Source organism: Heptranchias perlo, chromosome 19 (assembly GCF_035084215.1).
Source record: "Heptranchias perlo isolate sHepPer1 chromosome 19, sHepPer1.hap1, whole genome shotgun sequence".
Classification (NCBI taxonomy): domain Eukaryota; kingdom Metazoa; phylum Chordata; class Chondrichthyes; order Hexanchiformes; family Hexanchidae; genus Heptranchias; species Heptranchias perlo.
Window position 1 is genome coordinate 10,133,532 of NC_090343.1, and position 59,439 is coordinate 10,192,970.

The 59,439-nt window shown below is 41.9% G+C and overlaps 1 protein-coding gene across 4 annotated transcripts; it reads right to left on the reverse strand.

Annotated features, from left to right (window-relative positions):
* Positions 1-1,691: 1,691 nt before the first annotated feature.
* Positions 1,692-54,933, reverse strand: ncoa6 (nuclear receptor coactivator 6). Of its 4 annotated transcripts, XM_068000292.1 has the most exons (16): positions 54,733-54,933; positions 41,757-42,031; positions 39,864-40,019; positions 37,289-37,402; positions 36,013-36,156; positions 33,649-34,410; positions 30,358-30,507; positions 28,907-30,029; positions 28,531-28,590; positions 23,729-23,859; positions 20,162-23,107; positions 10,505-10,567; positions 8,489-8,554; positions 6,766-6,802; positions 4,772-4,929; positions 1,692-2,697 (listed from the first exon to the last, which is right to left on the reverse strand). In XM_068000292.1, the coding sequence occupies exons 2-16, from the start codon at positions 41,983-41,985 to the stop codon at positions 2,645-2,647; spliced, it is 6,192 nt and encodes a 2,063-aa protein (XP_067856393.1). In that variant the 5' UTR covers positions 41,986-42,031; positions 54,733-54,933; the 3' UTR covers positions 1,692-2,644. The 4 variants fall into 4 exon arrangements, with proteins under 4 accessions (XP_067856393.1, XP_067856392.1, XP_067856390.1 ...); XM_068000291.1 differs by lacking the exon at positions 28,531-28,590 and having other exon boundaries at positions 20,675-23,107; XM_068000289.1 differs by lacking the exon at positions 28,531-28,590.
* Positions 54,934-59,439: the final 4,506 nt, after the last annotated feature.

Genomic DNA, 59,439 nt, shown 5'->3' on the forward strand with positions numbered 1-59,439 from the left:
AACGTCAGCTCATCCAAAATTCTGCTGCCTGTATCTCAAGTCCTGCTCACATATGACCCCTGCCCTTGTTGACCTACGTTGGCTCCTGGTCGTCCTCCATCTCCAATTTATAATTCTCATCGAGGCTTGTGTGGAGCATAAACCTGTTTCAGTGCTGTACATTCTGTGTAATCCCCATGTTTAAACCCCTTCACGTCCTCACCCATTTCCATCTATGCAACCTGCTCGGGCCCTAGAACCACCTCTGAACTCCCTATGCCTCTGGCCTCATGTACATTTCTTCTCCCCCCTCTCTTCAGTTGCCAAGGCCCCACCCTTTCCTTTTTAAGAACCTTATTCAAACCCACCTTTTTGACCAAGCTTTTGGTCACTCCATCTAACATCATCTTTAGTGTCCATTTTTTGGTTACACCTCAAACACTTTAGGACCAAAATAAGCTGCAAGGAGATATCGAAAAGACGGCAGAATGGCCAAAAAAGCAGCAGATGGGATTCAACGTCAGTAAATATGAGCTGGGTTAGGGTTTTTTTTTTACATTGTGGTTTTAAAAAAAACCACAATGGGTAAAGCTGGGTGATACAGAAGAGCAGAGGGATTTGGGGGTTTAAGTTCACACAACATAAAAAGCAGCAGCTCAAGTGGATAAAGCCATAAAAAAAGTTAATGAAATACTGGGTTTTATGGCAAGAGGTATAGAGATATAACGGTGAATCTGTATAAAACCTTACTAGGACCACAGTTAGAGTACTGTGTCCTCTATTTTATTTCATTAAAATCGTTGGACTATAACTTGGTGTTGTAAAATTGTTTACAATTGTCAACCCCAGTCCATCACCGGCATCTCCACATCATGTGTCCTCCACAATAAGAAGGATGTTGAGGCAATAGAAAAGGTACAGTACAGGTTCAAAAAATAGGTGCTGTATAAATGCAAGTTCTTTCTTCCTTTATTCCTGTCTAGAACTGCTGTCAATAGCTTGTCAGGAAACAAGCATTGGTTGAATGGATGCACTATTGCCCCAAGCAAGGTGAATTAATGAGATGGTAATTCCCTGTTCCTCAAAAAGGTTTCACAAATCCATTGTATTGCAACTTTAAAAGGAGGAATAGCGACCATAAAGAAACCACTCTCTCCCATGTGTTGATTACAGTCTGGCCTCGACATTACAGAAATTATCTGCAGCATTGCACTGAAGGAGGAAAATTAATTTGCAAGAATGAAATGAAAGAAGACATACCTTTTACAAATCACATTTTTCCCCCACCCCACCCCACCCCATCCTCTTCCTTTAATCCCCTCCTGCTTTAGACAGGAGGTTTATAAAAATTCAAGTTAGGGAACAGCAACGCAAGCCTCATCTGGCTCAGTCACTTCAATCAAGGCCAGTGGTGGGCTAAAGCAGAGGAAAGACGCAGGACACACTAATTTGCCAGTGGGCACCCGCTGGCTGAGGGAGGAGCAGTGTTACTGAACGTATAGTAAAGTTGTGTCAGAGAATCCTCAAACTACAATCCACCTCTCCTGTCTGAAGAAGAATTGTACAGGCATCATTGGGTAAAGAATATAAATACCACACCAGTTGGACGATCGCAAGTAAGGAATTGCATTCTAATGCACCCAACATTCAAGAGGTCAAATAGAAGTAAGTTGCCAGAAAGTGTACAATAAACAGCTATCATCAGAGGTGTGAATTCTTTATAATTTGTATTTCTACATTTAATTTTATTCTGATACACAAGTGGGTTAAACTGTACACAGCTGACAAAGTATTAAGTAGCATGATTGGATGTAAGTATTGTACTGTAGGTTGGGATGAGGGGTATGTTACTTGTATTAACTAACAACCATTAGTCCAATGGCCAACTAAAATAATTCCAATTAGTCTCTGGTGCTTAGTATTACATGGGTAATGCTCAATGGCAGGGCCTGCAGAGATGATTATTCATCCTCACTATTTCCACACTCAGAAAACTCAAACTAGCTCAGTCTGCACCGCCACTACAATTTCATGGTCCGTGACACAGAGGCATCCAAATCTGCCAGAGTAGGACTGGCCCCTGAATTGAATTCCAGTTAAGCTGTCTGTCTTCTTTCTTCCGTGCTCTGTTCCCCGCCCTCCCCCATCCCAAAATAGATATAAATGACCTTCCCAGAGTGAAGAGGAAGGGAAATGATGTGTGAGAGCATGTAATTAAAGTGAAATAACTGAAGACTAACTGGAAAGGGATACTGCTTTAGACTCAACTATCCAGTGGAGATGGGCTTTATTGCACCCTGGTACAAATATTCACATACAGTACTTAAGACTTAAACACTCACTTCAACACAGTCAGTAAGTACCAAATTAAAAATAACATACTACATTCTAACAAGGTTTGTGACAATGACAAAAGCTGGCAATTTACTTTAGCTTTGCAACAGAAATTACCAGTACAGATACATTCCAGTAGGGTTTTACTGGCTGTACTACAGGATTTTACCTTGTTAAAGTTTCAGGATTTAATTATTTTTTTAAAGTCACATTTCAGTGGGACAAATATTAAAACAGTCTTCTATACACAATTTCATGCTAGAAAAGTAGCTTGGAAAAGTTATTTAAATTCACAAACATTTACACTTCACAGGTTTACAATTGTGAGATTTTATTTGGATTTCCTTCGTTTCGTTTGTGTGGGGCTGGTGCCTGTACTCGTATCTAGGAGAAAAAGGAGGGAAAAAGTAAGTTTTTTTTTTAATAAATGGAAAAGCAGATATTCCGAGATTGCTCAATCAGTAAATGCATCTGAGCTACAATCAAAGAAGGTACCAGGTTCAATCCGCAGGCTATCCTGGGTTATATTACTGCGTTAGGAGCATGGCATAACAAGTAATTAATTGTGTGAAATGCTTTCAGAGGTTTCAATGTGAGTATTACAATAATTGGCCTCTGCACACTGGGCTAGAGAAGGTGATTTTACATTTAAAAAAAACCCACACAACTAGGGTCCACAGTCATCGAGATCTGCTAGAACTTGCAGAGGTGGATGTTGGGTGAAGATGGGACTGGGTTCAGCTAGAATGCCCCCATGGTCAAAAAGCTGGCCAACATTCATTGCTTAGGTTCACATGAGAAAAATGGCCTCTTGACCAAGGAACCATACTCCAGCAAGAGTCAGTATTCAAGAAAAACTGGGGCAATAAAATTATATTCTTCATAAGCATTACAAAAATCCAGTCCAGAATAGTTAGCTTTGGTCTATTTTGCACCTTAACAGCAGTTTTCATTCTATTTATGTGTGACGAGCACAGTTTTGAAAAATCAGACAATTTCAGGACTCTTTCCTTGTAACCATAATGTGTCCACGATCAATTAGAGACTAAAGTTAAACCACTGAGTGCTGTCCCTCCTAAGATGCTCTTGTTTGCCATCCAGCTTTTTAAAGTGAAAGCCTTCACCAGTAATTTGATTAGAAATCGCCTAATGTATGGCATCTCTGCAAAAATGCTTGTAACTTAACATAAATGCGATCAAACACTCCCGATGGGATACAGCACACCCACCCCCCATCAATACATTTTACACTTTAACGCTGATGTGAAAAGAAGAACATCATACACTCTCACTGTACACTTTCCAGATGAAGTCGAACTAACACAAGTCCCAAGGCTCCATGATGGCTCCTATCTTCTTGTCCCTGTCCCCTACTGGTTTTGCAAGATCAAGAATTTCCACCTACAACAAGTCTGCTTCTGGGAAGAAAGTGATAGCCTGGTGTTCAGACCCAATTTCTCCACCCCCTTCCCTCCTCTACGCTGACACAAACAGGACATAGCCACCCTCTGGCTCCTCTTGCAAATTGACACTTATTTGAGAGCCTAAACAGGGAGGGTCGGCGATGGCCAGAGAAGGGGGAAGTCTCACCCAATATCCACACATGCACTTTTTAAACCAGAGCAGGGAGAAAGGTCACTGCACAACAAACAGGAGTGGGATCTCTGGTTGATACTTTCTCCCACTCCCAACCCTGGGGGGGTTGGAGGGGGCTAAGGCCAATTGCAGCAGCCGGAAGTGCTGCGCAGGCTGAGATCAGATAACTCGGCAAAGGCAGGTAATTGAACTAGGACTTGAGAGACTGTGCGGCCCAGCGCTGCACGAGGGCGGCGCCGCGGCCCCAGCGCTGCACGAGGGCGGCGCCGCGGCCCCAGCGCTGCACGAGGGCGGCGCCGCGGCCCCAGCGCTGCACGAGGGCGGCGCCGCGGCCCCAGCGCTGCACGAGGGCGGCGCCGCGGCCCCAGCGCTGCACGAGGGCGGCGCCGCGGCCCCAGCGCTGCACGAGGGCGGCGCCGCGGCCCCAGCGCTGCACGAGGGCGGCGCCGCGGCCCCAGCGCTGCACGAGGGCGGCGCCGCGGCCCCAGCGCTGCACGAGGGCGGCGCCGCGGCCCCAGCGCTGCACGAGGGCGGCGCCGCGGCCCCAGCGCTGCACGAGGGCGGCGCCGCGGCCCCAGCGCTGCACGAGGGCGGCGCCGCGGCCCCAGCGCTGCACGAGGGCGGCGCCGCGGCCCCAGCGCTGCACGAGGGCGGCCCAGTGGGACACAGGCAGTGCCTTTACCCACAGTCATGGGAGGAGCAGTGGGAAAATAATTTTAACAAATATTTCTACAAGTCAGAAAATTCAGCTCAAATAAAATGGAACCCATTACTCATCTTCATTTTAGGGAATGAAGTCAGAGCAGCCACCTGCTAAAGTACTATGAACCTGGGAGTATTAAAAAATCAACATTGGCATTACCTTTTGCGCCCCCTGTTGAAGAGCCTGGTCGCGAAGGCCTCTTCCGCTGTCCATTTTCAGAAGATTCCTGAATGGATGAAGCTTCCTCACTCTCTTTTTCAGTCTTTACATTTCTTCTAGTAGGGCTTTTTGACTTTTCTAGATTGGTTTTTGCTTCACTGCCATCAAAAAATAAGTGAGCATTATTTCCTCCTTTTATTAAAAGGCACTTTTAATAGAAATTTAGAAACAATCAACACAAAAGAAAAAAAAAATTAAGGCTTATTTTTGGATTCCAAAAACAGCCAGAAAAAAATGTTGGTTCAGTGCTGTACACCTATTACTCGAATCTAATGCTGCTTCCTGCTCTAGTCTTAAAAGCAATCAATCACCTCTGTGATTGAACAATCACTTTCTTGTAATCAAGGTCAGACCCTTTACTTCAATAATTTCAGCTAATATTTGGCCAAAAAATTAAGTAACTTTTAATATAGAAATATTCACTGGTGATAGCAATCCATGTCACTGTTGAAGTGACTCTAAGACTGTTTAAAGATTTTGCCACCTACTTCACACATCAAGGAGGTCATGTTTGGAGTAGCATAACGGCACAGCACATCACTCTACTTATACGCTGTGCCAAATAATGGATAGGACTTGGGTCCTTTCCGAGAATACACGGCATAGAGAACTGCGCCTCTTAACCATGCCACTCTACAGAAAAGGAGTCACTCGAGGAAGCCAAGCACTTCATTACGAGGTAACAGGCCAGTCTCCCATAGGCTGCTCTTCTGTACCTCTCCATTCTCTTGGCTGAGGAAGAAAGAAATTTGGAAGACCAGCCAATCTTGTAAAACTGGCGACAACCACTTTAGATCCATCTGTGCAACAAAACCAAACTCTAAAAAGATTGATCTGAACCATCAGGAATTTCTTTGACTCAGAACATATGGTTACACTGCCCACCTAAGGATTAAAGCTTCTTAGCATGGAAGCTAAAGTGTTTTTTTTCAAAATTAAAACATTTAAAGAATGCCTATTCTGGCAATAGTCACTATTGCTTTTCTTAACATTAGACTTAATTATTGCAGTTCAATCAATAATATGTTATATAAAAAATAAATCTTTAAATTAAGAATTCAAAACAATTAACACAGAATTTAACAATCCACATTTTGGTAAGCTCCCAATCACTACTGGGCCACGTCCAGTGGCAGACAGAGTGAAGTTAGTTAGCCTTCTCTTACAGAGAGAAATAATTTACAATGAGACCTCCTGAACTCAGGATGGTAGTAAACAGATTGCTTTCCCCCGCTCTCTGTCGACTGGAGAATAGAACGCATCGTGGGAACCAGGGAGCAGAAGGAAGGGATGAAAACTTTAAAATGATGGGGGAGGGGAGAAAAGATGATGTTCAAAAATTTCCAACAAAAAGCCCATTTGGCTCAATTTGCTTATTTTAACATCAGAATCCTTTTGAAGAACTAAAGGTTAATTTTCTAATAAAAGTAATTACAAGAGGATACATATACATAGGCATTAGGCATGTAGCTTGATCTTTTAAGTAGCGCTGCTTAAATTGTCAAGCCAATTAAAAGTTCTAAACCCAAGGATTTTTGGAAAAAAAATTACAGAAGTTAAATTAAAGCACTTCCAACTTAAAATAAAATTTGCATGCTATTACACCAAGCTGGTGTGTCAATACAGTATGGTGCAACGTAAAGCACTGTTCAGATCTGACTCCCCACAAGTTTCACACATCTACCATTGCTGGCTCAATAGTATTTGCAGAAACCTGGAAGCTAGTTGCCTCTAAGACAACACTTAATTCATCCGCACTTTACGCAAGTTTAATGCTTGTAATTCATGAGGAAAATTTAAACTATAGCTTTCTGTACTGAAATTTCCCATCAGTTGTATTTAAAAAATGCAAATTGCGAGTGAATCAATGATGTTGGCACCTCTGCCATTGTGAATTTCTTTTAAATTGACTAATACCAGTAGTGTATACCTACCTCTGACCCGTTTCATTTCCAACACTTAAGTCTTCTCCTGCATAAAAAAGCCCACAAATTAATGGAAACAAGGCATTTTTAACTGAAAAGTTTAGTTTAAGAACATATTTACAGCTGTGAGCTAATCATCCCATCCAGGAACGAGAGCGAAAAAGAGAGGGCGCAAGAGAGAGAGCACAAAAAAAGAGTGGAAAGAGTGAACAAACTTGCATTGATACAGCACCTCATGACCTCAAGACTTCCCAAAGCACTTTACAACCAATGAAATACTCGAAGTGCAGTCACTGTTGTAATGTAGGGAAATATAGCTGCCAATTTGCAAATTGCAGGGTCCCATAAACAGCAATGAGATAAATGAGCAGATAGGTTGGGCTTGAACCCATGACCTTCTGACTTAGAGAATACAGTGCCATCTCTGAGTCAAGGCTGATACCTGTGATTATAATAAAGGAAGAGGAGCAGAATTTTCAGGAGCCAAGAGTTATGGCAAGTCATCTGTTTCATAGCCTTGGGACTTTTTACACAAAATTGCAGTACTTGGACAACGAATTGTATTGCGTGCCACAAATGCAGAAACTCGCAGGATTTGTGTGGGATGTTGCACGTCAATTCGCTTGCCCTAGCAATAAATAGTGCTTTTGTATCTGTAATTGGTTTGCTTCAGAGTGTGTGCAGGTTACCAGTAAAACAATTTGAGTGTTGTTCCATGTTAAACACACATGTTGCTAAAATTGCACATAATTAGGATCAATGGTTTACACTGACTAAGTCGGTCAAATTCCATTTTCATTACGTGGGATTCCAGGATTTTTACTTATGTTTATTGGGATCTCATTCCATGATGCTGTTTCTGTGAAAATGCAGACCAATGACCCTGCTTATAAGATCTCTTAATGTGGGCCTGAAATTCTACCATAGCTCCACCATGCTACGGTAGTGATGCCTAAACAGCACCTCAAAAGTGTGGCCTCACATTTTCTACTAAATTTATTGAAACCCATAATAAAGGCAACTAAATAGCTTCCAAATGAATGGTATATATGCTAACACTGAATTTCCTAAAACAAGGGAAAGATTTGTATCAGGGCAGGATCCCAATGTGTGGGAACCTACCACCTTGGGCATCATTGCAACTTCCAATTTTATTTTTTCCTCGTTAATTTTATCCTCTGAAGGCAATCATTCTTTGCTGGGCATCGCTCCACAGGCGCTAGTCACCCTTTAGTACCGCACCACATTGGTATTATTCATGACTGATTATTGACAGCGAGTGCCAGTAGGCTATTCTACGGCAGAGGACATTACAGCTAAACACTTAATCTCGTCCTCACCCAGTGTCACCCAAGTACTCGTACCGTCTACTAGGAGGTTCGTTGGATAGAAATCGCCTGCAGCAACCTCAGCCGATTGTTTCCTTCCATAATCCAGGGCGTTGCTAAACAATTCTAGTGCCCCACTGCTGCCTCAGCTGGGATCAGCTAGCTTAGCGCAGACCAGGAATCGAACCTGGAACCTTGCACATCTGCATGGCTCAGAGATGGAGACCCTACAATTGAGCCACCACGGAAGCTCTTGTGTGTATTTCTTTTGAAGCAACTGGACATTGATATATTTTAAATTACAATAAAATGATTATGCTACAGTTCTTGGCAGCCAATGAGGATCAAGTGAATGCATTCACGTTTATTTGAAGATTTTAATATTTCAATTGTGGTTATCCTACCGTTTTTCACAATGGTCCCTTGTTGCACTGTACTGAGCGACACTTGTTCTGGAACAACTTGAGGTGCTGAAAATAAAAGAAGAAAACATTCTTAGAGGATAATGGATACCCGGAAGTGATAATCAAGCAGTAATCTTGCAGGTGTACAAGACACTAAGATTACAATATATATACTATTACAGTATGAGAAAGGAAGGAATGACGCACTTGCATTTATATAGTGTTTTTCACATCCTCAGGACATCCTGAAGTGCGTCACAGTCAATTAAATACCTATGAAGTGTCACAGTTGCAATGTAGGCAAACGCAGCAGCAAATTTGCATACAGCAAGGCCCCATAAACAGCAGAGAGATTAATGACCGGATAATCTGTTTTGGCGGTTTTGGTTGAAGGATGGATTGTTGGCCAAAGGATAAATGTTGACCTTGGTTTAATGTCTCATTTGAAAGACGGCCAATAATGCACCACTCCCTCAGCACTGCACTGAAGTTTCAACCTAGATTATGTACTCGGTATGTGTAGAATATATACGGCGAACTTCACAGGGTATTCTACTTAGTATGGGGTCCTTCTCAACATTGTAACTTTCATGACTTGAGTTCAACAACCAAAGCTCTCCATGCTGTAGCTGAGGGATGATATTCAACTGAAGGATTGAAAAGTGTAATACAATCACTGCATGTTTACCAAATTATGCCCACAGTTGATTACTGGAAAACAATTGCCAGTTATAGTCAGATTATTTGCTAATCCAACATGATAATCAGTTTATATTACACACACAAAAGACAATCTCTATTGAATCTGATTATCTTATAAATTGACACACGATGAATGAACTAAAAAAGGATTGCTCCTGAGTTTGGTGGGAAGTATTATTTTAAAGGTGCCATTAGGGGTGGAAAAATGCTTGTTTTTGGGTGGCCCATAGGCAGAGATTGTAGGAAAACAGGACAGGGAGTCCTTCCACTGAATCCCCGCCCCTGAAAATAACCAGTTATTTTCCTCAGCCCTCAATGGGGCTTGTCCGCAATGTCTGCTGCCTGCCCACCCTACCAAAAGTGAATGATGGCAGGAAGGTCGGGCTTGCAGGGATAAATTCTCTTACTGCTCATCCAAAACAATGTCTGTATGGAGAACGTGTTGGAAGCTCTTCCTCAATAGGAGCTAGGTGGTATCTGCGGTGAGGCCAGTAGGTTGCTTCTCTGATCAACTTCTGCTGCTTCCCACCCCACCCCACCAAGGTTAATTGAAGCAAGGCTCCAAATCCATGTTGTTGTACTGAGCTTCTGATGTTTTTCTCTGAGGGAGCTGTTGGCCAGTGTCTTTAAACTGCTGCAGTGAGGGCAAAGCTAAAGGAGCACAGTATTTGCGTTCCCTACAGTGTCGGATGCCCAATTCAGAGCAGAGATACCGCTGCACATTTAATTGACCCTGACTCAGGAAAACGTGATGTGGTCATGGCAGGATCAGACTGGTGGGCAGGGGTCCCAATCAAATCCACTTTCGGTGGTAATCCCGCCCTTGAGGAAAATCAGCCCGAAGTCTTTTTTCCATTTCTACCATTTACGATCGGCAGAATAACACTTCCAAAGATCTTTTTTTGGGAAGGGAGGAGGAAAGTGAAAGATTAGGAAGGATGTCCCCAAGGGCTTCACAGCCAAAGTAGTCACTTTTGTAATGGAGGGAAATAAGGAGTAGGAAAGTTCAATATCTTACCCATCACCTCTGGGACATGTGTTTAAACTCAATCAAGATCAATGACAAAACTGCCTAAAATTCAGTACTGAACTGCCAACCTTAGTCTGTAAAGTAACAGGGATATGGAGGCACAGCACGAGGAGTTTTAGAATTGTATGAGGAAATTATATTCCTGATAGGCCTCAATTTTTATTTAAAAGTCATGAATCCAACTAGAGCTCAGTTTGAGTCATAACATTTTTAACCAAAAGATTTACAACTACAAGAAACTTAAAGCAGCACCTTCACAGGACATTACACCCGCAATAACTTACTTGTGGCCAGCGGTCCAGTGTCTGAATGTTCCAAAGCCTCTTTTTGCTCTGTGTTCTGCTCACCTATCAAGAGAGAGAAATGCATAAAAACTGTAGATAGGGTACCAAGCTTTTTTTTTTTGCTAATAGCAACAATGTTACTATGCGTAATGCAAATAGGCATCGCGTCTTTTTTTTATTCAAAATGACATCATGGGAAATTTCACATGCACGAAAACATTTAAGTTACGTTTACACTGGTTGTTATCAGTACTTGATGGGAGGGTACTCTTTGCATAATGCTGATTTAGGATGATGCACTGTGTTGGTGCTTAAACGCTACGGGGTAGAGTTTCCGCTTGTTTACACTAGTGATACCAGCGCAATGAGGGCAAAATCGGCCAAACCAACGCAAAAGATCGGGGAATTTTAAACGCAAATTAAATTGCGCCCAATACCACTCATGTTCGTGTTTACTCACAGGTGGAGGAAGGACTGGACATTAAAAATGCTTATTTTTGGTGCTAAACCCATTTTCAGCTGTATTAATAAAAAGGCATCAGGTTACCACTCTTAAATACATCAAGGAATATTTTGTAATGGAAAAAAAATTACGCTACCTGATTGCACTGGCTCATTGAAAATATTACGTTTGTGATTATGCAAATGAATTTTACTGGAAACTTGAACTATAACCTAACCAGCGCAATTTTGAGCACATTTTGGGCGCAATTTCCCGATTGCGCCCAAGGCAGAAACTCTACCCCTTTGTCACAGATTGAAGCAATGCTGGTTCAAATCCACAATTCCCCATTGGAATTCCCAATCTCGGTAGTAGTGTTGCAACAGGGAAAAAAATGAAGTAACTTAGGCAATGCCCCCAAAAGGGAAGCCGGAGAAGGAAAAAAAAGAGGCAAGGTACCTCTGTCCACTCTTGTGGACCTTTATCATCTAGATCAAGAATGGCACAGGCAGAAACGTATTTAACTTACTTCAGTTATGAGGAGAAGCTAGGATTGTTCTCCTTCAAGCAGAGAAGGTTAAGGGGAGATTTAATAGAGGTGTTCAAAATTATGAGGGGTTTTGATAGAATAGGGAGAACCTGTTCCCACTGGCAGGAGGGTCGGTAACCAGAGGATACAGATTTAAGATAATCGGTAAAAGAAGCAGAGTGGAGACAAGGAGAATTTTTTTTTAAAAACGCAGTGAGTTCTGATGATCTGGAAGGGTGGTGGAAGCAGATTCAACAGTAACTTTCAAACAGGAACTGGATATATACTTCAAAAAGAAAAATTTGCAGGGCTATGGGGAAGGAACAGGGGAGTGGGACTAATTCAATAGCTCAATGAGCTGCCACTGGCACGATGGGCCAAATGGCCTCCTTCTGTGCTGCATGATTCTATGAGAAGCATGGGACCAGACTGCATTCCTAAATTTTCAGCCAGGACACTGTGTAGCTTTGAATGCCAGAAGAGGTTTCCAAGTGATATATGAAATTATAAACAAAATCCAATAGGAACAACTTGTTTTTTTAGTACTTAATTCATACTTGTACGGTAAAGTCATTATAAGTGTAGGTTACTTGCAAAAGGTGCACTTAGCTTTGTTCCTTAAATTAATTATCCTCCAAATAATTAAGGGTTTAAAAGTTGCCAAGTTTTGTACTTGATGTGGGCAACACCCTAAAACTAGCATTTCTCATGAGTTTAGTTTTTGTACACCAGTATTTTAGGTTTGCACCAGTTCATCTCTGGCATTTCATCTAAGAATTGCCTTCCTGCACCACACACTATGCCACACCTCCCAAGTCATTTTTCTTCCAGTGCAGGTGATCCCTATATTAAAAATGCAACATTGGCTCCCTGTCTCCAACCCAGAACGACATTTGAAGAATGACAACCATTTAGTGATTAACCTTCCTTTCTCCTCATTCCGTGGATCACCAAAATATTTCGGGTGGGGTGGTAGAAGACAAAGGGACAGATGAGGATGATCAGAGAGAGATGCGTACAGTTGCCTTAATGATGAGGTTATTACATTTTCAAAATTACCAGTAATCAAAGTTCCAGATGCTGCCGTTGATCCCACTTGCTGTACATTAGACACACTTAAGAATTTGAGTGATTTAGGTGAACTCAGTTTTCTGTTCACAGAAAGCAAAGTGTATTGGGCTTTAACTTAGCCACAATCAAACACAAAACTCTATGAACATTGCAATGGAATCAAAACTTAATTTTGGACTGACAATGGGAGAGAGAAAGATCACCGGAGATCTGTGCCAAACAAAACTTGGAAACACAGCAGGGTGGAGGAAAGGGAGAAGAGTACATCAGCGCATGTAATACTGTGGTCGGTTTTCGGGCAGGAATTCTTGCCTTCGGAAGAGAATAGAGCACAAAAAACTGATGCCAATAGAAATCCTTCTCTTTGACCCCTCCCAGCATACTCCCTTCGACCAGGGAATAAAAAGCTGTTGCACGAACTCTGAACAGAAGTTTCTTAAATCATCACCCATCAAGCTGTAAAGTCCACAAGATGCCAAATGAGGCTACAAACGATTATTCCTTCGCCCCGTCTTGAAATAGGGGGGTGGGAAAACAGTAGACCTGTACTCTCAAAATACTGGATTGTATCAGTGTAAACTTAATGGTTGGTCAAATTTGATAAGTGTGGCACTTAATGGAATAGTTGCCGTACATTATTTATACTGCTGCAATTTTCCTCTGAATTGTGCCTTTACACTCGAGTCGGTCTTGCATCGACTGGTCCATCTTTACAAAGTGCTTTGATACTGCTCCTGATTCAGCCACTGAGGGGAGTTTCGGCTATGCCGGAAAACACTTCTTCCTTATCTTTTGATCCAGCACTTTCCTCTGCTCAGCTCTGTATCACAAATAGCTATCAGCAACTGCTATCTGGGAAAGCCCGAGCACATGTTCCCGCAGAGGCTAGGTTTTAAAACTCGGTCCCCTGGATAGGATCGTATTAGGAAGCAAACTTTCAATTTACAGTTGCACAAAGAAATTGAAGTAGGGGTGATGCATACTAGGGTGCAAACTTGTGTTTTCATTTCAATTAGTTTTTCCAAACATAAAACTGCAATACACTAACGATAGTCAGGTAAATCAGGGTTGGTCTCAAAAGGTTTCACTTCTACTCCAAATGGAGTGTTTTGTTTGTGGACGATTATGAACTCCTTTAATTTATGAAATCGGCTTTTTAATACAGCTCCATGGTTAAATACAGAGTGTTGGGCCTTGCTGCAAATGTTTAGTCACAAGCCTTTTTATCATCTTCTGTAACGTGATCAGCAATTTTTTCCCATTTTTTGTGTGTAGAACGTACACATTCACTTCAGTTGGGAAAGGGGGCATTACGTACTCAAAAGTTGGAGCGTCCTATACAAAATTTTTAAATAATGAAACAGTGCATGGATGAGGATACCCAGCTTAAAATCCCAGCCTCTCCTGAAACATGTACTCAGCCTTTCCCCAAAAGATGAGTTGACAACCAAGTGGTCAGGCATAGCAACAAATACAGGGGTGGTGCTGGGTCAAAAAGAAAATGGGGGGGGGGGGAAGGGAAAATAAAAATCATCAAATCTGCCCAAAGTGCCACAACATCTTCCAGCAGCCCAGCCAGGAGCAATGCCACAATATCACAGCACTGTGGAGCCGGGCCAGAGCAAAGTACAACAGTTTAGTTAAACGGGAAGCTGCAATAGCTTTTTACAACTAGGTCCGAAATCAGATTGACGCTTCAAGTACAATTTAGAAGGATGTATTGCGTTATGACTGGAGTATCCGTTTTCTAAGCCTGGAACCCCCTTCCCCCATTTCCGTAGAACCACAAAAGTTTACAACACAGAAAGCGACCATTTGGCTCATCACGTCTGCGCCAACTTTTTGTTAAAGCAATGCAAAACTAATCCCAGTTCCCCACTCTCTCCACATAGCCCTGTATTTCCCTTGGATTCAAATATTTATCCAATTTTCCCTTTAAGAGATGCAGATGTCTCTGCCTGAACTACTCCCCATGTCAAAGTATTCCATGCGCCAACAATCCTCGACATAAAGAAAATTCTCCTAACCTCTCTCCCCACTGTGACAATTTTACATTGATGACCCCTCATCACTTACTCCCCGTCCAAAGGAAATAGTCTTTCTCTGTTCATCCTATCACAACCCTTCATAAAAAAAGTCATAAGAATAAAACCGGACAGACCACCTGGCATCGGACCACTAGGCACCGGACACGACAAAGGCAAACCAAGCCCAGTCGACCCTGAAAAGTCCTCCTCACTAACATCTGGGGACTTGTGCCAAAATTGGGAGAGCTGTCCCACAGACTAGTCAAGCAACAGCCTGACATAGCCATACTCACAGAATCATACCTTTCAGCCAAAATCCCAGACTCTTCCATCACCATCCCTGGGTATGTCCTGTCCCACCGGCAGGACAGACCCACCAGAGGTGGTGGTGCAGTGATATACAGTCAGGAGGGAGTGGCCCTGGGAGTCAACATTGACTCCGAACCCCATGAAATCTCATGGCATCAGATCAAACATGGGCAAGGAAACCTCCTGCTGATTACCACCGACCGTCCTCCCTCAGCTGATGAATCAGTCCTCCTCCATGTTGAACACCACTTGGAGGAAGCACTGAGGGTAGCAATGGCACAGAATGTACTCTGGGTGGGGGACTTCAATGTCCATCACCAAGAGTGGCTCGGTAGCACCACTACTGACCGAGCTGGCCGAGTCCTGAAGGACATAGCTGCCAGACTGGGCCTGCGGCAGGTGGTGAACGAACCAACACAAGGGAAAAACCTACTTGACCTCGTCCTCACCAATCTACCTGTCGCAAATGCATCTGTCCATGACAGTATTGATAGGAGTGACCATCGCATAGTCCTCATGGAGACGAAGTCCCATCTTCGCACTGAGGACACCATCCAACGTGTTGTGTGGCACTACCACCGTGCTAAATGGGATAGATTCAGAACAGATCTAGCAGCTCAAAACTGGGCATCCATGAGGCGCTGTGGGCCATCAGCAGCAGCAGAATTGTATTCCAGCACAATCTGTAACCTCATGGCCTGGCATATGCCTCACTCTACTATTACCAACAAGCAAGGGGATCAACCCTGGTTCGACGAGGAGTGTAGAAGAGCATGCCAGGAGCAGCACCAGGCGTACCTCAAAATGAGGTGCCAAACTGGTGAAGCTACAACTCAGGACTACATGCATGCTAAACAGCGGAAGCAACATGCTATAGACAGAGCTAAGCGATTCCACAACCAATGGATCAGATCAAAGCTCTGCAGTCCTGCCACATCCACTCGTGAATGGTGGTGGACAATTAAACAACTAATTGGGAGGAGGAGGCTCTGTAAACATCCCCATCCTCAATGATGGCGGAGTCCAGCATGTGAGTACAAAAGAAAAGGCTGAAGCGTTTGCAACCATCTTCAGCCAGAAGTGCCGAGTTAATGATCCATCTCGGCCTCCTCCCGATATCCCCACAATCACAGAAGCCAATCTTCAGCTAATTCGATTCACTCCACGTGATATCAAGGGGTGAGTGCACTGGATACAGCAAAAACTATGGGCCCCAACAACATCCCAGCTGTAGTGCTGAAGACTTGTGCTCCAGAACTAGCCGCACCTCTAGCCAAACTGTTCCAGTACAGCTATATCACTGACATCTACCAGACAATGTGGAAAATTGCCCAGGTATGTCCTGTCCACAAAAAGCAGGACAAATCCAATCCGGCCAATCACTGCTCCATCAGTCTACTCTCAATCATCAGCAAAGTGCTGGAAGATGTCGTCGACAGTGCTATCAAGTGGCACTTACTCACCAATAACCTGCTCACCGATGCTCAGTTTGGGTTCCGCCAGGACCACTTGGCTCCAGACCTCATTACAGCCTTGATCCAAACATGGACAAAAGAGCTGAATTCCAGAGGTGAGGTGAGAGTGACTGCCCTTGACATCAAGGCAGCATTTGACTGAGTGTGGCACCAAGAAGCCCTAGTAAAATTGAAGTCAATGGGAATCAGGGAGAAAACTCTCCAGTGGCTGGAGTCATACCTAGCACAGAGGAAGATGGTAGTGGTTACTGGAGGTCAATCATCTCAGCCCCAGGACATTGCTGCAGGAGTTCCTCAGGGCAGTGTCCTAGGCCCAACCATCTTCAGCTGCTTCATCAATGACCTTCCCTGCAACATAAGGTCAGAAATGGGGATGGTCGCTGATGATTGCACAGCATTCAGTTCCATTTGCAACCCCTCAAACAACGAAGCAGTCCGTGCCCGCATGCAGCAAGACCTGGGCAACATCCAGGCTTGGGCTCATAAGTGGCAAGTAACATTCGCGTCAGACAAGTGCCAGGCAATGACCATCTCCAACAAGAGAGAGTCTTACCACCTCCCCTTGACATTCAACGGCATTACCATCGCCAAATCCCCCACCATCAACATCCTGGGGGTCACCATTGACCAGAAACTTAACTGGACCAGCCATATAAATACTGTGGCTACGAGAGCAGGCCAGAGGCTGGGTATTCTGCGGCGAGTGACTCACCTCCTGACTCCCCAAAGCCTTTCCACCATCTACAAGGCACAAGTCAGGAGTGTGATGGAATACCCTCCACTCGCCTGGATGAGTGCAGCTCCAACAACACTCAAGAAGCTTGACACCATCCAGGACAAAGCAGCCCGCTTGATTGGCACCCCTTCCACCACCCTAAACATTTATTCCCTTCACCACCGGCGCACTGTGGCTGCAGTGTGTACCATCCACAGGATGCACTGCAGCAACTCGCCAAGGCTTCTTCGACAGCACCTCCCAAACCCGCGACCTCTACCACCTAGAAGGACAAGGGCAGCAAGCACATGGGAACAACACCACCTGCACGATCCCCTCCAAGTCTCACACCATCCCGACTTGGAAATACATCGCCGTTCCTTCATCGTCGCTGGGTCAAAATCCTGGAGCTCCCTTCCTAACAGCACTGTGGGAGAACCTTCACCACACGGACTGCAGCGGTTCACCACTACCTTAGAGGGTAATTAGGGATGGGCAATAAATGCTGGCCTCGCCAGCGACGCCCACATCCCATGAACTAATTAAAAAAAACCTTTCATAAATTTTAAAAACCTCAATTAAGCCTCGTTCTTCACTTTCTCTGCTCCAATGGAAACAATCCTAGTGCCTCTATTCTCTCCTCATAACTATAGTGTCCATATTCCCAACACCATCCTGATGAATCTTTACTTCATATGCTTTATCGCTCGAATGCCCTTTCTATAATGGGGTGTTTTAAATTTCATTGGTGTCTCAGACGGAGTGATTACACCTTTACCAACATGTCCGACATTCTCCACAGTAACAATTGCTGTAGCACCAACCAGTGGAAAAATTTAAGAACTGCACAACGACATCCTTTGACAAGTAACCATGGCTACTGAGAAATTACACACTATGGGTAAAACCCTGGCCTCATTCAACAGTTGGAGCTGTGATGGTGGATTGTAGGTTCTTTGAGTAGTTGAGTTAGGATGGTCCAAATGCTCTGTTCTATCTGGATTTTGCACAGGAAATAGAACTAGTGCTTATTATAGGAAGGATATGGCCAGATATATTGATCCCATGAATCATCACCTTTGCCTACAAACAGTGAGTATACTTCAGAAATAATTCATTGGCAGTAAAGCTCTGGGAGGCCTAAGGAGGTGAAAGGTCCTGTACTCAAGAGACTTGAGCACATGATCCAGGCTGACACCTTGGTACAGTACTGAGGGAGTGCTGCACAGTTGGAGGTGCCATCTTTCGGATGAGATGTTAAACCGAGGCCCTGTCTGCCCCCTCAGGTCGACATAAAAGATCCCGTGGCACTATTTGAAAAGGAGAGTTCTCCCCAGTGTCCTTGCCAAAATTTATCCCTCACCAACATCAACTAACAGAAGTTATCTGGTGTATTTTCCTACAATACAACAGCGATTATACTTCAAAAAGTACTTCATTGGCCGTAATGCGCTTTGGGAACGTCCTGAGGTTGTGAAAGGTGCTATTCCAATGCAAATTCTTTCAAGGCAACTTTTTTCTTTAATTAGTACTAACCAGTTTCAAAAAGTTAAATTTTCAAATGTAGTTGTAAAATAAAACATATTATGTAGAACATCAGACATACATATGTGTTTTGTGCAAAAAGTAGCTGTAAAGGATTTCATGGCATTATCCAAAGAGCAGGGAGTTTTCCCTGTGTCATGCCAACGTTCCTCCCTCAATCAACGCCATTAAAACAGATTAACTGGTCATTATCTCATTGCTGTTTGTGGGACCTTGCTGTGCACAAATTGGCTGCCATGTTTTCTTACATAATAACAGTGATTCTTCAAAAATAATTCAATACCTGCCAATGCTTTGGGGCATTCAGAGGATGTAAAAGACACTACATAAATGCAAGTTCTTTATTTTTGGGTTTTTCAACTATTAAGGGTAAAGAAACGTTGGGCAAAAAAAGTGTCCAATTGGTGTTTATCTTTCTGACAAAGAACCCTCACAGAAAAAGAAACGGGCAGCTCTTTGGCTGGATTTCAGCATCCACTTATCAGCAAGCATTCTCCATTGGACCAGTCTGATTCCAAATGCACACATGCACGATCGTTATCAATAAATGAACGTTACAAGGCATTCCTCCTCCTTTTCTGGGTTTCAAATACTTCGACTTAACAGTGTGAAAGTACCGGTTAAACTCCAGATTTAGGGGGAAAAAAAAGAAATTCCAGAAATCCTAAAAAAAAATCCGACTAGTTTTCAATAGAAACATCAGAACAGGCATGGGCCATTCAGCCAGTTGAGCCTGATTCCATGCTTTCACTGTACTTTAAGATGTTCCTTATTACCATGTATGAATAGGATTGAACAAAGGGGCTTATTAAAATTAAAATTCTGCTCACAAATAAAATATCAAAATTTCTTCTTGCTACTCAGTATATTTTTGCAAGCACAGGCACTTTATTTCCCCTTCTTTGAGAAATTAAGTGAGAAAAAAAAATCAAATTAAAACTTTCATTAGCGTTTAGGTAGTGCATTCCAGAAATATTCCAATTTTTTCCCTCTCTCAATTAACAGGATGAACCACAGCCGATTTTGCAGAACTGAAAGCAGGTAAAGAATAAATTATTTAAGGGCAATTTTTAAAAAAAAAACAGCACTCCAGTTTTTAAGTTTCAACCAATGACTGACTGGAAATGTTTGTTTGTCGGACCTGAATTTCAATGGCCTCCACGCATTTTGGATATCAAAGCACTGTCACCAAAAATATATTCTAACAGTAGCTTAAAACGTTTAGATGCGTGCAACCAAATAGCAGATTTGGTCAAATTGGACCAAAAAGACTAATGTTAAATTTTGTACTTTTGATATCTATCCTCAAGGTTTTATCTAATAAGCTGGCTCAAAAAAACAGGTGGTTCCAAGCTGATGAGTGTGACAGATTATGGTTCATTCAGTATCCAGGGATGACTGGATCAGAATTATTTTAGAAGCAACTCAAAAACGTAGAGACGGTGGCTACGCTGAAGGCTACTTAAAATTAAAATGACTATGTGTTGATGCTTACTTAGTTTACACAGAATCCTGCAAACACATGCACAGTACCAATTAGATACCTGTATTTGGTAGGTGTTCTTTATTTGTTCCCAATTTCTCTCCTGACGAACAACTTCCCTCAGATTGTGAGACTGCAAGACTGCTATCACCAACAGGTATTACAGATTCGGGCTCAGGGTTCTGGGGGGTGATGGCTGACGTTACATTGTTTGGAGGAGTGCTATTCAATGTACTCGCAGGTGAGGAAACAGAGACAGTAGAAGCAGAGCTGCTAGTTGTACCAAGTGTGACGTTAACAGAAGTGCCTATGTCTGGTTGACTAGCTGGAGGAGGAATAATGGTCTGATTGGTTTCTGTAGGAGGAACTCCTCCTTCAGGACTACCAGGAAGTGCTGCTTTTTGCACCTGATCATCAACACCTGGAGAAGCCAATTCAGATGCTGCTGGGTCATCTTTTTTATCTGGGGAGGCCTTCTGACACGCCTTGGTCATAAGGAACTGACCAATCTTATCTACTTTCCCTCTTCCTTTGTTGGATGATATTGGACTTCGCCTACTACTAGAAGAGCTACCTGGGCTAGCGGACGTGGGCGATGTTGCAACTGCTGTTGCGTGGGATGAAGCTGAAGAACTTTGGTCAACCATGCCATTGTTCTGAAGAGGCTCATTGAGGCTGAAGTCCACAGCTGGTCTATGAGGAGACGGTGAGATGTTTGGAGGAGTTGGAGAGGTGGATGGTGGTTGAACTGGGGATGCAGATGACCTCTGAACTGGCGTTCTACTCGCTGGTGCAGAAGTAGAGTTAATAGAGCTACTAACAGACGGGGTGAACGAAGCTGCTGGGCATGAAGAACTTTGAGCAGTATGTGGTACCTGGAGAGCACCAATTACAGTAACTGATTGAGGTGCCAATGTAGAAGTTGAGGGCACAGTTACTTTAGGCACTGTGGTTGACTGGGATAACAAAGGTTCGTTAACAAGCTGGAATACAGATGTATTTATAAACACAGGTGTGGTGATGAATGCTGGCTGTGAACTAGATTGTATCACTGGTTGTATCTCAGAAACTATCACTTTATTACCTATGGATGGCATCGTAACTACAGAAGAAACAACGGCAGGCTGGGATTGAGTCTGTGCAGGTACAGTAACATTGGTTGTAGATTTAATGGGACTAGAACTTACAAACACTGTAATCTGATTCGAGGCAGAAATGGATGCAGACACCACTGGCGTAGGCGCCATTATTGGACCACTTTGAGTCACATTAGCATTTAATTCTCCTGCATCTGGTGGTAGTGTGGCTAAGCCACTCTCACAAGCAACTTGTGATGGGATTGGTGTGCTAGGGATTTCCTTAATAATAGGTTGAACTGATATGACTGCTTTCTCTTTATCTCCAGAAGGTACAGATTGTTCCACCTGATTGGAACTAGTGGTCTTAATGGTAACACCAGGACTACAAGAAGTGTCCAGAAGCTGATTAAGTGAAATTGGAACTTCTCTTAAAGGTGGTACAGTCACACTTTTTTCATCACCACCTCCAACAGGTTTACTGGCTTCCAGTGGCTTATTTCCCTTCTTGGTTTGAGCCTCAGGAGTATTTTTCTTCTCCAACTTGCTTATGCTCGGAGGGCTGCATTCAAAGGTCATCTGTTCTTTATTAATGGAGATTTGTTTCAACACACCATCATTTCCAGACAATGTTGATCCTTCCTTGATTTCTTCAGGATTGTTACCCATAATCCTGACAGAAATGGTCAGATTTTGTGCACCTGAAACTGCATTGATAGGATCATTCAAACTCCCAGGAACTGGATTTGACAAATTTTGTGCAGAGTTTGCTAGAATATTCTTCTGTACATCCATGGTTGGCAAAAGTGCTGGGTTCTGCTGAGGGGCCAGGGATGACTTCAAGGCTTTTCCACCTTGTCTACCTGGATTTTGACCAGTTTTTCTATTGGAGCCAGTGCTAGCTCTCCTGCTGGTACTAGGACTTGCCCGTTTTCCAGTTGCCTGTTTTCCTGAACTGACTATAACTGAATCCAGTTTATTTACTTGTGATGCAGTAGAAACAGACGGGTTGTTGGTTAGTGACGGTATGCTTGTTGGGGCCTGCCCAATTGCTTTCAGAGTAGTTGGGTTTAGACCTTGTTGATCAAACCCTCTATTTAGAGGTGGCTGCCTGGGAGGTAAGAGGATATTGATTTGTGGAGGAAAGAGACCTGCAATAGAAGCATTCAATCTTTCAGGAGATAAGCTTATCTCAGAAGGTTCTGTACTGGGCGGTCGATTGGTGGGTGTATGAGGAAAGTAGGGTCTGGGGCTTGCTCGGTTTGGCGTTTTTGGTCTTGATGTCTGGGTGTTAGTAGTAGCATTAGGAAAATGAAGATTGTGAGCGCCTTGCAAAGGAATGGTTGCCTGCTGCTGCGGACTTGCACCTTGTGGCGTTGGGATTTGAGAATGGCCTGGCTTAGCCCCAGTAATGAGTACTTGGTTTGGTGGAGGAACAGGTTGTGGCCCTGAGTTAACTTGAGCTCCAACAGAAAGTGGAAGTTCAGTTCCCATTGCATCCGGATGATGTGTAGCTGGATTTCCTTCCTCAGGTACTGACGATGGGATGTTTTGTAGACTTTCCTGGAAAGACATCTTCCTTAAAGTGCTGCCAGCTTGATGGCCAACTAATAAAGGTATTCTTGATTTATCTGGTGATGGTGGCACTCCACTCTGGCTAGGCAAGCTTACCATGACTGGCATATTACCAGTTGGGGTCATTGGCATCCTTGAGGCATCAGGAGTTAAGGCTGTTTTTGACGGATGTGTACTTGGGGTCATTGGAATTTTAATTGACTTCGATGAATCCTGCTGCTGCTGCTTCATCATTAACATCATCATCATTTGTTGCTGCTGTTGGGGTTGTAATTGTTGCTGCTGCTGGGCATGTTGCATGGGTTGAATAGTTGTCTGTTGCAGAGGTCTTTGATCAACTGTCTGTATATGGAATCCTGTATGGAACATGCAACATGGATCAGAAACATACCCCACAATGATAATGAACAAGAACAACCTTCCAAAATGTTAAAATAAAGAAATTCATGTTTGTAAATTTATCATGTCAGAAAATGTTGATATCCTTTGAATCATCAATATCTGGTCATTTTTGTGAAGTTAGGTTCTTCAAAATGTATTTTAGCCATGGTTTGGGGGAAAGAGAATTCATAACAAAGTTTAACTGAACATGACATGTATTCCATTTCGACTGAAAATCTATGGATAAAGCCTGGGCTGAAAACATTATTCTGTAAATTAAGAAATTCCTGAACTTAGTTGTTACTGAACAGTTTTAGGGCATCACTTGAGGTGACACATCATCTTTGAACAGCAATTCCAAAAATTAAAAGTGGCCTCTATTTACATAAAACCAATGCATGCTGCGTAAATAAAAGCAATCTGAAGAGTGCCACTCAAAACATTAAAACCTTTTCCTCCAGCTGCTGACAGACTTGCTATGCATTTTCAGGGCTTAATTTCAGATTTACAGAAATAATTTTCTTTTTAAATCTTTATTTTAAATAAATATACTTTTTTAAAAAAAAACCTATGCCTCTCTGACAAAATGTATTTACCTGCAGATCGATTTGCAAATTCGGGTAATTTGTTGGCTGCTGGATCCATTCCTATTCCCTGTTCTCCTGTGATCTGCTGCTGCTGATCTACATCATCCAGACCAGGCTGCATCGGACGAGCATCTGAAATCCTAAAACAAGTGACAACGCTTTACTACACCATACACATTATTTCATACATTACTCCAGAAAGCTATAAGCTGCAGAGAGTTAAACAGTACAATACTACAAGTCTGAGGGAAAAGTAATGTGAAATAAACATGCCTTGGTCTGCATCATTTCTCGGAGAACTCCAAATCACAGATATGAAATAAATTCAGCAACTTACCAATATGATTTGCCACAGACCACAAGGTACAATTGATCCAGCCATGCTCTTTTTTTTAGGGTAGTGCAAATGTGGGACGAGGCAGAGAGAGAATGAAAATTATAGAACAAGTAAATCCTATTATCCAGGGGGAAAAAAAAGTTGTCTGAGGCTTAAAATAGTGCACGGGAGGTGGAGAACGAACAAAAAAAAGTGTGCAAAGGGAATGGAAAATAAGTCACCACCTTCAACAAAGAAACAGATTACAGATTGTAGAAATGAACGAGTGATTTGAAACCCAAGGAAGGGGACAGATTTTTGTGAGACCTGAAACACAAGTAATTTTCTATTTTACTTCATCTGTTTTGTTCAATTCTCATATGTTTTTCCAAACACGTTTTTACTCTGCTTAAAAAGATACTTGTTTAGTCCATGATATTGCTGATGGACCGTGGCTGATCTTGCACTGAAAGTGTGGACATTAAATATCAGACAGGGGTGTATTTTTTTTCAAATTAGTAAAATATGATCATTTCAGTTTTATCAGTGCCTCATGACTATACACAGTAAGCACCAATACAGAAACAAATGTGAAACACACAAAGAGATCATGATCCTGAAACAATGATACTGTAATGAAGCAATTATATTGTATATGTGTCAATTGAGAAAACGAGCAGAGGCTGACAGCCCACAAGTATGGGCCGACATGCAAAAACAAGTAATTACTCTGCCAACAAAGAAGCCAAAAAATAGGATTTGAACACGCAATCTAGGCACCAATTTTCCTGGTGGCCAAAATTCTTTCAACCTACACCACTAATAACTGATGACCTGGTTATTCATCTCTTTACTGTGGGAACTTGTGGCAAAATGACTGGAACATCTGCCGACATTGCAGTCACTGTATTTCATTGCTTGCATAAGTACTTTGGGGTGTTCCTGAAAGACACGGTAAGTCTCTATCTAAATGAGTCTTTTTCTTTATTCAGTATGTTGGAATACCATGTTAACTTGGGCGTTTTAATGAAGGGACAAACATAAGAAACGATAGTTTTAGAAACAAACAGCATACACAAAACAGAAAAGATGCCATTTTTTTTAAAAAAAGGATGGAAGAGTGGCAATGAAATGATAATTGAACACATTTGGAGATCGCATACTCACAAATGTAAAGAAATGAAATTACTTGTGTAAAACATACATTTTGCAGAACTGTGCTGTCACTAGCAGACAAATATGAAGATTAATTGTTTTATGTTACGAATTCCCATGCTACCTGCAACTTTAAGAAAAGCTCCTCTTAAGCAAATTCCATCAGAGTTTTCACATCTTGTATGCTTGCGTTAATACGAGAAATCAAAGACTGAGATTGATAGATTTTTGGACCCTAAGAGAATCAAGGGATGTGGGGATCGGGCGGGAAAGTGGAGTTCAGGTCAAAGATCAGCCATGATCTTATTGAATGGTGGAGCAGGCTCAACGGGCCGTATGGCCCATTCCTGCTCCTATTTCTTATGTTCTTAATTCTAACGTGACTTTTTAAAATGTGCCTTTTGCTGCATGTTAATCTCATACACAGCTCATGTTATACAAAAGTACTTGTATCAAATTGAAAAGAATCCCTAAATATACTAATGAATCCTCATCCTAATGAGTCTTTAGTCAACCTTTTGGGAGTATGGACATCGTAGAACTTAACAAGTCATTTCATCACTGTGTAATGTGCTAAAAAAAACTGAGAGAGGACTAGGATCAGTTATTCAAATATGTTGTGACTCCTATTTTCCAAAGTCTAATGCTTCCTTTGAAATATTGAATTATTCACTAGTTTGGTGCCCTGATATTTGAATGAATTTTCATATTCAATGGTTAATATTAGATTCCTCAATCACCTCAGCAAACCCAGCTGAAGTACAGGCTACTCAGCTGCCATTCACCAAGGCTGCTTCACAGAAGCACGAGCCACAACTCCTTCTGTTCTGCAAAGTGCGGGAAACACGTAACACGTTTGCATGTTGAAAGCTGAGCTACGGAGTGTAGATGTGGAGATGCCGGTGATGGACTGGGGTTGACAATTGTAAACAATTTTACAACACCAAGTTATAGTCCAGCAATTTTATTTTAAATTCACAAGCTTTCGGAGGCTACCTCCTTCTTCGTTCACCTGAGGAAGGAGGTAGCCTCCGAAAGCTTGTGAATTTAAAATAAAATTGCTGGACTACGGAGTGTAGGAAGTTAGAACGGAGATGGCTGCACCAACTTTGAAGCCTATACACTGACAAACGGCCTAAACAGTGACCGCCCATATAGCGTGGGTATGCACTATATTCTTTCAATGCAGAAAAAGATCAATTAGGATGAAGAATGATAAAAGGGATCCGAAGTATATAGATTACAGAAGACTGAAATATGGAAAATAGTTGAAAACATCAGAAAGACACAACTAACTAGCCTGAAGATAGCAGCGTTATTACGAGCATTCATTAAAGTGTAATGTTGAGCAAGTGTGAGAAATGAACCACTTGAACCCAAAAAACCAACCGGCAATGCAATTCTAGATTTTCTCCTTGCAAACTTAGTCTAGAGAGAACATCTTAAGCTGTAAAAAAAAATACCACCACTGACAGTTGCAGGTCTGTCATTAGTGGTGGGTGTAACTTGAGGTGGTAAATTAAAAGTATCACACAAGTCTATTGTACATTAAAGCATGATGGCCCGTGATTTTTCCCACAGAACATTGGTATCAATAAGCTAAACAAGCTTTTGAGCAGGAAGCAGAGAGCAGAAGTCAGTCATTTCTCCTAAATGATAAAGGGAAAACTGAAGAACAATTATTGTCATTCCATTCACATAGTCAGCTCAACAGGTATATCAACAACCTCACTTAACAACCATCTTGAGACATAAAGAGAGAAGATTTAAAGAAACAAAAAAAAATTAGGTGTCAGACTTGGCTCAGTGATAGCAGTCTCGCCTGAGTCACAAGGTTTGGATTCAGACCCACTCTGGAGACTCGAGCCAACAATCTAGGCTGACAGTTCAGTGCTAAGGGAGTGCTGCACTGTTGGAGATACCATCTTTCAGATGAGATTTTAACTGAGGGCCCCATCTGGCCCCTCAGGTGGATATAAAAAAAAATCCTATGGTACTTTTCGAAGAAGAGCAGAATTCTCCCTGTGTCCTGGTCAACATTCATCCCTCAATCAACAAAACAGATTATCTGATCATTTATCTCATTGTTGTTTGTGGAACCTTGCTGTGCACAAATTGGCTGCCACATTTCTCCACATTACAACAGTGACTACACTTCAAAAGTACTTAATTGGCTGTGAAGCTCTTTTGGGACATCCTGATGTTTAAAAAGCTATATAAATGCAAGTTTATTCTTCAAACTGGGAAACCTACAAAAATTTGGCACTTTTCTTGTAATGGGTTTAATTATTCCTGTCAAAATTTTGCAAATGAATAATCCCAGACAAGGCAAGTAAAGCGAAAGTGTATGAACGAAAGAAAGAAAAAGCAAGTGTGTGAAAGAAAGAGAAAGCAAGTGCATGAAAGTGTGAGAAAGAAAAAAAGAAATCTATTTAAATAGTGCCTTTCAGGACTTCAGGACATCCCAAAGCACTTTACAGCCAATAAAGTACTTTTGAAGTGTAGTCACTGTTTTAATGTAAATGGCGGATTGAGTGGCACCATCTGTTCTCTTAGGAATTGGTTCTATTGCTTCTGACGAATCTACTCCTGCGTGTTATCCCTCTGTGGCAGCTGCTGGGGTACAAAGTGAAAAGCATGGGCTAAATGTCAGTCCAGCCCACAACAAAACGTTGCCCATAATTTGAAATTAATCTGCACTTTAATAACATCTCCTCACAGTAGGGTCATCAGGATCGCTGGCTTGAAAATGGAAATATCGCACTGATGTAGCAAGGGATTCTCTTCTGAGGTTGCAGCTGAAGAACATTATTGACAGTTTTATTCAGTCTAACGCTGGGTGCTAATGGTGGATGAGACAATTGAGCTCAACTTCAGCCCTACTATGACATCAAGTATTTTAATTTGCATTTCCGTGTTCTCATCAGAACCAAATGGTTACGTTCCAGCCCGTCTGCTAGGGTAGAGAGAGGGGGGAGAGAGGGGGAAGAGAGGAACGGGTCAAATCATAATCCAGTTTGCTTAAAAAGAGAAAGTGTACTTTCCCAAATGAGTCAGCTGGTTAAGCCAGTGAATACGTGAACCACACAAATCTGGAAGGTCCCAGGTTTGAGCCCTTATCTGTGCTGCGTTAGCTGACCTCAATCAAGTGGAAAGAAGGAAGCAACAAAATGCTGCAATTAACCTCTGTACCCAGTTCAGCTGGGAGAAAATAGGGCAGAGTTACTGTTCCAGGTGGCTATCCTGCAACCCTTGTTGAAATGCACACGGACATTGGGTAAGGATAGGATTGGGCTTGGTTGCAATGCCCCCCACTGTAGAATAGCTTGTCGATACTCACTGTCTTGGCTCACGCATGAGGAATGGCCAGAAGACTCTTGGCACCTGTGGAGCTACATCCCTGCAAGGGGTCAATGTTTTCGGAGGGTGGGGAAGGCAGGGCAGAAAATTGACAGGAAAAGGAAAATAAAGAAAACCATTATAAAAAAAAACATGATAAATTTAGACCAAACTCAACACTAACACAACCAACAATGCAACAAGGGGGTGTATTTCAAACACTTCACCAGTAAAGGGTGTCCCTTGGATTCCAAGCAACTTGCAATATCACCAGCCAACACATCTATCACAGACACTCAAAGCTTCCAAAAGACTGTCAAGGGTGCTCCAGGGAAGAACACAATTTGTTTTTTGTTTTTTTTTTAAAAAAAACTTACACATGCTGCATTTGCTCTTCTGGCTGCTGAGCTCCACTGTTCTTTTTCTTCTGCGATCGCGATGGTTTTTTCTTCTTGGGTTTGTTGGCATTCTGGGTGTTTTGCTTGTTGGTCATAGCAAACTGTGCAGATGTGATATCACTCTGCAACAGGTTGACAAGCAGTGGACTGGTCAAAGTGACGTCTTTATTGTTCGGAAAACCAGAGGCAGTGGCCAATGACATCTGACTCCCACTTGCCGTGGTGCTGTAAGGAGCACTGAAGGACATACCATGCCCGGGAAAATGGGGGCCAGCAGAGTTACCTGCCTGCATTGTCTGCATATGAGAAGCAACTGCACTTTGCTGCATTTGAAGATCAGGCAGCATTTGCGTTAGATTGACATCATTGGCTGATGCTGTATGGTCACCATGCTGCTGAGCTAAATGTGGTACTGAAGGTCTAAGCACTTGTCCCTGTATTCCAATCCCTTGAGAAGAATTCCCATTCAGAGGATTCTGCTGGATCATCTGTGTGGAAAATTGAACCATATTACCTTGCGAGTTTGTGGCAGGTCCCCTCATCATCTGACCTGGCCCAACTATTACATTTTGCTGGTTCTGATTATTGAACCCTTGTTTGTTTCCCTGCACCTGACTGACAACAATCTGCTCAGAAAGCCCCATCATCTGGCTTTGCTGTAATATGACTTGACCCTGAGGCCCTATTAATTGCCCATGAGTAGTCATTATTTGCTGACCCTGTTGTGAATGCAACTGCTTGGGTGGAGTCATCCTCTGTCCAGATGGAACGATATTATGGCTTTGGGATGCCGCCATCATCATTTGGCTTTGGATGAGCTGGGGACGAGAAATAATCATCTGATTTGACGGATGTAGACCTTGAGATTGAACGTTCATCATCTGGCCCTGTGAGGGTGCGATCTGTTGATGCATCCCAATAAACTGCGACTGAGGGCCCTGCTGCTGCCCTTGCAAGTTACCCATATTCACTTGAGAAGTACTGATGGATTGCTGATTATTCATGTTTCCATGAAGTCCAAGGAGGTTTGCTTGCATCACATTAGGTGGCCCATGAGTCTGTACATTCATCTGATTTTGGGAAGCAGCATTATTTGGACCACCTAGAAATAAAAAGCCAAACACTGAACTTATTTCCAAACTAAACTTGCATTTATTCATTTAATGAGAAAACCCTCCCCATTCAGAACATATGCAAAAATCAACTTCTGTTCATAACAGCAGCATGAATAAGTTACCAAGTAGCTCAACCCTGCAGCTGCGCAGGTGAAACCGGCATTTCAACAGTGTGATGGATCATAAATGTGACCCCACATCCACTATCTTTTTTTTTATTATATGTAGTGTGATTTGGTTATTTATCTCCCTCCCTGAACCATGCTCAAACACAAATTTAACTTTAGGGTGCAATTTTTTTTTGGAAAAACCAACCTGTGTGTTGTACATTCTGGTTGGGCTGCACCTGTAGAATACCACTGTTCATCGAGGTGGCAGATGCGACAGCTTGGCTTATCTGTGCTGGAGTGAAGTTCTGATTAGGCTGACCTGGAGGAAAGGTTGGTGGCAGTCGCTTTGGTATGCCTAAGAGAAAGAGTGATGATCGTGAGTTTTCATTTTGGTATAATTGCTAATTCAGTTCCAAATCTGAAAACAGCCCCTGAAGTAAAGAAAAAACAAACTTGCATTTATATAGCGTATTTCATGACCTCAGGATGTCCCAAAGCGCTTTCAAGCCAATGAAGTATTTTTGAAATGTAGTCAATGTTGTAATGTTGGAAACGTGGCAGATAGTTTGCGCACAGGAAGATCCCACGAACAGCAATTAAATAATTTACCATATTGTCTATTTTATTAACGTTGGTTGAGGGATAAATATTGGCAGGGACACAGGGGATAACTCCCTTGCGCTTCTTCAAATAGTGCCATGGGATCTTTTATGCCTGGGGGGGGGGCAGACAGATCCTCGATTTACCATCTCATCCGAAAGATGGCACCTCCGACAGTGCAGCACACTCTCAGTACTGCACTGAAGTATCAGCCTGGACTATGTGCTCAAGTCGCTGGAGTGGGACTTGAACCCACAACCTTCTGCCTCAGAGGCGAGCGTGCTACCAACTGAGCTACGGCTGACATTAAAGTACTGTAACTTAATAGGGACAGGCAGTACAGTGTTCATTAGAAATCACTTTCCTTTTACCTTTTGCTACCAGTATTTCAATTCAGCACATACAGGTAGGATGAACATTATTTCCTCTGAATGTCTTTCAAGATGCAGGCTCATGGGGTTGGGGGTAACATATTAGCATGGACAAAGGATTGGTTAAAGGACAGAAAACAGAGAGTAGGGATAAACGGGTCAGTTTCAGGTTGGCAGGCTGTAACTAGTGGGGTACTGCGAGGATCAGTGCTTGGGCCTTAGCTATTTACAATCTATGTTAATGACTTCGATGAAGGGACTGAATGCAGTGTATCCAAGTTTGCTGACGATACAAAGCTAGGTGGGAAAGTAGGCTGTGAGGAGGACACAAAGTCTGCAAAGGGATATAGAAAGGTCAAGTGAGTGGGCAAGAAAGTGGCAGATGGAGTATAATGTGGGGAAATGTGAGGTTATTCACTTTGGTAGGAATATTTTTTAAATGATGAGAAACTATTAAATGTTGGTGTCCAGAGAGATTTGGGTGTCCTGGTATAAGAAACACAAAAAGTTAGCATTGTAGGTACAGCAAGCAATTAGGAAGGCAAATGGAATGTCGTACTCCAACTCCCTTGCAGTAAAGGCCACGAGTAAGGAAGTCTTACTACAATTGTACAGGGCTTTGGTGAGATCTCATCTGGAGTACTGTGTACAGTTTTGGTCTCCTTATCTAAGGAAGGATATACTTGCTTTAAAAGCAGTATTATGAAGCTTCACTAGATTAATTCCTGGGATGAGAGGGTTGTCCTATGAGGAGAGGTTGAGTAGAATGGGCCTATACTCTCTGGAGTTTAGATGAATGAGAGGTGATCGCACTGAAACATAAGATTCTGAGGGCGCTTGACAGGGTAAATGCTGAGAGGTTGTTTCCCCTGGCTGGAGAGTCTACAACTAGAGGGCACAGTTGCAGGATAAGGGGTCGGCCATTTAAGACTGAGATGAGGGGGCATTTCTTCACTCAGAGGGTTGTGAATCTTTGGAATTCTCTACCCCAGAGGGCTGTGGATGCAGAGTCATTGAGTATATTCAAGGCCGATATAGATAAATTTTTGGTCTCTAGGGGAATCAAGGGATATGAAGATCAGGCAGGAAAACGGAGTTGAGGTTGAAGATCAGCCATGATCTGACTGAATGGTGGAGCAGGCTCGAGGGGCCGTATGGCCTACTCCTATTTCTTATGTTTTTCTGAATGGCACACAGAATTTAGTGGATGTATTAATCAAATACAGTAGAATGTTAAACGCCTGAACTTTTAAATAAAACTCTGAAAATGAGCACCAAGAAATTAGAGCCTGTACTGCATGAATTGTTTACAATGTTAACTCAAAACCTCCAATGCTGAAAATTTAACGCTAGATGCCTTGCCCGTCACCACCAAATTAAAAAGGTTTATTCATATACCAATGGTTGTGATGCCCATTTCAGCATATTTTGTGCTCGAAAAAGGGAATCTTAAATGAATGAGATTACCTAACTGGTCTAATCAGATCTTGGTATTAAAACTTTGGTAAAGATACAATAGAATGGTAATCATTCACACGAGTCGGTCTAGTCTCCAGCAGAAGGGCATCAATGCAGCACTCTCACTCAAAGGGCCTATAACGGTAGAACACACACTGCAGCACTAAATTTATACAATACCAGGGCATTTCTGACGTAGGGTGGAAAAGTACGTATGATATTACTAAATATCATCTGACCTGTTCAATTTGCCACACTTCCCAAGTGTGATCATTGGGAGAGTGGGCAGTGTAATTGCTCACATGGTTATAAAAGTCTTAAGTAAAACAAGGCCAGAAACTTCATGGTAGGCGAATTTGGGCATTCCCAATCCAGTTCCTTGTGGGCAAAGAATCACTGTAGAAGAGTGTCAATAATTTAACACTATACTTGGCTGACTCACTCAGCAACTCCAAGAATGGCTAATGCGGAAAGTGAAAATCCTAGAGGTTGTAGTTGAAGTGGGGGGGAGGGGGGGCGGGAGAAAGAGAGGCTGAGGAGAGTCTTTTGAGGCTGGGGTTAAGACACACTACTACAACAGAGTAGCTATACCCAAACTAGGAGGCAAAAATGAAAAAACTTTTCGATTCTGAGCACAGACATTCCTTACCTTGATGAACACAAAATAGGTCACACAAGATTAATCATGGTCACTTAATAGCAGGATAGGGAAGAGAGAAATAACAAATATATTAAAATCTCACCAGCAGCAACGCTTAGTTTTGTACAAAGAAAACAAAAAGAGTGGTCATCAGGACAGACAATCTTTTTTAAAAAAAATGATGGGGAAGGAAGTTAAGAAAGCCAAATTAAAGATACTCTTATTTTATCAGCCAAAAGAGCATAGTGGAAAAAGATGCAGATTCACCTGCTTTATAGCAATTGGGGGCTTAATGCACAAGACAATTTACACTTCTTCCTCAGCTTTTCATCTAGCGTAAGGATTTGACTTGATCCCAATAAAAATAAAAGAGCCGTATTATATTTCCTTACTGACAATCTTAATTTTTTAATGTTAGGATACTTACTTCCTATAGCAGAATGGGAACTCTGTGCCACCTGATTGGCTTGCATCATAAACCCAGCAGGCAAGCTTCCTTGCTGAACTATCGGACCTCGACTTGGAGAACTCTGGCACACTGCTGGCTGAAATGTCTGAGGCAGGGAGCTGCTCTGAGATGTTCTGGGTCCTATATGCTGCTGTGGCTGGTTCACCGTTGGAGAGGATGAAGGGGAGCTTTGCTGGAAAGAGGAAGGAGACGAGGCTGGAGACTTGTTGGTTAGGTGAGGCTGTTGCAAGGGTGTAGGAACTCGGGAAGGTCCTCCCTGATGGCTCTTGGGGGGTGGTGATGCAAACTGTGGTGAGTTGCAAGGCTGTGAGAAGGCTTGGTGGCCTTGCGACGTTTGTTGACTTCCAAACGGGTATGGAGGGGGAGGATGAGCAGGGGTCTGCACAGTTGCTAGGGACGGCCTGGCCTGAAGTTGCTGAGGCTGCATTTGTCCAGGCATAGAAGCCTTCTTCCAGATCTGATTTGCCAAAGTTCCTATGGTCCCCTGGGTGGAGGGTGGTTGGATTGCTGCTACTGAGACTTGATTCCATGTGCCAGCTATGGAAATTTGAGCAGGATTAAATGGAGGACGCCCCCCCTGCAGTTGGTGTTGCTGCAGATTGGCTGGGGCTATCTGCCGGTTGGTTGACATTGTTTGCACAATGTGAGGCTGCGGAGGCAACGATCCAGAGGGGTGGCCTGATGCTTGAATGTTTAGAGTTGACAGAACAGAATCCATACCTGGATAAAACAAAAAATACAACACTTAATTTCAAGTAGAAAATTCCAATATTGTAAAATGAAAGGTATTCCATTTGTCACTATCACAGGCAATAACGCTTTCTGTCAGGATGAGGTCACCATCTGTAGTGTTTTGCAGTTTACTTGTATTGCCATACTGGAATTTTTAAATTTACAACATTGCTGTAATGATTAGATTCAGCCTTTAAGGGTTTATGTCCCAAGGAAATGCAGCATTTTGGACTCAATATTAACCAGCAGACAAGAAACTAGGCTAGTGGCCGTGGCAATCGGAAGTGTTTAGCTACCCAAAAAAGGGATGTGCCAGCCAAATTTATTCATGTATATCTGAAACAATGAAAAACCTCAGGAGTCCGTCAGTTCCAATCTGGACTAACCGCAAAGATGGTTCCTCGTTCAATCTTGATAGAACGTCATCCTAGTTTAATTGAACAATTAAAAATTACATTTTCCCTCGTGGTCGATTCAATTTAAAGTCCTTGGTTGTTGACAGCTTGGTGGGCCAAACTCCCAAACACAAGGGAAGTTTCAAAGGACTCTCTCTTTTTCTCTGACACCAGGTGGGTGTGAAACACAATACTAGGAAGCCATTCTGGAAGTTGATTAATATCATCCTGTATTTGGCTGCATTCTTCCTTTGTATGACCCACTACTCCCCTTAATCTGGTGCCATTGTAGCTTTCAGGTACTGAAGCTTTCAGGCTTGAACAATTCCTAATCACCATCCAAGAGCAGAAAGGTGTTAATTTGCATTGAATGTCACTACGGTCTTTCCATATCATAGGTTTTTGTTGGGCAAGAGTTATTAAGGATTACGGAACCAAGGCGGGTAGATGGAGTTATGGTACAGATCAGCCATGATCTAATTGAATGGTGGAACAGGCTTGAGGGACTGAGTCGCCTACTCCTACATCATTCCCTATTTGAGGCAGCAAACTGTCACCCCACACCCCTCTTTCTGGAAAGGGACTCTCCTTCACACAACCACAAAATGAGATCTCACCAGATAGGGCATGTAAATAGGAACCTGCATCCTGTCATGGCATGACACAGTATGCTCGTGTGAATAGTTTCAATAATCAGGTGCTAACCGGTAAGTGTAGTGCTGATTTAAGTAATCCACTTTTTTGACTTCATTTCTTGGTCCCCTTGCAACACAAATTGTACATTACACAATGACAACTGTGCCAAGAGTACTCTGCCCAAAATGGTATACCTGGAAAGTGTATAAAGCTGAGAGTTTGTAGAACAGTTGAAGGCACAATGATTAACTTCCATATCTGTATAAACAAAGACCTTAGTGACTAGCAATTCATTTGAGAAATGTTCTAAAACTCAAGGCTGTTTCGTGCACCCTATTCAGGCAAAATAATTTATACATTTTCATAAGTTAAAGACAAATGATGTACTATGGTACCTTGTTTACCAATGTAGAAGTTAAAACGTGTACACAAAAAAACCCTACAGGTTTGAATAAGCCTTGAAGAGTCGAGAACTGCACATTATACTGAAAACTCTTTCCTCTGCAAGTGCTGTCTCCTGTAACAAACAAGTTGTTAATGCATTAAATCCCCTCCTTACCCGGCTGCGAGGTGGGTCGAGAAGAGGGATGAGGTGCTCGGTTTTGCAGTAGCTCTGAACTTGCTCCACTACCAACCAAGGAAGCTGCCATATTGCTACTTGAAGGGAGCATGGAAGCTGATGGATTGTTAACTCTAATCAAACCTATTTCCAAAAACAGAACATGGATTATAATCCTGTTGAATCATTTGTCGTATCATAATTATCTTATTAGTATTTGCATTTGGCACCAACTTCTTCCACAATAGTTTCCTGATCCATATTTCATTTTGTAACAACACACCAATGTGCATTACTTTGCAGTTCTCAATACCGGCAATCATGTGTCCAGCTTTAAAGCCTTTTTGAGCCATTGAATTTTATTTCTTTCCTCAGCATGTCTCATTTTCCTTCATACCGTGTGATCTTTAAACGTAGACACTCACAGTATTCTCATATCAAGATATATAAATACCGTCAAGAGTCGTCCCTGGATTGACCTTCGAAGCACTCTGATCTAGACTGACCAGTTAAAAACCACCGATTACTGCCCTTTCTCCCTGGTCATTTAGCATACTCCTTTACCCAATTGACAACGTCCGGCTTTGACTATGGTCCTCATTTCAGCCACAAATCTCGAGACACCGTATAATGCTTTGAGTCTAGATACAACAACCAAAGTTTACTTCGGTTCAAAGTCCCGTAATTCAAATGATCTAATAATTCAATTTTTTTTAAGCACTTAATGTCCACTTTCCTATGTTATTTATGGGCCTTCACGTGCAGGAATGAAGTAAAGTGACATTCAGAGAAAGTAGTGAAAGCAAAACTCTGGAATCATTTAAAAAGCATTTAGATGCTCAATGGGGAGGACTTGCTGAATGGATAAATGAAGATGGGTCAAATAGCCTCTCATCCATAATTATCTTGTGATCTTTTCTCTCATACTGTCACTCTTTTGGTACGATAATTATCATAAATAGGCCTTGCCCCCCAAAATTAATTTCTCCATTTATTTCCCAAAACAACTTCACTGCCTCGACTAAGCCTGTTCAGTACATTCTTCAATGACTGTAAAATATGCAACTGGCAGTGGCATTAAAATGGCTGTCTGAGGTTCTTGGCAGAGGTAAAGTAAAAGAGAAATAAAAAAGATTGTAGTTACATACTGAACCATACCTCACTTTATAAAAGGAATGCAGCACTCCTAAAGGGATCAATTTGGCATTGCTTTCAAAAGGCATTAACACGATCATCTTGCTCCAAAAAGTACTTATCAGTAGAATATTTTAAGTACCTTGACCTCCTTGCAAAGAAAATCCTGGTTCCATTCTGATCTGATTCACTGGCCCGTTTACTCTGACCTCTTGGCCTCTATGTTGTACTAAAGCCAAGTTAATGACTCCTTCACCTGAAAACAATAAATCTCAGTTTAAACAAAGACACAAGACCCTTTAACAACATTTGTTTCAACTTGTGTGTGACAATTTTGGGCCTTGGCCCTTCTCTTTGACTTCCCAATATTAAAAATGATTTTAAAATGATGCAACTTGAAAGAAGCCCCACCCCGCCTCTTCAAGTTTTACAACTCCAAAAACCAATCCTTGAACACAAGGTGGGCCAGAGACATCCTCCCAAACCTCAACAACACCGTGTACCTACTGAATTTTTTTTGATACATTGTCACCCCTTCTGAAGTCATTAATTCCTCTTGTGGAACAGTTCCAGTCTCATGGGCACCAGGCACCCTCCAGTACTTTGCCCAAGTGGTCCAAGCCCAGACAGCAAGCCCCAGTAGTATCTCAGCCAAGCCAATCTTCATCCCACATCCCGCATCCACACTCCAACACTGTCACTAAGTGATCAGGTGTGGGAGCTTTGATTTTCCCTTTCCTAATCCAATAGTACAGAGATCAATTGTAGTACTCCTAATGCCACCCTGGCTGGGACAAGTTAACCGCACAGACTGAAAATCAAATCTGGGACATTCTAGTCTGTACAGCTGAGCCACATGCTACCTTTATCAACCGAAGCACCAGGGAAGCTCAATTTAATTTTCTCTTTAAATGAAAGAACTAGATGATTGTTAGGATGCTATTATTTCACTTCTGGATCCTGGGAACAAATTTAATCAAGCTCCGAGGAGCCTTTGGAAATAAGTTTCAGCAGTCTCATCCCAGGTCGTAGAGGGTACAAGTAGGAAATTACCTCGGGTGACTCACCATTCATTTTCATTCCTACCTCTGGAACTGCTTGACCTCAGTTTTACCCATTAATCCAACCAAGATTGGGGAATCAGGATGAAAATCACTGCTTGGCACAGCACATTGGCATACCAACCTATTTTTGTAGTGGACTACCCACACACTACTTCTTCAAAACTGCATCTTGGGTAGATGAGCTTTGATCACTTGCTTGTTGAAGGTTACAAACACTTTTTGCCTTTGGATAAATTGTGTGAAAGGACTGTCACTAGGGAATTTATATTCTCCACTCCCTTCCATTTTCATCCTGCCAGTTTCCTCATGGATCATTTCCTATTCAGGTACATCACAGGTCAGATACTGAGTGAAGCTCCAATGAGTTATCCATCCCTCAGAAGATCATCCCCCTATACTACTATTGCAATTTTTCTCACAACAGGCATTGTTATGACCTCTCTAAATAAGATTGCCAACTGGTACCCAAATATATGATGCAGTTTGTGAATTCATACTCACCAAGAACTAAGTTGAGGTTATTCAAATTAATTTTGTTTAATGCCCTTACAGCTAGCAGAAAGGGAGATTTTCAGTCTAGTCTGGATTTGAATTTAGGCCCCAGTGGTCAAAAACATACCGTCTGCCCCACCTGTAATCACTTTTTTAAAAAAAAAAAGTAGGTTTTTCTTTTCATTAAACATCTGTGAATTGAAATATAACCCCACATTTGATTTTAAAAACAATTTTACAAACGGGTACTTTGGCAGAATGGAAAGAGAGAAAAAGTAGTTCTCAGTCTCGTCTTTTGCTCCCCCCAACATTTTCTCTTGGATTGGGAGGGTACTGGAGGTAGTGATGCACAAGGACATCTTCCAAGATGGGATTCAACTCATGACTGATCAGCAGATCAGCAAAGCCCCCTCCCTACCTAAATCCACTGGGGAAATCAAACATGGAACACCATAGATAAGGTTTAACGATGAACAGAACTGTGATAGCATAAATCCCACCCACTTTTGCGATGAAAGAAATGTGCAGTATACTTCTAGAGGCAGGGTTTCGTCCATCACACATAGTTCTTTGATTATATACATAATAAAAGGTGAAATCCAGTGGCGTTGCTCACGTTTAAATCAGATGATACGGTGAAGCTACATTTAAACTAGCTTGTCTTTTTACAGATTAACTACTGTAAAGAGGCATATGCTTGAGTTTAATTTAATTTTGATTGCTGTTGATGAGGGAAGTGTACAGATTAGAAGGTGCTTGTAAATTTTTGGTTGCAAGTTAAAAGAAAGCAGCCTGAAGCAATTTACACTTAAGGCAGGAGCTTATGGTTCAGGCTCCAAGGCAAAATGAAACATTTTTGTTCTTTAAAAATACTTTTGGACTTTTGAAGTGCATTGCACACAACCCTTCATATAGATAACTAGTTGTCCATCTTACTTTGCATCATATTGATACCAAACATGTTTGATCATCAAACGCTATGGATAACACTTCAAAACTGCAAATTTTATTTTCAGATTTTGTGCAGTACATTAGTTGCTACATTTGAGGACTTCTCACCAATATTCATAGTATCCTGTTGAAAACTTGCACAACTAAACAAGCATATCCATCCATACAATACTGCATACATTAAAAAAGGTAGAAAAAAGGACAAAATACCTTCAATCTGAACAGAAAGAATGCCCAAGTCACGCAGTTGCTGGTTATTATTCTGAGCCATCAGTCGTAATCGCTCTGCAGCTTCACGGGGAATATTAAAAGTTACACGAACGCTGTTCCATGGTTCCACTTTCTCCAGCCTCAGTTTCTCCGAATCTGGTGAAGTTATCAAATATTTGAAAGCCAAAGATTTTTGGCACTTGCCCTCCAAAAGCATTGCTTGATTAAAAAATACACTCGCAAATCTCTTGTGGTTTAAGTCAATGGCACGCTACTTTAGAAGGACATGTGCATTATGCCAAATAATGCATATGTATTATGCTTCCACTAAGATGGATACTGTCCCCTTTTAAGGGCACAAAGTCTAACCATTGTTAATTAAAGAGGCTCAGGTCAGAGGTTAATTGTTTGGTACGGGGACTTAGCAGATTGAAAAATGGTAATCAGTTTCAGGCTGCTACTCAGAAGCACAGAGTTTTTCTTTAAACATACAAGGATAGCAAACCACAATATTATACTGGCCCAGTCTGTTAATGAGTATTTTTTAATCCCACCAACTTTCCTGTGCTTTTGAGCCTTCAGGAGGCTGCTCACTGCCACATTTTCCGCAGGAAAGTTTAGGTCAAATATTTCTACGCTGGTATTTTCATCATTCTCTGATTGAACAGTGGATGAAGCAACTCATACCAGGAAAGAAGAACAAGGTCAGTGTTTTCTGTTTTGTAAAAATCAAGATAATTCAGATAGGGCTCCACACCAGCCAATTTATTTTCAGAACATTAATGGGGGATGTGAAGGGGGAGAAAGAAGTTTTCCCACAGTAGTTGGGATAAAATCCTGTTTATACATTACATACACAATAGTTTTTTCTTAAAAAATCACAGATTATGAACATATAATACAATATAATAGTGTTACATTTTTTGAGAAGTGCTGTGAAAAAATGTAGTGGGAAAGACTACTGTATCTGCAGAACTTCAGATGTTATCATTGCTCACAAGAGATTACACCCCCCCCCCCACAACCAAACTTGGGCCATGTGCAACAGTTTCACCAAAAACAGAAGAGCTATTTTAATATTTTGTTACTTTATGCTTTATTTGTTTAGCCCTTCAGGTTATTTTAAGAGTTGATCAGTGTGGGAACATTAACTTCTCATGGTAACTCGATTGTTAGATCTTGCACAAGAATGCAGAATAAGTGTGCATTCACACTACAACTCAGCATCGGTGCCTCGCACAGATGCTCCAGTTATATTATAAATGCAGCCTTAATCCGGAGTCAAGGCCTGAAACAAAGCGAGCGAGACTCTCTGGAGGAAGTACTCTCACCCCGCTTCACTTCAGAGTTACATCAGACTTTGACACCCAATTTACACTCCATGCCTTTAGTGTTGGAGCGAAGCTAAAACAGCTTTGCACTATCGCCAAACTTGCAATGTGAATGCACCGTAACTATCCAGAAATACCTATATCTGAACATTAAGTCACTGCAGAGGTTGCCTTCTGCTCAGCCTATATATGATCGGACACTTCTTTTGTGAAAATATTTAAGGAAGTTATCAAGCACAAACTAAATGTTTTAGATTTTCTGTAAAAATCGTATGAGATGCATGTAAATTGCTAGCAGGAGTCTTTTTACACAATAAATAATATGGTGCAAAGCTGATCAAATCAAACTGTCATGACAAGATGAAATAGAGGTGATTGGAAGTAGTAAGTCATTTTTTCTATTCTAGCTCAACTTCACATCAAGGTGAAGAAAAACTGGACTTCAAAATGTTGGGATGCAAGAATATTTTTTTAAAATATTGCCCTGTGCAATTTAATCAAGTTCTGATTGTATGATTTGACTCAGTGCTGATAACACTAATCCTGTGAATGGAATTCTTACCCATCTCCAGAAGGCATGGCATGTTATTAATGATCATATCAAGCTTATTCACAAAATCAGCATCCTTCATGTTCCCCCTGAACGCTATCCAGACTGTGAAATCATCCTCCCGGACTTCCAGACTCAGCTGCTCCTCGCTTAGCCCCAACTCCAGGTCCATTTCCTCAACAGTTGTAGGCCATACGGAAACAAATATGTCTTCTAGATTAGGCAGGTCATCTGAATCCATTCTTTCAGCGTTTCAGATTGATGCAGGATTGTGAGCCACAAAGAGGCTGTGTGCAAAATGAAAACAAGTTATTTCACAATAAGCACATCAAGAAGTACAAGTTAATTTGATTTGTGAGGTTGCATGATTTTCAAATACAAGCTCTGAAGCTCTATAAAAAGCTTAACTGTTATGCCAGCAGCTCCAGGGTATTGCTGACTCCCTGGGTTAGCCTTTTAAAAACAATTTAGCTCTCACATTGTGATTCAGAAAAATCTATGTATTAACGCTACTTAGATATCAAGATCAAGTTAATTACTGTAATAGTGATAATTTTAAAAATCTAATTGAAACATTTTTTATAACAATATTTCATCTGCTCTACCTGTCTGCCCTATTTATTATATTCTCTCATTTCATATTTACTGCAGCATAATTCTCCTCAGATGTCTAAGTAACAGAGTCGTGTTAACCAACAAAATCCCAGGTGCAACCTTCAGTCTGTGTTGACTTAGTTTGGCAGTAGCGGAGGCTATAGATGATCTCAGTGCCCCTGAGTTAGCAATCTGGGGGGTGGGGGGGGGGGTGAAAGAAAAAAAAAAATCAGCCAAGGTTTACTGTCCCTGATCGTTAAATAGCGATCCCCGCTGTATGTGCATACTGGGCAAGAATATGACTGGGTTGGCTGTGATGTACCCAAAGATGAATAACCTGCTGACAATGTCGAGGCTCATACATGAACAGCCACTTGGACGAGGTGCTGGAAGGTGCCCAGCAGGAAGTTATTTATAATGATTTTGCTGAGTAACTGCTCAACTGTTCTAATTCCAGGTACAGGAGTTGATCATAGAAAACGCTGGAAATCTCAGCAAGTCAGGCAGCATCTGTGGGGAAAGAAACAGAGTTAACGTTTCAGGTCGATGACCTTTCATCAGAACTGGAAGAAGTTAAAGATTTAACAGTTTTTAAGCAAGTACAGCGCCAGGCAAAAAGTGGGGGGGGGGGGCGGGAGAGGGGAGGGGAGGAAAGAAGAAAAGGGAAGGTCTGTGATAGGGTGGAGGGCATGAATAATTAAATGACAAAAGGGATGATGGTGCAAGGCAAGGAGGGTGGGAATGGGACAAGTGAAGAAACAAAAGATGGGTCTAGAGGAGCTGTAAATGACAACAGCAGAACCATTGCCAGCCCCTGCTGTCCGAAAAAATGGGAGCAGTGGTTATGATCTGAAGTTACTGAAATCAATGTTGAGTCCGGAAGGTTGTAAAGTTCCTAATCGAAAGATAAGGTGCCACTCTGAGCTCGGCCTCCTACACTGTTCCAAAGAAGCTCAATGGAAGTTCAAGGAGCAGCACCTCATCTTTCGATTTATAGCTACTTTAGATCTACCTTTTGTTTCTTTACTTGTCCCATTACCACCCTCCTTCCCTTGCACCATCATCCCTTTCGTCATTTAATTATTCCTGCTCTCCACCCTATCACAGACCTTCCCTTTTGTTCTTTCCTCCCCTCCCCTTCCTCCCCATCCCCTTGCCTGGCTCTGTACTTGCTTAAAAACTGTTAAATCTTTAACTTCTTCCAGTTCTGACGCAAGGTCATCGACCTGAAATGTTATCTGTTTCTTTTTCCACAGATGCTGCCTGACTTGCTGAGTATTTCCAGCATTTTCTGTTTTTATTTCATATTTCCAGCTTCCATGGTATTTTGCTTTTGACAGGAGTTGATCAACGCTTTATTGTGGAAGATGGCTGCGAGGTCTTTTGCTAGAAACGTGTTGAAGATTATGTGTAGAAGCACGCAAGTCCTCAAATATATAAAACACACATATATTTTTATTAAAGTCAGTATACTGACCTGGTCCCTCATTTGACAGTTGAATTCCTACCAAACACTGTTGTGAGAGCACCATCACTACAAGGACCACTGCGGTTCAAGAAGTTAACCCACCACCATCTTCTCAAGTCAACTACAGATGGACAATAAATGCAGCTTTGCCAGCATTAGTCACACCCCAAGAACAATCTTTTAAAAAGTGAACCACTCAGAAGGTGAAATTCCCCTAAACAAAGAAAAAATTCCCATTTTTAATCCAGAATTAACAAGCTAATAGCAAAGTTGCAGAATGTGTGGGTTTGAAACTAAGAATCTCATTTTGTTAGCAGGCATTATGAAAAGTGCTTTCCAGTTCTCATTAAAAAAATAAATTTCACTCCCTTACTTTTCATTTCATCACCCAAGACGAACCATTCCATAAAGCTCAATATTCAAAAAGGTACAACTTTCTGCTTGAACTGTAAACATTGTTTGAAGAATTAATCTGAATGATTAATTTAACCCGACAACAATCCACTGCACAGGACTCTTGAATTCACACTGCACATGATTTTCCCTTTTTGATTAATGTATCAGAGTACTGAATTATCAAAATAAATTGGCAGGGGCTTCTGGAGATGGTTCTTCTCCCAGCTTCACTTTCATGCCCCACACACTGGCAGTTGAGTAAAAGGCTCAATTACACATCTGCTATTATCCATTATCTCCTGTAAAGCAAACTAGAATGGGCTAATTCAATGCTACGGTACTGTCAATGACAACCCAATTCATTTGGAATTTTTATTTTTTTATTTTTTATTCGTTCACGGGATGTGGGCGTCGCTGGCAAGGCCGGCATTTATTGCCCATCCCTAATTGCCCTCGAGAAGGTGGTGGTGAGCCGCCTTCTTGAACCGCTGCAGTCCGTGTGGTGACGGTTCTCCCACAGTGCTGTTAGGAAGGGAGTTCCAGGATTTTGACCCAGCGACAATGAAGGAACGGCGATATATTTCCAAGTCGGGATGGTGTGTGACTTGGAGGGGAACGTGCAGGTGGTGTTGTTCCCATGCGCCTGCTGCCCTTGTCCTTCTAGGTGGTAGAGGTCGCGGGTTTGGGAGGTGCTGTCGAAGAAGCCTTGGCGAGTTGCTGCAGTGCATCCTGTGGATGGTGCACACTGTAACCACAGTGCGCCGGTGGTGAAGGGAGTGAATGTTTAGGGTGGTGGATGGGGTGCCAATCAAGCGGGCTGCTTTATCTTGGATGGTGTCGAGCTTCTTGAGTGTTGTTGGAGCTGCACTCATCCAGGCAAGTGGAGAGTATTCCATCACACTCCTGACTTGTGCCTTGTAGATGGTGGAAAGGCTTTGGGGAGTCAGGAGGTGAGTCACTCGCCGCAGAATACCCAGCCTCTGACCTGCTCTCGTAGCCACAGTATTTATATGGCTGGTCCAGTTAAGTTTCTGGTCAATGGTGACCCCCAGGATGTTGATGGTGGGGGATTCGGCGATGGTAATGCCGTTGAATGTCAAGGGTAGGTGGTTAGACTCTCTCTTGTTGGAGATGGTCATTGCCTGGCACTTATCTGGCGCGAATGTTACTTGCCACTTATGAGCCCAAGCCTGGATGTTGTCCAGGTCTTGCTGCATGCAGGCTCGGACTGCTTCATTATCTGAGGGGTTGCGAATGGAACTGAACACTGTGCAGTCATCAGCGAACATCCCCATTTCTGACCTTATGATGGAGGGAAGGTCATTGATGAAGCAGCTGAAGATGGTTGGGCCTAGATTAATACTATCCATTCTCTGATCAAAACAAAAAGGGTGATTTTTTTTAAAATCAATGGTTTTCCTACCATGTTTTTAAAGCCTTTGGGAGTTGACACTGAATGTTGAGGTGCCACTGCAGCAACTCTTATAGCTATGGTATAGTAATATAAAGAGATACCTGACTCAAATGCGAGCAACTCAGTTTGAGGCTGCAATTTCCCATGCAGCACATTCTCAATCTCAGCCAGGCCACTCATAGACCATAGGAACAGGAGTAGACCAATCAGCCCCTCAAGCCTGTTCCGCCATTCAAATAGATCATGTCTGATCTGTACCTCATTTCCATTTACCCGCCTTTGTTCCATATCCCTTGATACCCTTACCTAATAAAAAAATCTATCAATCGCAGTCTTGAAAAAGTCAATTGACAATCCACAGCCTTTTGGGGAAGAATGTTTTAGATTTCCACTACTCAGTGAACAAATGCTTCCCCATTTCACTCCTAAATGTCCTAGCTCTAATTTTAAGATTATGTCCTCTTGTTCGGGATTATCCCACCAGAGGAACTAGTTTCTCTGTATCTACCCTATTGAATCCCTTAATTATTTTAAACACCTCGATTAAATCACCCTTCAACCTTCTAAACTCAAGGGAATACAAGCCAAGCTTATGCAACCTGTCCTCATAACTTAACCCTTTAAGCCCCATCATTCTGGTGAATCTGTCCTGTACCCCTCCACAACCAATATATCTTTCGTGAGGTTCAGTGTCCAAACCTGAACGCGGTACTCCCAATGGGGTCGGAGCAAAGCATCACTTCCTCACTTTTGAATTTCAAACTCGAGATAAAGGCCTGCATTCCATCAGCCTTTTTGATTACTTTTTGTACCTGTGCAATATCTTTCAGTGATTTGTGTACATAGACACCTAAATTTCTTTGCTCTTCCACAGCTCCTAGTCTCTCAACAATGAGAAAATATTCTGATATGACCTCACACTTCCCCACATTGAACTCAATTTGCCACAGTTTTGCCCAATCGCTTAGTTTATGTCCCTTTGTAACTTCCTTCTCCCATTCACACAATTTACTCTGCCTCCTAACAGTATCATCTGCAAACTTGGATATACAACTCTCTATTCCTTTATCCAAGTTGTTAATATACGTGGTAAAAAGGAATACCACTTGTCACATCTCACCAATAAGAGAACCTTCCCTTTATTGCTACTTGCTGTCTCCTACCTCCCAATCAAATACCGACCCATGTCAAAAAGTTACTTTCAATTCCGAATAATTTGTTTTGTGGAACCTTGTCAAATGCCCTCTGAAAGTCCATATAGCCAGCATTCATACTCCCCTATCCACCACGCTAGTGACCTCAAAAAATTAAACTAGATTAGTTGGACCTATCCTTCACAAATACATGCCAACTCTGATCAGCTGATATTTGTCCAAGTGCTCCCTCACTCTGTCTCTGATGATAGATTCCAGTAACTTTTACAAAATTGAAATTAAACTGACAGGTCTGTAGTTATCTGGTTCCTCCCTCTCTCCTTTCTTTAATAATGGACTGACTTTTGCAATTTTCCAATCCAAAGGCACAATTCCTGAATCAAGCGCGCTTTGGAAAATTATGACTAACGTATCTGCAATTTCCTTGGGTCCTGAAGATTTGTCTATCTTGTGTCCCATTATTTTCGCCATTACCATTTTTAAAAACATTAAATCCACTAAGTTCTTCCCCATGACTTATCTTTAGTTTCCCTTATACTGCTGGTATTTTGTCCTCTTCCTCCACTGTTAAAACGGATACAAAGCACTCATTTAACGAGACTGCCATATCCTTATTATCCATTATAGTCTCGCCTGCATCCGCCTTTAATGGGCTCACATTTCCCCTTACCATTCTCTCTCTCTCTAATATATTTGTAAAAGCTTTTGCTGTTAGCTTTGATAACCCTTGCAAGTTTTTTCACATTTTGTTTTTGCTTCTCATTACTTTTTGTATCCCTTTGTTGCTTTTTATAGCTCTCCTAGTCTGCTGGATTTCTACTTTTCCTGGCATTTGTGCAAGCCTTTTCTTTTAGCTTGATACTGACACTTAACTCATTGGTTGACCATGGTTGCTTAACTACACAAGTGGAGCCTTTGCATTTAAGAGTTAGGTACTGGTTTTGTATTGTACCAAATATTTCTTTGAATACTTCCCACTGCTTGTATGTAGGTTTAATCATTAACAGTTCAGCCCAGTTTATGGGAGTTAGTTCATTTCTCACCCCTTTGAAATTTAAAACCTTGGTTTGTGACACTCTCTTCTCCCTCTCAAATCTAACATCAAATTCAATCATATGATCACTATTTGCAAGATGCTCCCTTACCATCAGATCGTTAACTAATTCTGGTTTGTTGCTCATCGTTAAATCCAGAATGGAAAAGTTTCCTGGTCGGTTCTAAAACATATTGTTCTAGAAAACTGTCCTGAGTACATTCTAGAAGTTAATTGCCTTTACTACTTGAGCTGTTCTGCTTCTCCCAGTCTACGTGAAAATTAAAAATCTCCTATTCAAGGGAGATGGCATGCAGAGGCCCTCGCAGTACAGTCCCTAAAATGGAGATGGCGGGAAAGGTAAGCCACCCCTAAGCTGATCTTGCACATTTCCCAGAAAGCAGCTGACCGCTTATAAGCAGCAAAGGCCCGAGAGCAGATCGTTTACTTGCTCTTGGCCAGTGGATGGTAAACCACAAGAAAAAAAAATCAAGAGGAAACTATTTTATAACCAAGATATATAATTATTGTGCACAGCGTTCAATGCAGTTTTTAAAGCTGATCATGCCAATAAATAAAAGATCAATGAAATGAATCTCATCAGCTTGATAAAATTATTTATTCTACAATCACATCTTCCCCTTCCCCCCACCCCAGCAAAAAAAAGATATGCCCCAGTTATTGCAGGAAGCAGATTTCTTTCATTAATGGAATTAGCAAGTAAAATCCAAGGATGTCTGAGGAACAATGATTTAAACATGTACACATGAACACAAACGGTAAGCTGAGCAAATGGGGTGTGCCCAGGAAAAATTACACTAGAAAGGGATGTGGTTTTTAGAAATGTAAAAATAAAATCGAAGGGAAGCGAGATTTAATGCAAATACACATTTTCTAAAATCCAATTCAACAGTAGTATTGGGAAAGAGTCAGGGTACAGGTCACCTGACCATTCTTGTAGTCAGCAAATCATAGGAACATAGAAACAGGAGTAGGCCATTCAGCCCCTCGTGCCTGCTCCGCCATTTGATAAGATCATGGTTGATCTGTGATCTAACTCCATATCCCTTAATACCTTTGGTGCATCACCTTCAATTCTGATCTAGATAAGTCAAGCTTGGTATGATTCTCAGTTAGGCCATCACAAGATAATTTTGTGATTGGTATCAGGATTTTTTTTACATTTCCAGGAATGAGAAGGGAAACAACATACGACCAGAACTCCCATTAAGAAAATGTCCACGCAAACTTGACTTTGTATTGGGATGGCATATTGAAATTTTCTCATTTTTTTCTTACTTTTCCTTTGTCTCTTTTTCCTCTCTCTCTCAATCCAATCTTTCTTTCTCTCTCTTTATTTCTCTTTCTGTACTTGATTTGACTCTAATTCACCCTATTTCCTTCTCTGTCAATCCTCTGTTTCTTTCTCAATTCTTAAATCTCATTGGTGGAAGAGATAGATTGTTGGTCCCGTCGTTCACCAAGGTCCCAGATACCCCATTGCCTTTGCCAGCAGTTATCAGTTCGCACTTCCAGCAACTTGCAGGGCAAAAAAATTTCTAGCTGAAGGGTGAGGGAAAAAGTCTAACAGGGCATACTGCGAGATATCCCACACCAGCAAAATCTGGGACTATATCTTGCATCAGCCCATTGCAAAGGGAAAGGGGAAGAGGAAGGGGAACTTGCACCAAAAAAAATTGAAACTTCACAAAATATACTATTTTAAAAAATACACAGAAGCAATTTCCAGACTGCAACCTCATCTAGGGGTTCAAACAGTATTATAAAAGACTGCAAGTATAGATTATCTGAATTACACACCCCATTAGATTACTACCCTGTAATCATTCCCAAGTATCAATTAAATATAAGCTTTCAAAATCTATGGATTTTGAGTGCTGCCTTAAAATATTATTCCTTAAAACTTATTTCTTAGTAGTCCACTACAGATTAAATTTCTTTAACCTTCCAGTTAGTCCTTCAGTAACATCGTTAATCATGCACTATAAAAAATTCTGAAGGGCAATGCAACGATCACCATAAAAATACCTACAGATTCAGAGGAGAATAAATCATGACAGCAAATTATGTCATCTGAACCATGACACCATGAGATTACAAAAAAATACATGCAGGTTCCTATCATTCCACATTTAACATATTTAATTGTGCAATTAAATATTTTATTACTAGGGTCACTTACTTACAGTAACTGAATAAGTCCATTTTATTTTTATTACATGGGATTCCAAGATTTTTACCAGTGTTTTGGGATCATATTCTGTTATTCTGTCTTTTAGGGCCACTGGTTTATAGTGACTAAATAAATCAAATTCTATTTTTCCTAGATGGGTTTTGAAGCTGGTGTTTTGAGCATCCATTTTTCTATGAAAACCATGAATTAGTGGTTGTATTTATCACCAGAAAAGGATAAAAAGTTGTGTGCCTAAACAGCATGTGCATATAACAAAAATTAATCAGCACTTCAAAGTAGCCTACTACTGAGTTAGTCACTTTCCTGCAGTACAGGGATTAGGAATCAGATGCGTTGAAGACCTGACTTATATGAAAGTATTTTTAATTGTAAATATCAAAATGGCTCCTTCAGCCTTGGTCTTATGAAAATAGTGAGTTTTTTTAAAAAAAACTGGTAGAGTTTACACATTTTAGTGCAGCATTCTTCCCATCATCCATCCTCACATCTACTTTATTATTAAGTTTAGAGTTCAGGTTCTAAAACCAGCCAGAATACAGATGTTACTGGCTAGTTTGCTGTGGATTACAACATTGACCTAATCACGAGATAAGTGACTAATTCCCCAAGATGCAAATATCAAAGCAACTTGTTTAAGGTAACAGACTAAAGCTTTCACACCTTTATTGAGATTCACCTCTCCATAATTTTAGTAATCAAACATTTTATTGATTTTCCAACAAATGATTAAATATCTGGCTATAGTTCAGACAACACGTTATACAATAAGCTGTCCATCCCAGTGCCTAGCTTATAGAGATTGATTTAGTGGATTTAAAACAAAATAGCACTAAACATCAAATTTGCCAGACAACAACATGCTAAAGAATAGAAACACCAGCTCAGCTGTGTACAAAATAAATGCACTCTGTCCTGCTTAATTATTTTCCATGAATTTATAAACTTTTCCAAGGAAAAAGACTAGGACTCATAAATTCAGACATAGTAACACAAGTATAGATTGCTGTAATATAATGAAGCCTTTCACATTGTCATCAGGGTCAGTAAGCATATTGGTATCAATACATGTAATTCCTTACCTCCACCTGCTCCCATCACCCTAGTATTATACAGCTCAAAATGTTCTCTATAGACAAGTTTGGAATGACAAACATAACTCTACTGCTGGACATTTTTCTACAGTTGAAGGGGACAGAACATGAAAAGCTGATATGCTCGCATATATGTTTTAATGAAATCCTAGTGACAACACTGCTTTTAGTGTTGAAAAGCAATTTTTTTTAAGTACATATTCTTTCGTATAATCCCTGCAAACTATTTTCTAAGTTTCTAAGTATTGCTTCAATAAGAAAAATAAGCTTAGAATTCTCATATTTCCCCCCCTCACTTTTACAAAAACATGGGTGAGGTGCCCCAGGGACTAAAGTTGCTCCCAATTGTATAAAAAGCCTCAATTTGCCTGGATGAACAATCAGCCAAAAAATAATTAAGGTATAATGTGCACAAAGTTTAGGAAAACACAAAATCTTACAGATCTATGAACTGCAAATATGTACTGGCAAGACACTGAAAGCTACACATAGAAATGCTCTGTATGTGCAATAAACCAAAAACTAAGCCTGCTTCTGCTCACTGTAGTCCAATGGTGTATCTCACTGTTATGATGGCAAGAACCATCACCACCAAACCATTGTGAATCAAGACGATGTGAAGGACTTCCCAATCTAAAAAAAGTTACAAGAACACTCTAGAATTGAGGCTACATTCCTATACCATTGACAACTGATAAATGAACCAGTAACACACCACACAAGCACAAGTAATGGGACAGAATGAGCCATACACATGATCAAGGTGAAAGAAGTCAAGCAATCAAAATGGTCTTCTGAACCCTCCCACCTGTTGAAGTGCAATAGTGCAACATTAGCATGAAATGTTGTGCTGTCAACAGGTCACTCAATTAAATGAAAGGTGCCAAATTGTTCCATATATAATGCATAGCAACAATGCAGTGTGAGCCATGTGCAATGTGTCACGACAAGCTATAACTGTAAAACTACAAAGCAAGAACTTTTTTTTAAAAATGTACCTTTGCATACCTGCACGTTTCTCAGCTAAATAACAAAGTACAATTTCACAGGACTTTCCAAGTGTTGAAACATTAATAGAAATAAGACCTTTTTATTAGAAAAAAAAAATCACTAACCCAAGAAAGATCAATTTCTCTGTAATTTTTACAAAAAAATTCAGGAAAGAGAAAGTTAATGCTCTACCCCAATAGAATTCAATCTTTACAATAGCATACTGTACTTGATTGAGAGAAGTTTAAGCTGAAGAGTACATTTTGTAAAAAAAAGTAATCATACAATACCTAATAGCTGGCTTACAAAGGAGCAGTCTAAAATGGATCTCATCCACTGCAACCACTATGTGACTCTCACCTGAAAAGCTGCAACATGTAATTTAGAATGAAACAAGTCGAGTGAAACTGATTATTTCAACAACTTGCATTTATATAGCGCTTTTAACGTAGTAAAACATCCCAACGCACTTCACAGGAGTAATTTTAAAACAAAATTTGACAACAAACCACTTAAGGAGATATTAGGGCAGATGACTAAAAGCTTGGTCAAAGAGGTAGATTTTAAGGAGCGTCTTAAAAGGAGAAAGAGGTAGAGAGGTTTAGGGAGGGAATTCCCGACCTTAGGGCCTAGGCAGTTGAAGGCACGGTCACAAACGGTGGAGCGATTGAAGTCGGGGATGCGCAAAAGGCAAGAATTGGAGGAGCAGAGAGATCTCGGAGGGTTGTAGGGCTGGAGGAGGTTAGAGATAGGAAGAAGTGAGGCCATGGAGGAATTTGAAAACAAGGAACAAAATTTAAAAAATCGAGGTGTTCCCAGACCAGGAGCCAATGTAGATCAGCGAGGACAGGGGTGATGGGTGAATGGAACTTGGTGCAAGTTGGGATACGATCAGCAGGGTTCTGGATGAGCTCAAGTTTACGGAGGGTGGAAGATGGGAGGCCGGCCGGGAGAGCATCGGAATAGCCAAGTCTAGAGGTAACAAAGGCACGGATTCAGTAGCAGAGGAGCTGAGGCTGGTGCTGAGATGGACGATGCTACCGACGTGGAAGTAGGGAGTGTGGGTGATGGAGCGGATACGTTGTCGGAGGCTCATCTCAGGGTCAAATAGGACGCCAAGGTTGCAAACGGTCTGGTTCAGCCTCAGACAATGGCTAGTTAGAAGGATGGAGTCGATGGCTAGGGAAGGGAGTTTGTGGCGGGGACCGAAGACAATGGCCGTCTGGAAACAAGCTTCACAGAACAGCCAGTAACATACATCTGTCACACTCAGTCTCTTATGTAGGTACTCCTAATACTTGCAAACATCAGTACATTCCAACAATAGAAACTGACCAATTTCCAGATCAAAAGCAGAACAAATATTTAGGGATTTAATTGGCACCCGAATTCAAAACTATCTTTTGAGAATTAGATGATTTCAATAACTTCAAGTAATATCTAAATCACAAATCTTTGCAATGTCACCCACAATCGTTCATTCAGCATATATACTTCAATATTTCAATTCCCTTTTGTTGTCATTTCTCGCTTTTCTTTTTCCACTTAAAATTTCCTAAATTTGTTTTTCTGAGGACAGGCAAAAAAGGAAGGAGTGTTGCTTACTCCTGCAGGTGTCCTATCTTCAAAATCCCACTACAGGACTATTTCTCTAACAATGCAATCGTTCAATAAAAGGTGAAGTAAAATAACATTTCCTCATTTGTACAATTCTGTCAATAATATTAGAAATAAACTTGCTTTTACTGCACACTTCGGCACTACAACTATTCAAACTGCCAGAAAACAAGGTTTACCAAAGTAAATCTAAACTGCATTTAATAAGAGGTAGATGATTTGGGGTACCTTTGCATTGTTTACACAATGACACCAAACATTTGGATTACAGTCTCTACTAAACCATAAGGAAAACTGACACTGATGAGGAATGAATACACTGCCTGAAAGGGTGGTGGAAGCAGATTCAATAATAACTTTCAAAAGGTAATTGGATAAATATTTGAAAAGGAAAATGTGCAGGGATTATGGGGAAAGAGCAGCGGAGTGAAACTAATTGGAAAGCTCTTTCAAAGAGCCAGCACAGGCACGATGGGCCGATTGGCCTCTTTTTGTGCTGTATGATTGTATGACAAACAACTTGAGAATAGAGAAATGAAAAATGCTACAACTTCACGTTACAACTGATGTTTAACAAGTAACAAAGCATTATTACAACCTGGTAGGGAAGGCTTTGGTATAAACTGACGTACAGACTCAGACACTGTTTTAAGAAATAAGAGTTTGGGAGAGCATTTAATTATCACCAACAGAGAAAAAAAAAACAAATTGAAAGCCTTTCCTCCAGGGTATAATCAAAACGCCCATATACTTGGGGCAAGGACGGAGACCAGAGACGAGGCTCGGACCCTGGCACAATGAATGACACCGGGTTCAAACAGCTCCCAGGCCCTGGGTTGGTACCAGCGCCTACTGCCCCATACTTTCTGCCGTTGTTGATGGCCTCCTCACCGGCCCGCCGGGGGCCGGGGGCCGGGGGCCGGGGGCCGGGGCCAGGTCCGGGCCCCGCTGTTCCCCCCCCCACCCTCACCTCACCTCACCTCACCTCACAGGGCCCTCCTCACCTCCACACTTACCGGCTCCCGTCAGGCCGTCACCGCCGCCGTAACCGCTCTCATTCCTCGGCGACTATTAACGCTGCTAAGATATTACGGTGACCTTATACGGCCCGTGAAATATTATAATCCCGACCGGATCCGCCCGCTCGCTGCCCGGTCCCGTCAACACACAGACCACCATCAAACAAAACTACCAACCGGCCAACCCCGCAAACAGCCGCACTCCCATTGGACCCGTCCCAGCAACACGGGACTAGCAGTAAGAAGCTTTCTCATAGGCCTGTGTTTCAGCCAATCATTAACAACCTCCCACCCCCCCCCCCCCCCCGACGACGTGATGACGCAATCGTCCCATCACCAACTTTTGTTACCAGTTTCATTGATGCTTCCAATCACACGGCACAGAGGAGGAGGAGGCCATTCGGCCCGTCGTGCCCGTGCCTGCTCTTTCAAAAAAGTACTATCCCAATTAGTCCCATTCACCTGCCCTTTCCCCTTAGCCCTGCAAAAAAATTTTCCTCTTTATCCAATTCCCTTTTGAAAGTCACTATTGAATCTGCTTCCACCAGCCTTTAAGGCAGCGCATTCCAGATCATAACCACTGGCTGTGTAAGAACATAAGAAATAGGAGCAGGAGTAGGCCAATCGGCCCCTCGAGCCTGCTCCGCCATTCAATAAGATCATGGCTGATCTGATCCTAACCTCAAATCTAAAGAACACAAAAAGTAGGAGCAGGACCCGGCCACTCAGCCCCTGGGCCAGCTCCGCCACCCACAGGGCCTTGACCGATCCGAACTCAGCTTCATGTGTAAAAGAATTTCTCCTCATCTCGCCTCTACTTCTTTTGCCAATTACCTTAAATCTGTGTCCTCTGGTCACCCACCCTTCTGCCACTGGAAACAGTTTCTCCTTATTTACTCTTATCAAAACCATTCATGATCTTGAACACCTCTATTAGATCGCCCCTTAGCCTTCTCTGCTCTAAGGAGAACAACTCCAGCTTCTATAGTCTCTCTCGTGCCAGACATTGTTTTTGCATAGTGATTTAATTAAAAGAAATGCAAATACTGGGAATTAAATTAAAAAACAATGCTGGAAATTAAGGATATTTAGTGATTATATATATACACACACCACTTCATATGACATTCCCCACCCATACATTTGGACTGCCTCTCTGCAGCCAAGTTCTCTATCACTGACAAGGCCATCTCTGATTTATTTCCTCATTTCTCTTACCATCCACATCCCCCTCCTCCAATCCATTATTCTCACCATCTGCCCATAGAAAAAACTGTCCCAGCCTCATCCCAAATTTACTCACAAATGCCCAATTCCCATACCTTGTCCCCAACAAGTCATTCACTGTCTCCCATTCCATTGCTCTCTTTGGTATAATCTGCATTTTCGCTCCTTCAAGTCAGATGGGCACAGACTTCAGTATACCCAGTGCGCAACTAACCTAGTCTTGCATCACCAGATCTGGCTTCACCTTGTTAAGTACCACAGTGGTTCTTTATCCTCAGCCAAAACCATCTAATATTCCAGGTTCATCCTGGACGGCAAGACAACTTCAGACTTATTTTTCCAAAACAAACTGTCACCATAAATCCCTATTCCCCGGGCTCACCTCAAATGTTAAATACAAGAAGCTCGCGGACTTCATTTCCATGGTCAAAAACATTTATGTTGCTGCCTCTGCTGCTTCCTTTCCTTTCTTCTGTCCACTGCCTATTACCTCCACCAAAGTCTCCCACCCACTCTAGCTCAGGGCGCCAATCTTTTTTTGCATTTTCTAGCCCATCTCCCTCCTCATCCTCTCAAAATGTATCTTGCCAATGAAACATATATCATGCCCCCCTCCCCATTCAACTCCTGACCACTCAGCTCCCCATTTGGCCTGAAACATATAAGATTCTGAGAGGGCTTGACAGGGTAGATGCTGAGAAATTGTTTCTCGTGGCTGGAGAGTCTAAAACTAGTGGGCAGAGTCTTAGGATAAGGGGTCCGCCATTTAGGACCGAGCTGAGGAGAAATTTCTTCACTTAGAGGGTTGTGAATCTTTGGAATTCTCTACCTCAGAGGGCTGTAGATGGTCAGTCGTTGAGTATATTCAAGGCTGAGATTGATAGATTTTTGGACTCTAAAGGAATCAAGGGATCTGGGGATCAGGCGGGAAAGTGGAATTGAGGTCGAAGATCAACCATGATCAAATTGAATGGTGGAGCAGGCTCGAGGGGCAGTATGGCCTACTCCTGCTCCTATTTCTTATGTTCTTATGTTCTTATTGCTAGCTGACATCATCAATGGTTCACTTTCCTCAGAGACCTCTCTCCACTTGCCATCGTCAACCCCTCCTCAAAAAAAACTAAACTTAACCCATCTCTCTTCCATTGTTCAACTCTGTGGGACTGCCCTTGCATGTTTCGATTCCTACCTATCCTTACAGATATTTTGTCTCGACCAATGATTTCTCTTCCTTCCCCTGCACAATCACCTCCCATGCCCCTCAAGGACATATCCTCAGCCCTCCTCTTCCTTATCTACATGTTCCCCCTTGGCTACATCATCTGCCTGTTCTGTGTCTGTGCAATAACTTTAATTTTAATTAGTTCTTTTTCCAGAGACTGGTACAATTCCCCAACTTTGGTATCTTTACCATTCCATACCGATCTCCTGCTTCCGAAATGGATGATGTAGTCCCTTCTACAGAACTTATCAATGAATTGAAGCTCTCTGCTTTTAATTAGCTTTATTGTCTAAGTTGACCATTGATTAAGGTCAGTCTTAATTTAACAGTTCGGTGGTCACTGCATCTACATTAAACATATAAAATAAAGCAAGCCTGTCTTATGATTATAACATTAGCAGGCTTCAGACAGTCTGATTAACCCCTTCCTTGCACTCTGAGATCATTATCTGACTGCTCAACAGCCAGGAATTTGACATCTCCTAAGCCTTCACTCAGGTACATCATGCTCCACCTCCAATACTTCATCCTTTGGCTTCCTTGTGAGTTCTGAATCATCCAAAGTCAGTTCCTCATCTGGCCTATCTGCATCATGCTGAGTTAACCTATCTGTGCTGGTGAATGCAAGTGATAAGGTTCATGACAGAATGGGCCAATTTCTGCTGGCAGTACCAGATGTTGAAGGCACTAGAATTGGTTCCTTTTCTCTCTCCCTGCGGTATCTTTCTTCCTTCTGGGTTCTTTGGATTTAAGAAGAATGAAAAACGTAATGAGTTTCCTGCTGTCGACTTTTTCCTTCATGTTAAGCTCATGTAAGTGTCTCCTCAGAGTATGGGCCTCAAAAAAGAGGAAACATTTCTGATCTTTCACCATTAGCACTTTGTTAGCACAAACCACCTGTGGCTGCAGATCCTCCCATGGCTCCATCCCCTACAGTATTAGTTATGTGAATTCCCTGAATTTGCTTTGCCTCTTCCTCCTGCTGTCCCTCCTGATTTACATAGGGATCGAGGAAATACAATTAATGAACCAGTAGAAAAAATGCCAGACTTACAAGAACTCTCAAGAAATTAATATCTGCTTCTATAATGTTCAAAATTGCTAGCTGACATCATCATAATGTACAAAATTAAACAAAAATGTTCAAAATCATGAACGGTTTTGATGGAATAAATAAGGAGAAATTGTTTCCAGTGGCAGAAGGGTCAGTAACCAGAAGACACAGATTTAAGGTGATCAGCAAAGGAGCCAGAGGCGACATGAAGAAACATTTTTTTACTCACCGAGTTGTTATGATCTGGAATGCACTGCCTGAAAGGGCGGTGGAAGCAGATTCAATAGTAACTTTCAAAAGGGAATTGGATAAATGCTCGAAGGGGACAAATTTACAGGGCCACGGGGAGAAAGCAGGGGAATGGGACTAATTGGATAGCTCTTTCAAAGAGCTGGCACAGACATGATGGGATGAATGGCCTCCTCCTGTGCTGTACCTACTATGAAAATCAACCATTCATTAAGTAATTCGTGCAGATGGACAGCTAAGATGTCAACCGCTATACTGGGCAACAACTGAATGGGAAAGCAATTGATACCTCCTCCAAAGCAGATGGGAAAGGGAGAGATTTAGCCGAGAAAAACTAGTTCCTCAAAAAATGTATCTACCTTCTCGTCAATGGGTGCATGCTATCCCCTTATGTTACTGTAGGGGGAGTATTATCCTTTATACAGCACTTCCTCACCAAGTTTACTTTCAAGCACTTACATTTACTAAGAATTCTCCTCTTCTAAAAGGGCTTCTGTCAAAATTGTACCTAAGTAGTTGGAGAGCAGACACATGTTCTCTAGCATTCAGGCATTCTATCGTCCCTCAATAAAGAAAGACTTGCATTTATATAGCACTTTTCATGACCCCAGGACATCCCAAAGCGCCTTATAGCCAATTAAGTATTTTTGAAATGTAGTCACATGTTGTAAAGTAGGAAACACAGCAGCCAATTTGCACATAGCAAGGCCCCACAATCAGCAATGTGATGACCAGATAATCTGTTTTTAGGTGTTGGTTGAGGGATAAACTTTGGCTAGGACACGGGGAAGAACTCCCCTGCTCTTCTTCAAAATAGTGTCATGGGATCTTTTATGTCTACCCATGAGGGCCTCGGTTTAATATCTCATCCGAAAGGCAACATTTCCAACTGTGCAGCACTCCCTCAGTACTGCACTAAAGTGTCAGCCTGGATTTTGTGCTCAAAGTCTGT

Bases quoted from the DNA above. Each gene is read 5' to 3' on its own strand.
- ncoa6 (XM_068000292.1), bottom strand. From the start codon at position 41,985: ATGGATTCAGATGACCTGCCTAATCTAGAAGACATATTTGTTTCCGTA. The intron at 6,803-8,488 runs GTAGGATAACCA...TTTTTTATGCAG, and splicing joins AGGGACCATTGTGAAAAACG to GAGAAGACTTAAGTGTTGGA. The intron at 4,930-6,765 runs GTAGGTATACAC...TTTTGATGGCAG, and splicing joins GGAAATGAAACGGGTCAGAG to TGAAGCAAAAACCAATCTAG.